General features: G+C 43.7%; 5 protein-coding genes across 8 annotated transcripts; 2 read left to right on the forward strand and 3 right to left on the reverse strand.

Annotated features, from left to right (window-relative positions):
• The first annotated feature begins 24,387 nt into the window (after positions 1-24,387).
• On the forward strand, positions 24,388-29,183 carry LOC125539083. The gene is made up of 8 exons (XM_048702453.1): positions 24,388-24,570; positions 24,795-24,951; positions 25,602-25,797; positions 26,145-26,215; positions 27,788-28,028; positions 28,177-28,355; positions 28,679-28,771; positions 28,866-29,183. The coding sequence occupies exons 1-8, from the start codon at positions 24,522-24,524 to the stop codon at positions 28,930-28,932; spliced, it is 1,053 nt and encodes a 350-aa protein (XP_048558410.1). The 5' UTR covers positions 24,388-24,521; the 3' UTR covers positions 28,933-29,183.
• Positions 29,184-29,398: 215 nt separating this feature from the next.
• Positions 29,399-32,908, reverse strand: LOC125539084. The gene is made up of 6 exons (XM_048702454.1): positions 32,379-32,908; positions 31,580-31,678; positions 31,012-31,189; positions 30,063-30,160; positions 29,842-29,903; positions 29,399-29,731 (listed from the first exon to the last, which is right to left on the reverse strand). The coding sequence occupies exons 1-6, from the start codon at positions 32,787-32,789 to the stop codon at positions 29,620-29,622; spliced, it is 960 nt and encodes a 319-aa protein (XP_048558411.1). The 5' UTR covers positions 32,790-32,908; the 3' UTR covers positions 29,399-29,619.
• A 340-nt stretch (positions 32,909-33,248) lies between these two features.
• On the reverse strand, positions 33,249-35,967 carry LOC125539085 (mitochondrial intermembrane space import and assembly protein 40 homolog). Its single transcript, XM_048702455.1, has 4 exons — positions 35,703-35,967; positions 34,818-34,846; positions 34,585-34,710; positions 33,249-33,745 (listed from the first exon to the last, which is right to left on the reverse strand). Exons 1-4 carry the CDS (start codon positions 35,821-35,823, stop codon positions 33,569-33,571), a joined length of 453 nt encoding a protein of 150 aa, XP_048558412.1. The 5' UTR covers positions 35,824-35,967; the 3' UTR covers positions 33,249-33,568.
• A 111-nt stretch (positions 35,968-36,078) lies between these two features.
• LOC125539082 (mitochondrial 2-oxoglutarate/malate carrier protein) lies at positions 36,079-38,663 on the forward strand. Of its 2 annotated transcripts, XR_007296654.1 has the most exons (7): positions 36,079-36,312; positions 36,396-36,474; positions 36,784-36,879; positions 37,315-37,831; positions 37,938-38,073; positions 38,164-38,426; positions 38,527-38,663. XR_007296654.1 is itself a non-coding variant. In XM_048702452.1 (6 exons), the coding sequence occupies exons 1-6, from the start codon at positions 36,184-36,186 to the stop codon at positions 38,350-38,352; spliced, it is 1,146 nt and encodes a 381-aa protein (XP_048558409.1). In that variant the 5' UTR covers positions 36,079-36,183; the 3' UTR covers positions 38,353-38,606. The 2 variants fall into 2 exon arrangements, 1 of the variants encoding a protein (XP_048558409.1); XM_048702452.1 differs by having other exon boundaries at positions 38,164-38,606.
• Positions 38,664-39,062: 399 nt separating this feature from the next.
• Positions 39,063-43,089, reverse strand: LOC125539080. Of its 3 annotated transcripts, none has more exons than XM_048702448.1 (12): positions 42,950-43,089; positions 42,361-42,461; positions 41,855-42,144; positions 41,651-41,722; positions 41,511-41,569; positions 41,265-41,400; positions 41,013-41,109; positions 40,826-40,892; positions 40,225-40,413; positions 39,899-40,053; positions 39,669-39,770; positions 39,063-39,565 (listed from the first exon to the last, which is right to left on the reverse strand). In XM_048702448.1, exons 3-12 carry the CDS (start codon positions 42,114-42,116, stop codon positions 39,454-39,456), a joined length of 1,251 nt encoding a protein of 416 aa, XP_048558405.1. In that variant the 5' UTR covers positions 42,117-42,144; positions 42,361-42,461; positions 42,950-43,089; the 3' UTR covers positions 39,063-39,453. The 3 variants fall into 3 exon arrangements, with proteins under 3 accessions (XP_048558405.1, XP_048558406.1, XP_048558408.1); XM_048702449.1 differs by having other exon boundaries at positions 42,361-42,816; positions 42,950-43,072; XM_048702451.1 differs by lacking the exons at positions 42,361-42,461; positions 42,950-43,089 and adding an exon at positions 42,221-42,320.
• Positions 43,090-71,039: the final 27,950 nt, after the last annotated feature.

Below are 71,039 nucleotides of genomic sequence, written 5' to 3' on the forward strand. Positions count from 1 at the left end.
CACTTCTATTTATTTACAACTCAATGATTACAACTCGATACTTAGAACAAGATATGACTCTATATGAATGCCTCCGGCGGTGTACCGGGATTGCGATGATGCATGAGTGACATGTATGAAAGAATTATGAGAGGTGGCTTTGCCACAAATACGATGTCAACTGCATGATCATGCAAAGAAATATGACAATGATGAAGCGTGTCATAATAAACGGAACGGTGGAAAGTTGCATGGCAATATATCTCGGAATTGCTATGGAAATGCCATAATAGGTAGGTATGGTGGCTGTTTTGAGGAAGATATAAGGAGGTTTATGTGTGACAGAGCGTATCATATCACGGGGTTTGGATGCACCGGCGAAGTTTGCACCAACTCTCAATGTGAGAAAGGGCAATGCACGGTACCGAAGAGGCTAGCAAGGATGGAAGGGTGAGAGTGCGTATAATCCATGGACTCAACATTAGTCATAAAGAACTCACATACTTATTGAAAAAATCTACAAGTCATCAAAAACCTCGGTACTATGTGCATGCTCCTAGGGGGATAGATTGGTAGGAAAATACCATCGCTCGTCCCCTACCGCCACTCATAAGGAAGACAATCAAATAACACCTCATGTTTCAAATTTGTTACATAACGCTTACCATACGTGCATGCTACGGGACTTGCAAACTTCAACACAAGCATTTCTCAATTTCACAACTACTCAACTAGCATGACTTTGATATTATTACCTCCATATCTCAAAACAATCATCAAGCATCAAACTTCTCTTAGTATTCAATACTCTATATGGAAGTTTTTACTATTCTTGGATGCCTAGCATATTAGGATTATTTAAGCAAATTACCATGCTATTCTGAAGACTCTCAAAATAATATAAGTGAAGCATGAGAGATGAATTATTTCTTCAAAATAAAACCACCACCGTGCTCTAAAAGATATAAGTGAAGCACTAGAGCAAATGACAAACTACTCCGAAAGATATAAGTGAAGATCAATGAGTAGTCGAATAATCATGCAACTATGTGAAGACTCTCCCATTAATAATTTCAGATCTTGGTATTTTATTCAAACAGCAAGCAAAACTAAATAAAATAAAATAAAATAAAATGATGCTCCAAGCAAAACACATATCATGTGGCGAATAAAAATATAGCTCCAAGTAAAGTTATCGATGAACGAAGACGAAAGAGGGGATGCCTTCCGGGGCATCCCCAAGATTAGGCTCTTGGTTGTCCTTGAATATTTTCTTGGGGTGCCTTGGGCATCCCCAATCTTATGCTATTGCCACTCCTTATTCCATAGTCCATCAAATCTTTACCCAAAACTTGAAAACTTCACAACACAAAACTTAACAGAAAACTCGTAAGCTCCGTTAGCGAAAGAAAACAAAACACCACTTCAAGGTACTGTAATGAACTCATTTTTGAATTATATTGGTGTTAAACCTACTGTATTCCAACTTATCTATGGTTTATAAACTATTTTACTAGCCATAGATTCATCAAAATAAGCAAACAACACACGAAAAACAGAATCTATCAAAAACAGAACAGTCTCTAGTAATCTGTAACTAACGCAAACTTCTGGAACCCCAAAAATTCTAAAATAAATTGCTGGACCTTAGTAATTTATCTATTAATCATTGTCAAAAATAATTAACTAAATATCACTCTCCAATAAAAAATGGCAGCAATTCTCGTGAGCGCTAAAGTTTCTGTTTTTTACAGCATGATCAACAAGACTTTCCCCAAGTCTTCCCAACGGTTCTACTTGGCACAAACACTAATTAAAAGCATAAAAATGAAGGAAATATGCCCTAGAGGCAATAATAAAGTTATTATTTATTTCCTTATATCATGATAAAAGTTTATTATTCATGCTAGAATTGTATTAACCAGAAACATAATACATGTGTGAATACATAGACAAACAGAGTGTCACTAGTATGCCTCTACTTGACTAGCTCGTTAATCAAACATGGCTCGTTAATCAAAGATGGTTATGTTTCCTAACCATGGACAAAGAGTTGTTATTTGATTAATGGGATCACATCATTAGTTGAATGATCTGATTGACATGACCCATTCCATTAGCTTAGCACCCGATCGTTTAGTATGTTGCTATTGCTTTCTTCATGACTTATACATGTTCCTATGACTATGAGATTATGCAACTCCCGTTTGCCGGAGGAACACTTTGTGTGCTACCAAACGTCACAACGTAACTGGGTGATTATAAAGGAGCTCTACAGGTGTCTCCAAAGGTACATGTTGGGTTGGCGTATTTCGAGATTAGGATTTGTCACTCCGATTGTCGGAGAGGTATCTCTGGGCCCTCTCGGTAATGCACATCACATAAGCCTTGCAAGCATTGCAACTAATGAGTTAGTTGAGATGATGTATTACAGAACGAGTAAAGAGACTTGCCGGTAATGAGATTGAACTAGGTATAGATACCGACGATCGAATCTCGGGCAAGTAACATACCGATGACAAAGGGAACAACGTATGTTGTTATGCGGTCTGACCGATAAAAGATCTTCGTAGAATATGTAGGAGCCAATATGGGCATCCAGGTCCGCTATTGGTTATTGACCGGAGACGTGTCTCGGTCATGTCTACATTGTTCTCGAACCCGTAGGGTCCGCACGCTTAAGGTTTCGATGACAGTTATATTATGAGTTTATGCGTTTTGATGTACCGAAGTTTGTTCGGAGTCCCGGATGTGATCACGGACATGACGAGGAGTCTCGAAATGGTCGAGACATAAAGATTGATATATTGGAAGCCTATATTTGGATATCGGAAGTGTTCCGGGTGAAATCGGGATTTTACCGGAGTACGCGGAGGTTACCGGAACCCCCCGGGAGGTATATGGGCCTTAGTGGGCCTTAGTGGAAGAGAGGAGAGGTGGCCAGAGATGGGCCGCGCGCCCCCCCCTTGGTCCGAATAGGACAAGGAGAGGGGGCCGGCCCCCCTTCCTCCTCTCTCTCCTCTTCCCCCCTCCGCGAATCCTATTCCAACTAGGAAAGGGGGGGAGTCCTACTCCCGGAGGGAGTAGGACTCCTCCTGGCGCGCCTCCTCTTGGCCGGCCGCCCCCCCCCTTTGAACCTTTATATACGGAGGCAAGGGGCACCCCTAAGGACATAAGTTGATCCACGTGATCATATTCTTAGCCGTGTGCGGTGCCCCCTTCCACCATAGTCCTCGATAATATTGTAGCGGTGCTTAGGCGAAGCCCTGCGACAGTAGTACATCAAGATCGTCACCACGCCGTCGTGCTGACGGAACTCTTCCCCGACACTTTGCTGGATCGGAGTCCGGGGATCGTCATCGAGCTGAACGTGTGCTAGAACTCGGAGGTGCCGTAGTTTCGGTGCTTGATCGGTCGGGCCGTGAAGACGTACGACTACATCAACCAAGTTAACGCTTCCGTTGTCGATCTACAAGGGTACGTAGATCACACTCTCCCCTCTCGTTGCTATGCATCACCATGATCTTGCGTGTGCGTAGGAATTTTTTGAAATTACTACGTTCCCATTACTACGTTCCCCAACAAAAACCACATCTAAACAGAGGCTATATGAATTATTTATTACTAAACAGGAGAAAAAAGTAAGGAACAAAAATAAAGTTGGGTTGCCTCCCAACAAGCGCTATCGTTTAACGCCCCTAGCTAGGCATGATGATTTCAATGATGCTCACATAAAGGATAAGAATTGTAACATAAAGAGAGCATCTTGATGAATATTACTAGCACATTTAAGTATAACCCACTTCCTATGCATAGGGATTTTTTGAGCAAACAACTTATGGGAACAACAATCAACTAGCATAGGAAGGCAAAACAAGTATAACTTCAAAATTTTCAACATGTAGAGAGGAAACTTGATATTATTGCAACTCCTACAAGCATATATTCCTCCCTCATAATAATTTTCAGTAGCATCATGAATGAATTTAACAATATAACCAGCACCTAAAGCATTCTTTTCATGATCTACAAGCATAGAAAATTTACTACTCTCTACATAAGCAAAATTCTTCTCATGAATAATAGTGGGAGCAAACTCAACAAAATAATTATCATGTGAGGCATAATCCAATTGAAAACTAAAATCATGGTGAAAAGTTTCATGGATATCATTATTCTTTATAGCATACAAGTCATCAAAATAATCATCATAGATAGCAACTTTGTTCTCATAATCAATTGGAACCTCTTCCGGAATAGTGGATTCATCACAAAATAAAATCATGACCTCTCCAAACCCACTTTCATCAATATAATCATCATAAATAGGAGGCATGCTTTCATCGTAATAAATTTGCTCATCAAAACTTGGGGGACAAAAAATATAATCTTCATCAAACATAGCTTCCCCAAGCTTGTGGCTTTGCATATCATTAGCATCATGGATATTCAAGGAATTCATACTAACAACATTGCAATCATGCTCATCATTCAAATATTTAGTGCCAAACATTCTAATGCATTCTTCTTCTAGCACTTGAGCACAATTTTCCTTTCCATCATACTCACGAAAGATATTAAAAAGATGAAGCGTATGAGGCAAACTTAATTCAATTTTTTTGTAATTTTCTTTTACAAACTAAACTAGTGATAAAACAAGAAAATAAAAGAATCGATTGCAAGATCTACAGAAATACCTTCAAGCGCTAACCTCCCGGGCAACGGCGCTAGAAAAGAGCTTGATGTCTACTACACAACCTTCTTCTTGTAGACGTTCTTGGGCCTCCAAGTGCAGAGGTTTGTAGGACAGTAGCAAATTTCCCTCAAGTGGATGACCTAAGGTTTATCAATCCGTAGGAGGCGTAGGATGAAGATGGTCTCTCTCAAGCAACCCTGCAACCAAATAACAAAGAGTCTCTTGTGTCCCCAACACACCCAATACAATGGTAAATTGTATAGGTGCACTAGTTCGGCGAAGAGATGGTGATGCAAGTGGTATATGGATAGTAGATAAAGGTTTTTGTAATCTGAAATTATAAAAACAGCAAGGTAACTAATGATAAAAGTGAGCGTAAACGGTATTGCAATGCGTTGAAACAAGGCCTAGGGTCCATACTTTCGCTAGTGCAAGTTCCCTCAACAATACTAACATAATTGGATCACATAACTATCCCTCAACATGCAACAAAGAGTCACTCCAAAGTCACTAGCTAATAGCGGAGAACAAACGAAGAGATTATGGTAGGGTACAAAACCACCTCAAAGTTATTCTTTCCAATCAATCCGTTGGGCTATTCCTATAACTGTCACAAACAGCCCTAGAGTTCGTACTAGAATAACACATTAAGACACACATCAACCAAAACCCTAATGTCACCTAGATACTCCAATGTCACCTCAAGTATCCGTGGGTATGATTATACGATATGCGTCACACAATCTCAGATTCATCTATTCAACCAACACATAGAACCTCAAGGAGTGCCCCAAAGTTTCTACCGGAGAATCATGACGAAAACGTGTGCCAACCCCTATGCATAGGTTCATGGGCGGAACTCGCAAGTTGATCACCAAAACATACATCAAGTGAATCACGTGATATCCCATTGTCACCACAGATACGCACGGCAAGACATACATCAAGTGTTCTCAAATCTTTAAAGACTCAATCCGATAAGATAACTTCAAAGGGGAAACTCAATCCATTACAAGAGAGTAGAGGGGGGAGAAAACATCATAAGATCCAACTATAATAGCAAAGCTCACGATACATCAAGATCGTACCACCTCAAGAACACGAGAGAGAGAGAGAGAGATGAAACACATAGCTACTGGTACATACCCTTTGCCCCGAGGGAGAACTACTCCCTCCTCGTCATGGAGAGCACCGGGATGATGAAGATGGCAACCGGAGAGGGATTGCCCCCTCCGGCAGGGTGCCGGAACGGGTCTAGATTGGTTTTAGGTGGCTATGAAGGCTTCTGGCGGCGGGACTCCCGATCTATTGTACTCCACGATCGTTCTAGGGTATATGGAGATATATAGGCGGAAGAAGTACGTCAAGGAGGCCACGAGGGGCCCACGAGGGTGGAGGGCGCGCCCAGGGGGATGGGCGCGCCCCCTGCCTCGTGGCTTCCTCGTAGATCCATTGACGTGCACTCCAAGTCTTCTGGGCTTCTTCTGATCCAAAATAAGTTTCGTGAAGTTTCAGGTCAATTGTACTCCGTTTGGTTTTCCTTTTCTGCGATATTCTAAAACAAGGTAAAAACAGAAACTGGCACTGGGCTCTGGGTTAATAGGTTAGTCCCAAAAAATGATATAAAAGTGTATAATAAAGCCCATAAACATCCAAAATAGTACATAATATAGCATGGAGCAATCAAAAATTATAGATACGTTGGAGACGTATCATCTGACCGATAAAGATCTTCGTAGAATATGTGGGAGCCAATATGAGCATCCAGGTTCCGCTATTGGTTATTCACCGGAGACGTGTCTCGGTCATGTCTACATAGTTCTTGAACCCGTAGGGTCCGCACGCTTAACGTTTCGATGACAGATATATTATGAGTTTATATGTTTTGATGTACCAAAGGTTGTTCGGAGTCCCGGATGTGATCACGGACATGACGAGGAGTCTCGAAATGGTCGTGACATGAAGATTGATATATTGGAAGCCTATGTTTGGATATCGAAAGTATTCCAGGTGAAATCGGGATTTTACTGGAGTACCGGGAGGTTACCGGAACCCCCGGGAGCTTAATGGGCCATAGTGGGCCTTGTGGAGAAGAGGAGAGGCGGCCAGGGCAGGGCCGCGCGCCCCTCCCCCCTAGTCCGAATAGGACAAGGAGAGGGGGCGGCGCCCCCCTTTCCTTCCTCTCTCTCTCCTCTTTCCCCATCCACTCCTAGTCCAACAAGGAAAAGGGAGGGAGTCCTACTCCCGATAGGAGTAGGACTCCTCCTGGCGCGCCCCCTCTAGGCCGGCCGCACCTCCCCCCTTGCTCCTTTATATACGGGGGCAGGGGGCACCCTAGAGACACAACAATTGATCATTTGATCTCTTAGCCGTGTGCGGTGCCCCCCTCCACCATAGTCCACCTCGATAATACTGCAGCGGTGCTTAGGCGAAGCCCTGCGTCGGTAGAACATCATCATCGTTACCACACCGTCGTGCTGACGAAACTCTCCCTCAACACTCGGCTGGATCGGAGTTCGAGGGACGTCATCGGGCTGAACGTGTGCTGAACTCGGAGGTGCCGTGCGTTCGGTACTTGATCGGTCGGATCGTGAAGACGTACGACTACATCAACCGCGTTGTGCTAACGCTTCCGCTTTCGGTCTACGAGGGTACATGGACAACACTCTCCCCTCTCTTTGCTATGCATCACCATGATCTTGCGTGTGCGTAGGATTTTTTTTGAAATTACTACGTTTCCCAACAGTGTAATGGGGTAGTTGAGTGCTGAAGCCATATGATGTTGTACTATAATGTATTTCAATTATGAAATCCTGCTTCCTTAATATGGAAATGAAATATATTGTTTGCTTAATATGAAATGTCAATTAGATTAATAAATGTATTATTAATAATAGGGCAATTAGCCTGCTAATTGGATTTTTCTATTGCAAACGGTTATTGAGAAAACACTGTGGCGATGACCTCAGGCAACGTACATAGTTTCTAGGAATAAACTGTGTTGGATCAATGAACAATCACACATGACATCCTCTTGAAAATGGTTTGCATTAGGCCACCTTGAGCAAACATTTACCACATAAAAATTGTGTGTGATGGACAGCCTTTGTGATACGTCCATTTTGCATCGTGTTTTTATATTGATATTTACTACATTATGGGATGTTATTACACATTATGGTACAATACTTATGCCTCTTCTCCCTTACTTTACAAGGTATACATGAAGAGGGAGAATGCCGGGAGCTGGAATTCTGGACTGAAAAAGGAGCAAACTGAGAGACCTATTCTGTATAACTCCAAAAGTCCTTAAACTTCATGGAGAATTATTTTGGAATATATAAAAAATATTGGGCGAAGAAAGCACCTGAGGGGACCCACCAGCCAGCCACAAGGGTGGGGGCGCGCCCCCTGCCTTGCCGCCTACCTGGCAGGCCCCCGGTGCCCATCTTCTGCTATATGAAGGGTTTTTACCTGGAAAAAAAATCAAGATGAAGCTTTCGGGATGAAGCGCCGCTGTTTCCAGGCGGAACTTAGGCAGAACCAATCTAGGGCTCCGGCGCAGCTGTTTTGGTGGGGAAACTTCCCTCCCGGAGGGGAAATCGAAGCCATCGTCACATCACCAACGATCCTCTCATCGAGAGGGGGTCAATCTCCATCAACATCTTCACCAACACCATCTCCTCTCAAACCCTAGTTCATCTCTTGTATCCGATCTTTTTCTCAAAACCTCAGATTGGTATCTATGGGTTGCTAGTAGCGTTGATTACTCCTTGTAGTTGATGCTAGTTTGTTTATTCGGTGGAAGATCATATGTTCAGATCCTTAATGATAGTTATTACTCCTCTGATTATGAACATGAATATGCTTTGTTAGTAGCTACGTTTGTTCCTGAGGACATGGGAGAAGTCTTGTTATAAGTAATCATGTGAATTTGGTATTCGTTCGATATTTTGATGAAATGTATGTTGTCTCTCCTCTAGTGGTGTTATGTGAACGTCGACTACATGAAACTTCATCATGATTTGGGCCTAGGGGAAGGCATTGGGAAGTAATAAGTAGATGATGGGTTGCTAGAGTGACAGAAGCTTAAACCATAGTTTATGCGTTGCTTCGTAAGTGGCTGATTTGGATCCATATGTTTCATGCTATGGTTAGATTTATTTTAATTCTTCTTTCGTAGTTGCAGATGCTTGTTAGAGGGGTTAATCATAAGTAGGAGGATTGTCCAAGGAAGGACAACACCCAAGCACCAGTCTACCCACATATCAAATTATCAAAGTAACGAATAGGAATCATATGAGTATGATGAAAACCTAGCTTGACAATAATTCCCATGTGTCCTCGGGAGCGCTTTGCTTTATATAACAGTTCGCCCAAACTTGTCCTTTGCTACAAAAAGGATTGGGCCACCTTGCTGCACCTTAGTTACTTTTGTTACTTGTTACCCGTTACAAATTATCTTATCACACAACCATCTGTTACCGATAATTTCAGTGCTTGCAGAGAATACCTTGCTGAAAACCACATGTCATTTCCTTCTGCTCCTCGTTGGGTTCGACACTTTTACTTATAGAAAGGACTACAATAGATCCCCTATACTTGTGGGTCATCACTTTGCCACTTAGTTTTTTCTATGCACCGTGTGTGATGCATTCAATAACGCAAACTATAAAATTGTTAATATCATGTGCAATGGCAATGCTATCACAAACGATTTAACGGGGGAAATTGTGTGTGATGTACCTGCGAATAGAAACGTTTTCCTTGGAGCGACTGTGTGGGATGTATATACGAACGGAAATGTTTAGAGGGGACTGACTGTGTGGGATGTACTTACGACCAGAAACGATTTCGCGTTTATAATTATATTTTTAGCACTACTGTACGTATAACCGTATTTGATCGCTCGCCGGTCGCACACGACCTCATTTTTCCAAGCGTGTGTGCCAGGAGTGCATATCCCGACGGTTTCTGGGTCATGTGGGAAGGACCCCCTATCGCAGTCACTCACTAAGCGACGGTTCAGAACGCCGTCGTGGAAAGGGATTAAAAACCGTTTGTATAGCACGTCGCTGTACCAGTGCATGGAACAATAAAAAATTGTAGATATGTTGGAGACGTATCAATACACCACTAAACTTTTGTCTGCAGTGCAATGGATTATTAATACCGCACATGCTTCAGATTTGTCATGCCCTTTATGCTACACACACAATACTATTGAATCTTCTGACTGCTCATACTTTATTAGGGAGTGAAGATAGAGCACACCGAGATGTTTCAGTCTCTTTCCTCTTTTTCTGAGGAGTTGCTACCATACAACTGCTATATTATTGATAGGAAAAAGGTGTAAAACAAACATTGACATTCCACTTTCTAACTACACCTTTTAAATTAGGCAGACTCTGCAAGTAAAGAAAATGTCAGGGTGAGAGGGTATGGCTACAGAGCCGAGGGAACGTTCTCTTGAGCCTGAGACATTGTGATGGGGAACTTGTCATTAAGAACAACATTTTTGTGTGTAATTCTTAGCCATTATATCTGGTAATTATGGATGCACAAGATTGACCGTGTCAAAAATGATTCTAGTTTCGTATATTGTGTCAAACATGAGTCGTGCATGTCGTCACCTTGGATAACACATGTTTTATGTCATTTTTGTATCTTGCGGTACTACACTAACAAATAATTATATATTTTTCTCATGCAAGTATATCAGACTAAGGCATAGCCTAGTGGTGGGAAGGGGCTAATGCCTTCCCACCCACCCAAGTTCAAGGCATGGTACTTGCAATTTGGGTTTGTTGCACCAATTATACTGTAGGGGGTTCCCTTACAGTCTTTCTGTCAAAAAAAACGCATTAACCAACTTTTCATATAATTTTTTATGCATAATGATTGCACCAGTTATGATTCTTCGAAGTTGGTTAGATGTATCCGATGTGAAAGTCTACAAATGCATCCAAAATACACAATTTGAATTTTGAATTCTAACGAGGTGTGCATTACACGTGCACGCTTACTAGTTTTTGTAAATAGCGGACAGTAGAAAAAATAAAATTCAATTTCACCACATCAACACATATAATTGCAGGCTTAACATGCTAACGGAAATTCTTGGCACTTACTCCCTCCGTAAAAAAATATAAGAGCGTTTAGATCATTACTTTGAAGGAAATATGCCCTAGAGGCAATAATAAAGTTGTTATTTATATTTCCTCATATCATGATAAATGTTCATTATTCAAGCTAGAATTGTATTAACCCAAAACTTAGTACATGTGTGAATACATAGACAAACAGAGTGTCCCTAGTATGCCTCTACTTTACTAGCTCGTTAATCAACGATGGTTAAGTTTCCTAGCCATGGACATGTGTTGTCATTTGATGAATGGGGTCACATCATTAGAGAATGGTGTGATGGACTAGACCCATCTGTTAGCTTAGCACTATGATCATTTAGTTTATTGCTATTGCTTTCTTCAGGACTTATACATGTTTCTATGACTGTGAGATTATGCAACTCCCAAATATCGGAGGAACACTTAGTGTGCTATCAAATGTCACAACGTAACTGGGTGATTATAAAGATGCTCTATAGGTGTCTCGGGTGGTGTTTGTTGAGTTGGCATAGATCGAGATTAGGATTTGTCACTCCGATTGTCGGAGAGGTATCTCTGGGCCCTCTCGGTAATGCAGATCACTATAAGCCTTGCAAGCAATGTGACTAATGATTTAGTTTCGGGATGATGCATTATGGAACGATTAAAGAGACTTGCCGGTGACGAGATTGAACTAGGTATGATGATACCGATGATCGAATCTCGGGCAAGTAACATACCGATGACAAAGGGAATAACGTATGTTGTTATGCGGTTTGACTGATAAAGATCTTCATAGAATATGTAGGAACCAATCTGAGCATCCAGGTTCCGCTATTGGTTATTGACCGGATATGTGTCTTGGTCATGTCTACATAGTTCTCGAACCTGTAGGGTCCGAACGCTTAACGTTCGATGACGATTTGTATTATGAGTTATGTGATTTGATGTACTGAAGTTTTTTCAGAGTCCCGGATGTGATCACAGACATGACAAGGAGTCTCAAAATGGTTGAGACATAAAGATTCATATATTGGAAGGTTACATTCGGACACCGGAATGGTTCGGGTCGTTTCGGATGAGTTTCGGAGTACCGGGGGTTACCAGAACCCCCTCCGGGAAGTTATTGGGCCTCATGGGCCTAGTGGTGGAAGAGAGGAGGCAGGCCAATGTTGGAAATATGCCCTAGAGGCAATAATAAAATGGTTATTATTGTATTTCCTTGTTCATGATAATTGTCTGTTGTTCATGCTATAATTGTATTAATTGGAAACTGTAATACATGTGTGAATACATAGACCACAACATGTCCCTAGTAAGCCTCTAGTTGACTAGCTCATTGATCAATAGATGGTCATGGTTTCCTGACCATGGACATTGGATGTCACTGATAACGGGATCACATCATTAGGAGAATGATGTGATGGACAAGACCCGATCCTAAGCGTAGCACAAGATCGTGTAGTTCGTTTGCTAAAGCTTTTCTAATGTCAAGTATCATTTCCTTAGACCATGAGATTGTGCAACTCCCGGATACCGTAGGAATGCTTTGGGTGTACCAAACGTCATAACGTAACTGGGTGGCTATAAAGGTGCACTACAGGTATCTCCGAAAGTGTCTGTTGGGTTGGCACGAATCAAGACTGGAATTTGTCACTCCGTGTGACGGAGAGGTATCTCTTGGGACACTCGGTAATGCATCATCATAATGAGCTCAATGTGACTAATGAGTTAGCCACGGGATCATGCATTATGGAACGAGTAAAGAGACTTGCCGGTAACGAGATTGAACGAGGTATTGGGATACCGACGATCGAATCTCGGGCAAGTAACATACCGATAGACAAAGGGAATTGTATACGGGATTGATTGAATCCCCGACATCGTGGTTCATCCGATGAGATCATCGTGGAACATGTGGGAGCCAATATGGGTATCCAGATCCCGCTATTGGTTATTGGCCGGAGAGATGTCTCGGTCATGTCTGCATGGTTCCCGAACCCGTAGGGTCTACACACTTAAGGTTCGGTGACGCTAGAGTTGTTATGGGAAATAGTATGTGGTTACCGAAGGTTGTTCGGAGTCCCGGATGTGACGAGGAGTTCCAGAATGGTCCGGAGGTGAAGATCGATATATTGGACGAAGGGTATTAGAGTCCGGAATTGTTCCGGGGGTACCGGGTGACAACCAGCGTGTCCGAAAGTGGTTTCGGAGGCCCCGACAAGCGTTGGGGGGCCTTATGGGCCAAGGGGAAGGGGCACACCATCCCACTAAGGGGCTGCGCGCCCCTCCCACCCCATCTCACGTAACTTGGAGAGGTGGGGACGCCTCCCCTAGGGCAGCCACCCCTCCCGGCTTGGGGGCAAGTTTCCTAGGGGTGGGGGCGCCCAAACCCATCTAGGGTTTTCCCTGTGGCCGCCGCCCCTCCACTAGGGAACCCTAGGGCGCCTCCTACACCCCCCTTCTCCCTATATATAGTGAGGGAGAGAGAGGGAAGCCGCACCCCTTCCCTGGCGCAGCCCCTCCCTCCTCCAACTCTTCCTTCTCCTCCGTAGAGCTTGGCGAAGCCCTGTAGGAATACCACGAGCTCCACCACCACGCCGTCGTGCTGCCGGAGTTCTCCTCAACTTCTCCTCTCCCCTTGCTTGATCAAGAAGGAGGAGACGTCCCCGGGTTGTACGTGTGTTGAACGTGGAGGCGCCGTCTGTTCGGCACTAGATCGGATCTTCCGCGATTTGAATCACCGCGAGTACGACTCCATCAACCGCGTTCTTGTAACGCTTCTGCTTAGAGATCTTCAAGGGTATGAAGATGCACTCCTTCTCTCTCGTTGTTAGCATCTCCTAGATTGATCTTGGTGACACGTAGGAAAATTTTGAATTATTGCTACGTTCCCCAACAGTGGCATCATGAGCTAGGTCTATGCGTAGATTCTATGCACGAGTAGAACACAAAGCAGTTGTGGGCGATGATTTGTTCAATTTGCTTACCGTTACTAGTCTTATCTTGATCCGGCGGCATTGTGGGATGAAGCGGCCCGGACCGACCTTACACATACGCTTACGTGAGACTGGTTCCACCGACTGACAAGCACTTGATGCATAAGGTGGCTGGCGGGTGTCTGTCACTCCCACTTTAGTCGGATCGGATTCGATGAAAAGGGTCCTTATGAAGGGTAAATAGCAATTGGCATATCACCGTTGTGGTTTTGCGTAGGTAAGAAACGTTCTTGCTAGAAACCCATAGCAGCCACGTAAAACATGCAACAACAATTAGAGGACGTCTAACTTGTTTTTGCAGGGTTTGCTATGTGATGTGATATGGCCAAAAGGATGTGATGAATGATATATGTGATGTATGAGATTGATCATGTTCTTGTAATAGGAATCACGACTTGCATGTCGATGAGTATGACAACCGGCAGGAGCCATAGGTGTTGTCTTAATTTATTTATGACTTGCGTGTCAATGAAAACGCCATGTAATTACTTTACTTTATTGCTAACCGTTAGCCATAGTAGTAGAAGTAATAGTTGGCGAGGCAACTTCATGAAGACACAATGATGGAGATCATGATGATGGAGATCATGGTGTCATGCCGGTGACGATGGTGTTCATGCCGCGCCTTGAAGATGGAGATCAAAGGCGCAAGATGATATTGGCCATATCATGTCACTTTATGATTTGCATGTGATGTTTGTCATGTTTTTACATCTTATTTGCTTAGAACGACGGTAGCATAAATAAGATGATCCCTCATTAAAATATCAAGAATTGTGTTCCCCCTAACTGTGCACCGTTGCTAAGGTCCGTTGTTCCTAAGAACCATGTGATGATCGGGTGTGATAGGTTCTAACGTTCGCATACAACGGGTGTAAGCCAGATTTACACACGCAATACACTTAGGTTAACTTGACGAGCCTAGCATGTACAGACATGGCCTCGGAACACGGAAGACCGAAAGGTCGAACATGAGTCGTATAGTGGATACGATCAACATGAAGATGTTCACCGATGATGACTAGTCCGTCTCACGTGATGATCGGACACGGCCTAGTTGACTTGGATCATGTATCACTTAGATGACTAGAGGAATGTCTATCTAAGTGGGAGTTCATTGAATAATTTGATTAGATGAACTTAATTATCATGAACATAGTCAAAAGGTCTTTGCAAATTATGTCGTAGCTCACGCTTTGGTTCTACTGTTTTAGATATGTTCCTAGAGAAAATTTAGTTGAGAGTTGACAGTAGCAATTATGCGGACTGGGTCCATGAACTGAGGATTGTCCTCATTGATGCACAGAAGGGTTATGTCCTTAATGCACCGCTCAGTGTGTTGAACCTTGAGCGTCGTCTGTAGATGTTGGGAAACATCTGACATACATGTTTTGATGACTACGTGATAGTTCAGTGCGTAATACTAACGGTTTAGAATTGTGGCACCAAAGACGTTTTTGAAATGTCGCAGAACATATGAGATGTTCCATATACTAAAATTGGAATTTCAGAATAGTGCCCACGTCAAGAGGTATGAGACCTCTGACAAGTTTCTTAAGCCTGCAAACTAAGGGAGAAAAGCTCAATCGTTGAGCATGTGCTCAGATTGTCTGAGTACTACAATCGCTTGAATCGAGTGGGAGTTAATCTTCTAGATGAGATAGTGATGGTTCTCCATAGTCACTGCCACCAAGCTATTGGAGCTTCGTGATGAACTATAACATATCAGGGATAGACATGATGATCCTTGAGCAACTCGTGATGTTTGACACCGCGAAAGTAGAAATCAAGTAGGAGCATCAATTGTTGATGGTTGAACCACTAGTTTCAAGAAGGGCAAGGGAAAGAAGGGATACTTCATGAAATGGCAAATCAGTAGCTGCTCTAGTGAAGAAACCCAAGGTTGAACCCAAACCCGAGACTAAGTGCTTCTATAATGAGGGGAACGGTCACTGAATCAGAACTACCCTAGACACTCGGTAGATGAGAAGGCTGGCAAGGTCGACAGAAGTATATTGGATATACATTATAATGTGTACTTTACTAGTACTCCTAGTAGCACCAGGGTATTAAAATACCGGTTCAGTTGCTAAGTGTTAGTAACTCAAAATAAAAGGCTACAGAATAAACGGAGACTAGCTGAAGGTGAGATGACGATATGTGTTGGAAGTGTTTCCAAGGTTGATGTGATCAAGCATCGCATGCTCCCTCTACCATCGATATTGGTGTTAAACCTAAATAATTGTTATTTGGTGTTTTCATATACATGATTGGATTATGTTTATCGCAATACGGTTATTCATTTAAGGAGAATAATGGTTACTCTGTTTATTTGAATAATACCATCAATGGTATTGCACCTAAAATGAATGGTTTATTGAATCTCGATCATAGTGATACACATGTTCATGCCAAAAGATATAAGATAGTAATGATAGTACCACATACTTGTGGCACTGCCATTTGAGTCACGTTGGTATAAAATGCATGAAGAAGCTCCATGTTGATGGATCTTTGGACTCACTCATTTTTGAAAAGATTGAGACATGCGAACCATGTCTATTGGTAGATATGCATGAAGAAACTCCATACAGATGGATCGTTTGGACTCACTTGATTTTGAATCACTTGAGACATGCAAATCATACCACATGGGCAAGATGACTGAAAGGCCTCGCTTTCAGTTAGATGGAACAAGAAAGCAACTTGTTGGAAGTAATACATTTTGATGTGTGCAGTTCAATGAGTGCTGAGGCACGCAGTGGATATCGTTATGTTCTTACTTCACAGATGATTTGAGTAGATGATGAGTATATTTACTTGATGAAACACAAGTCTGAATTATTGAAAGGTTCAAGTAATTTCAGAGTGAAGTTGAAGATCGTCGTGACAAGATGATAAAATGTCTATGATATGATCATAGAGATGAATATCTGAGTTACGAGTTTGGCACACAATTAATACATTATGGAATTGTTTCACAACTAATACCGCCCGGAACACCATAATGTGATGGTGTGTCCGAACATCATAACTGCACCCTATTGGATATGGTGCATACCATGATGTCTCTTATCGAATTACCACTATCGTTTATGGGTTAGGCATTAGAGACTACTGCATTCACTTTAAATAGGGCACCACACAATTCCGTTGAGACGACACCGTATGAACTATGGTTTAGAGAAACCTAAGTCGTCGATTCTTAAAAGTTTGGGGCTGCAAAAGTTTCAGGCTGATAAGCTCGAACCCAAAGCGGATAAATGCATCTTCATAGAATACCCAAAAAATAGTTCGGTATACCTCCTATTTCAGATCCGGAAGCAAAAGTTATTGTTTCTAGAAACGAGTCCTTTCTCGAGGAAAAGTTTCTCTCGAAAGAATTGAGTGGGAGGATGGTGGAGACATGATGAGGTTATTGAACCGTCACTTCAACTAGTGTGTAGCAGGGCACAGGAAGTTGTTCCTGTGGCACCTACACCAATTGAAGTGGAAGCTTATGATAGTGATCATGAAACTTCGGATCAAGTCACTACCAAACCTCGTAGGTCGACAAGGATGCGTACTACTTCAGAGTGGTACGTAATCCTATCTTGGAAGTCATGTTGCTAGACAAAAATGAACCTACGAGCTATGGAGAAGCGATGGTGGGTCTAGATTGTGACGAATGGCTCGAGGCCATAAAATCCGAGATAGGATCCATGTATAAAACAAAGTATAGACTTTGGAAGAACTATTTGATGGTCATAAGGCTGTTGGGTGCAGATGGATTTTAAAAGGAAGACGGACAATGATGGTAAGTGTCACCATTAAGAAAGCTCGACTTGTCGTTAAGATGTTTTCCGACAAGTTCAAGGAGTTGACTACGTTGAGACTTTCTCACTCATAGCGATGCTAAGAGTCTGTTGGAATTATATTAGCAGTTAGTGCATTATTTATGAAATCTTGCAGATAGGATGTCAAAACATTGTTTCCTCGACGATTTTCTTAAGGAAAGGTTGTATGTGATACAACCAGAAGGTTTTGTCAATCCTGAAAGATGCTAACAAGTAGCAAAGCTCCAGCAATCTTTCTAAGGACTGGAGTAAGCATCTCGGAGTTGGAATGTACACTTTGATGAGATGATCAAAGATTTTGGGTTTATACAAAGTTTATGAGAAACTTGTATTTCCAAAGAAGTGAGTGGGAGCACTATAGAATTTTTGATGAGTATATGTTGTTAACATATTGTTGATCGGAAATGATGTAGAATTTCTGGAAAGCATGCAGGGTTATTTGAAAGTGTTTTTCAATGGAAAACCTGGATTAAGCTACTTGAACATTGAGCATCAAGATCTATAAGGATAGATCAAAAAACGCTTAATATTACTTTAAAATCAATACATACCGTGACAATATTTTGAAGGAGTTCAAAATAGATCAGCAAAGAAGGAGTTCTTGGCTATGTTACAAGGTGTGGGTATTGAGTAAGACTCAAGACCTAACCACGGCAGAAGAGAGAGAAAGGACAAAGGTCGTCCCCTATGCTTTAGACGTAGGCTCTACAATATGCTATGTTGTGTACCACACCTGAAGTGTGCCTTGCCATGAGTTAGTCAAGGGGTACAACAGTGATCCAGGAACGGATCACATGACAGTGGTCAAACTTATCCTTAGTAACTAGTGTACTAAGGAATTTTCTCGATTATGGAGGTGGTAAAAGAGTTCGTCGTAAAGGGTTACGTCGATGCAAACTTTGACACTAATCCGGATGACTCTGAGTAGTAAACCGGATTCGTATAGTAGAGCAGTTATTTGGAATAGCCCCAAGTAGCGCGTGGTATCTGCATCTACAAAATGACATAGAGATTTGTAAAGCACACATGGGTCTGAAAGGTTCAGACCCATTGACTAATAAACCTCTCTCACAAGCGAGATATGAACAAACCCCATGGGTGTTGGATTCATTACAATCACATAGTGATGTGAACTAGATTATTGACTCTAGTGCAAGTGGGGGACTGTTGGAAATATGCTCTAGAGGCAATAATAAAATGGTTATTATTGTATTTCCTTGTTCATGATAATTGTCTGTTGTTCATGCTATAATTGTATTAATTGGAAACCGTAATACATGCGTGAATACATAGACCACAACATGTCCCTAGTAAGCCTCTAGTTGACTAGCTCGTTGATCAATAGATGGTCATGGTTTCCTGACCATGGACATTGGATGTCACTGATAACAGGATCACATCATTAGGAGAATGATATGATGGACAAGACCCAATCCTAAGCGTAGCACAAGATCGTGTAGTTCGTTTGCTAAAGCTTTTCTAATGTCAAGTACCATTTCCTTAGACCATGAGATTGTGCAACTCCCGGATACCGTAGGAATGCTTTGGGTGTACCAAACGTCACAACGTAACTGGGTGGCTATAAAGGTGCACTACAGGTATCTCCGAAAGTGTCTGTTGGGTTGGCACGAATCGAGACTGGGATTTGTCACTCCGTGTGACGGAGAGGTATCTCTTGGGCCACTCAATAATGCATCATCATAATGAGCTCAATGTGACTAATGAGTTAGCCACGGGATCATGCATTACGGAACGAGTAAAGAGACTTGCCGGTAACGAGATTGAATGAGGTATTGGGATACCGACGATCGAATCTCGGGCAAGTAACATACCGATAGACAAAGGGAATTGTATACGGGATTGATTGAATCCCCGACATCGTGGTTCATCCGATGAGATCATCATGGAACATGTGGGAGACAATATGGGTATCCAGATCCCGCTATTGGTTATTGGCCGGAGAGATGTCTCGGTCATGTCTGCATGGTTCCCGAACCCGTAGGGTCTACACACTTAAGGTTCGGTGACGCTAGAGTTGTTATGGGAAATAGTATGTGGTTACCGAAGGTTGTTCGGAGTCCCGGATGAGATCCCGGATGTGACGAGGAGTTCCAGAATGGTCCGGAGGTGAAGATCGATATATTGGACGAAGGGTATTGGAGTCCGGAATTGTTCCGGGGGTACCGGGTGACAACCAGCGTGTCCGAAAATGGTTTCGGAGGCCCCGACAAGCGTTGGGGGGCCTTATGGGCCAAGGGGAAGGGGCACACCAGCCCACTAAGGGGATGTGCGCCCCTCCCACCCCATCTCACGTAACTTGGAGAGGTGGGGGCGCCTCCCCTAGGGCAGCCACCCCTCCCGGCTTGGGGGGCAAGTTTCCTAGGGGTGGGGGCGCCCAAACCCATCTAGGGTTTTCCCTGTGGCCGCCGCCCCTCCCCTAGGGAACCCTAGGGCGCCTCCTCCACCCTCCTTCCCCCTATATATAGTGAGGGAGAGAGAGGGCAGCCGCACCCCTTCCCTGGCGCAGCCCCTCCCTCCTCCAACTCTTCCTTCTCCGTAGAGCTTGGCGAAGCCCTGCAGGAATACCACGAGCTCCACGACCACGCCGTCATGCTGCCGAAGTTCTCCCTCAACTTCTCCTCTCCCCTTGCTTGATCAAGAAGGAGGAGACGTCCCCGGGCTGTACGTGTGTTGAACGTGGAGGCGCCGTCCGTTCGGCGCTAGATCGGATCTTCTGCGATTTGAATCGCCGCGAGTACGACTCCATCAACCGCGTTCTTGCAACGCTTCCGCTTAGAGATCTTCAAGGGTATGAAGATGCACTCCTTCTCTCTCGTTGCTAGCATCTCCTAGATTGATCTTGGTGACACGTAGGAAAATTTTAAATTATTGCTACGTTCCCCAACAGCCAAGAGGTGGCGCCCCCTCCCCTAGCCCAAACTGAACTGGACTAGGACTATGGGCGCCGGCCCCCCTTTCCTTCTCTTCTCCTACTCCTTCCCCCCCTTCTCCTTGTGGAAGTAGGAAAGGGGGGGCCGAATCCTACTTGGAGTAGGATTCCTCCCCCCTTGGGTGCGCCAACCCTGGCCGGCCTCCTCCTCCCTCCCCCCTTTATATACATGGGAGGGGGGCACCCCATAGACACACAAGTTGATCTTTAGCCGTGTGCGGTGCCCCCCTCCACAGTTTTACACCTCGGTCATATTGTCGTAGTGCTTAGGCGAAGCCCTGCGTCAGAACTTCATCATCACCGTCAACACGCCGTCGTGCTGACGGAACCCACCCTCGGCCCCAGCTGGATCAAGAGTACGAGGGACGTCACCGAGCTGAACGTGTGCAGATCGCGGAGGTGACGTGCGTTCGGTACTTGATCGGTTGGATCGTGAAGACGTTCGACTACACCAACCACGTTACTAAATGCTTCCGCTTTCGGTCTACGAGGGTACGTAGACACACTCTCCCCTCTCGTTGCTATGCATCTCCTAGATAGATCTTGCGTGATCATAGGAATTTTTTTGAAATATTGCGTTCCCCAACATACTTTAGTGATCTAAACACTCTTATATTTCTTTACAGAGGGAGTACTACAGAAGGATATAAAATTTTATCGCGATAGAACACAACAACTTTATTGACTCAAAGGAAATAAAAAGATAAATATGCTCCCATAAGCGCTTTTCTTTAATGTCTTTTAGCTAGGCATGGTGTTCTGGGGATAGTTTGAAGTTTTCTCATTATTATTTTCCAGGGAATAATTTTCTCTCATAATGGTTTCATATGGTAATATATTTTCTTCCTTGGAAATGTCACGTCCTTTCCTCATTGGAAATTGAAATATTATATGTCCTCTTCCTTTATGTCAATGACATCGCAATGGTTCTTTAAAATGGTCTTCCTAATGTGATAGGACATGAAGGATTGCATTCAATATCTATTACTATAAAATCACTGGTAACATAAATTTTCTATTTGCATTTATAGGGACATCATTTGTTCTTCCCAATGGCCTTTTAATGGTTGAATCAACCAAATGTAAACTTAAAGAACAATCAAACATAGATCTTAATCCAAGTACATCATATAATGCTTTTGGCATGGTAGAGACACTAGCACCAAGATCACATAATGCATTACCTACAAAGTTATTAATTATGATCTTGCTATTAGGTTCCCAACCATCTTATAATTTTCTTGGAATAGAAACTTCTTATTCATATTTTTCTTCTCTAGCTTTTAAGAGAGCTCCTACAATTCTCTATTGTATTCACTAGCATTAGGATTTATAACAAACTCGTGCAAAACCTTTATCACTTCAGTAAGAGTGCAATCATCATAATAAAAAATTACCATCTAAAACAGTGGGATAAATACTACCTAAAGTTTTGATCTCTCTCCAAACCCGCTTTTAGCAATACTGCAATCAGATTTAACACTCTCTAAAATAGTGGGATCATTGCTATATAAAGTCATGACCTCTCCAATCCCGCCTTTATAATCATGGAAAGTAATATGAATTATCATAGGGTTATCCGCAATAGAGGTCCAACAAAACTTATAGTTTTGACCTCTTCAATCCCTTTTTCAGCAAACAGTTCAGCATTTCTAGCTTCTCTCTGTAACCTTTATGTTTCTCCTCTAGCTCTAATCATGGTGTGTTTGCTACTTGTATAATATATATCAAGCTTTCCACTGGTCGTAATATTAACTTATTTTTTAGTAGTAATCAAATATTTCATCATATTTTCTAGACCAGTGGGTATATTATTATGATCGTAAGAGTTTCCATATGAGTTTCGAGCATTTTGAGGATAAGGCTTAGCATAATTTTTACCAAAAATATTCATGTGAGCGTTGATATTAGAATTGTTTCTTCCAATAAAGTTGACTTATATTTGTTCCTTATTTTGTTCAACAAGTTGTGCAATAGAAATACCCTTAGGATCAGTAGGAACATGCTTAGTAGCAAGCATAGACATAATCATATCAACCTTATCATTCAAGCATGCAATATCCTCAATAAAGTTTACCTTCATTATTTGGAGTTCTTTTAGAGTGCCAATGGGCATAATTTTTCACCATCTCATCAAGGAGATTTGTAGCCCTCCCAAAGAGATCTTGTAGCTAATGTTGTGGCAAGTAAATATTGACAATCTTACCCAAACAATGACAACTTTCCTAGAATTTATATCCATTTTTAGGGCAATGCTAGGTGTCGGGCAACCGGTCGAAAGCCCCGATTGGTCACCTTCCCTGCCGTATGATCGCTTCATTTGTGGCCAATCGCCCTCTTTCACGTTGCATAAACAAACGCCTTCCTCCCATTGCAAAAACCACAACACATATCCTCCCTGCTCTGTCATAGTTACACGCATGGTTTCTCGCGCCAACTATAATAGTCTACGTCATGCCTTTCCCAACAGCATGCATGGCCGCTCGTAGCACCACCATGCCCCATAGCTGGCCTCTGCAGCAGAGTGCACCATCAATTGCAGCGACATATGTCTCTTCTTCGTCACTGGCCTGCTCGCAGTAACACGGGTCACCGATCCTAACGGAGCGCCCCACCGTCACAGCTGAGAGGCACGCCAGTCCCAGCATCATGATTGTGTGTATCTCGTTGTTGACTGATTGGTAGCACCGCGGGTCGCCGGTTCCAACTGAGCTCCCCATCGGCAGCACCACTGTGGTAGTGCGCCTCTCGTCGCCTACTGTCTAGCAGCATCGTAGTTCGTTGATCCCAGCAGAGCGCCCTGCCGGTCGCAGCATCACGGTATTGCGTGTCACATCCCTAGCACCGGCGGTCATCACCTCTAGCATCAGTACCACGCCCTTGCAACACCGACTATGGACTCGCATAAAACACCTTGGGGATCACAACAACACGTGTCCTACCGGCAGTCGACCTTCGTAGCACCAACGCCCGCCTTTGTAGCTCATGTGCCCAACCTTTGCAGCACCGGCGCGAGGAGCGGGGCCGCCCTACAACGCCGAGCTACTGGCATCGCAACACTGTGCAACGAAGTGGTTGCCTACCTTGCACCGTCTAGCAGCACTGGCCTCACAGCAGCGGCCACTCATAGCCCCCTCCGACTCGAGGCGGCTTCGCGTGCCTCTGGTTTACAACATCGATGAGCAGCCAGCAGCTCCCGCAAACAGGACGAAGGATGAGTGAGAGGCAGTGGGCGTGACCATGTCGTCAACGATGATGAGGTGGCAGTGGCGGATTGAACAACATCGGCGGCCGGCTTGCAAATCCTCAATTTGGTGGGGGGGAAGAGAAGCGGGAGAAAGATGAGTGAAACTGTTTTGACCTGGTATAGGAAGAAAGAAACATGAGGGGATGTGTCACATGCACGCCCCACGGGTACATGGCACACACGCGCGAGTGGACCAACGAGAACGCGGACCAGTTGGCCGATTGGGCTCATTTACCATTTTGTACCGGACGTTCTTTGTTAATTTGTCTGTTCTTCTAAATAATAATACTTCCTCCGTTCCTAAATATTTGTCTTTCTAGAGATTTCAACAAGTAACTACGTACGGAGCAAAATGAGTGAATCTACACTTTAAACTATGTCTATATACATCCATATGTGATAGTCCATTTGAAATCTCTAAAAAGACAAATATTTAGGAACGGATGGAGTAACTAACAGATGTAAGATGTTCATTGGTTTCTTAAGAAAAACTAGTGTTAAAACAGAAAAGAAAACCAACATGCCCTTTTGCTAACTGTGCCAGTCCCTGCCGACATCGGGGCCCGTCCACATTAGCTAGCCACCGCCAAACTGACAGCCTTGCAAAGCAAACGAGCCCGCTTTCCTCGTCTACCTCCCCTGCCTCAGCTCCTCCTCTGCTCTGCCTCGCTCCCCGCAGAACACCGATGAAACCCTAATCGGCCTCTCCGATGCACGCGTCCGCGCGCTTCTTCTATTCCTCCGCCTCATCCAGGAAGGGTTGGTAATCTTTCCTCCAAGTTTCCCCCGTTTAATTTTGGTTTAATCATGGAGGATTTTAACCTCCTTCCCTGTGCCAGAACACCATTACTACTACTTTTTAGGATAAATGCTTGTAATTGTATGATTTGTCTTAAAGGTGCACAAATGCTGCCCCTGTTGCCATGTAATTAGTTTGCCTGTCTTGTGGGTTTTAATTCTGTCATTTTACCCCCATTTTTCAGCCATTGCTGACGTTTCTGACGCCGTTGCACGGTCGTCCTATCGGCCTCTCTGTGGGAAGAAGCATCTGGGTTCTCCCTCTGCTCAGGATCCACCCAAGGTCCAGAAGAGATTAACAAAAGAAGAAAGAAGGGACAGGGTAGAGGAATTTGTTGAGAAGTAAGTCAAACTCGGTCTGGCCAGCATTTCTAACTCTATTATTGTCATCAGCATGTATTGCAGTTTTCTTGTGCTGCCTTTGTATATAGCGAATTACTACAATCTTGTTTTAGTCATTGCCTTCCACAAACGAGCTAATCAACCATACTTTGCAACTGTTACTAGATGAAAACCAAGTGCTAGCTTCAAAACAATCCTCGTCAAATTTTAAATTTTGAGACTTCGGTTTCTGTACACAAAGAAACGACGAGATCCTGGCGAGTTGGTGCAGGAAATTTAGGGAGGATCTCGTCCTAGTTTCACATAGGGTGAAAAGAAAGCATCTGCAAAGTTTCAAAGTCTGGATACAACAATTCCTTTAGCTTGTTTCCACTGTACTTATCCATTCTGTACATACCCCCCTCATGTGAATACTGTCACTTATATTTATGTAAAATTCACAGTAGCCTAATTTCCTACTGTTTCCCGGTCAAGAATAAAACATCCGGCTGTATAATGTCTGTCGTACCACATGTAAATGTGCTTCTGGAATGGAGCTAGGTGCTTGATGCAGTTCTAGCATTGTATATCTGTGAATGCACCCAATGGGCTTGTTTGCGTCTTTAAACCTTACATCCATTATTTATGGCTGGCTCTGCTATTCAATACAGTTACAGGGCATCACATGAAGGAAAATTTCCGTCTGCTACATATGTTCGTAAGCAGGTTGGAGGGTCCTATTACGTATTGTGGGCATTACTCCAGGAACTGGAGTACAATTCGAAGCTGAGGAGTGATGTCAGTGATGCCTCTTTCAACTCAACCAGAGATGCCAGGACCAGCTTCGAGGGCATAAAGGAAGAGACGGTATTTTATTGCAGAAACCCTACTCTAACTCTCTGTCCATTTTGTTCATGTTGTTAGTTATTGCCAGTTTGATCTCTTACATTTCTGGCAGGGCCTATCTTATAGTGTTGTATTGTAAGATCAGATCTCAGAAAGAGATTACAAGGTTTTAACAGTTAGTTTTAGTTTAATCTCTGTGCATGCTAAAATCATAAGTACCGGTTGAACTTTGATACATGTTTCCACTGGTATACTATCATAATTGCGCTATTAGTAGCTAAACCAGGATGCTTTAGGAATGCAAATGCCCAAACCATGTCAGGTCAGACACAAAGTGAGAATATGAACACCCTTCTTTGTGTTCTCAGGATCTACCCGAAGTCCACAAGAGAATGACAAGAGAAGAAAGAATGGCCAGGGTAGAGGAATTTGTTGAAAAGTAAGCCAACTTGGCCAGAAAACATTTCTGTTTGTTATTATTGTGATCAGCACTTGTTATACTTTGTGTCCGTGCTTCCTTTTATCTAGTTTCAATCTTGGGTGAAGGTGGAAATACTACCTTGCGTACTATAGAATTACATTATACTCCCTCCGTAAAGAAATATAAGAGCGTTTAGATCACTACTTAAGTGATCTAAACGCTCTTATATTTCTTTACAGAGGGAGTATATTACACAGTAATGTCTTACAGCCAGCTGATCAACTCTGTTTATCAGATGTAAGATTCGTACCACTCGAGATATAGTGCTTGATAAACAATGTCATTTTCTTATTTGGCTCTGTGAGCGGTTCGAAAGGTTCAAGCAGCATGTTTAAGCAGGCAGTGAATGCCTCACAAACATGGCTAGGATTGGAATCCAGCAAAACCGCTAGTTCAGGCTATGTTTGGTAGCAAAGTATTGCAAAAACTGTAGTATTGCAAAACTACAGTATTTTAGCATATAGGCACAAAATACCACAATTTTGACAAAACAAAGTATTTTGAAGTATTGAGAATACTGCGACATGTTTGGTTAGTGCTTGTATGCATCAACCTAACTTAGCTAGCTATAGTCGTTCACGACATGCATGGGTTCCAACGAGCGCGTTAGGGTGGAGTGCATGGGGGCACGTCGTGGTGCCATTCATGTTGGCGGCGGTCACGAGCAGTGCGTGTGGGATGAGCAGCAGCTAGCAAGGTCGCGGCATGGCGGCGGCTGCACAACCAGTGGCAAAACAACACGCATACGACACAGCTTTGACCAGCAGTAGCACACAACTAGGAGTGCGCAGGGCACATTCGAGCTTGGACAATAGTGCGTTGGGGGTTCACGGAGCAGCCAGTACCGCGTGAGTTGGCCAGCGGGGCAACCAGCTGCTTGGGGGCATGGGGCATAGGAGCAGAGAGGGAGGAGCGCAAGCGGCAGTACGATGGACACCGTTTTTTCTCTCCATCGTCGTCTCTTAGTTTATCCATGTCTGCCCATGGAGAAGATCTGAACAACATGCAGGGGCGACACCTTGGGAGCGAGGAAGACGATACAAACGTCGTTTTTTCCGCTCGCTCTGTTAAAGAAAAAAAAGGTCCGGGGTTCTTTTTTATATGCAGAGAAAATACCACGGTTTTGGCAATACTGTAATATTAAAATTGCAGTTTTTTATGGCAACCAAACAGCTCATTGCAAATAAAACTATGATAATATGAATGACTGTAGTATTTTTGGATTACTTAGAAAATACTTTACTATCAAACAGGGCCTTCTCGAAATTTGGGAAGTGAGCGATCTGATTTATGCGGTTAAGCTACTCAATCAGATTTTGTCATTGTTCCCGGATGAAAACCAAGTTTTAGCTTCAAAAGAACCCTCGCTAAATTTAAATTCTGGAAGTACCAGTTTTATACCGATTCTCGTTGTTACCAGCTGGATATAGTCACATATAATTGTGCTTCACCTGATGAGGTGTTAAGGACTCGTTTGTGCTTGTAAATCTTACATCCATTGCTTATGCCTGGCTCTATTATTCAACACAGTTTCAGGGCTTCACACGAAGGAAAATTTCCACATGCGACATATGTTCGTCAGCAGGTTGGAGGGTCCTACTATACAGTGCTGGCATTACTCCAGGAATTGGAGTATAATTCAAGACTCAAGAATGATGTAAGAAATGCCTCTTTCAGCTCAGAAAACTTCAAGGAAAAATACGGGCTCCACAATATCGATCTCTCTCCAAGAGTTGCTGCTACCAACTTTCAGGGTGTAAATGAAGAAATGGTAGTACCTCATTACAGATAACGTACTTTCACTCTTCATGCTTTTCTTTTTGAGTTTTCATCATTAAACATCGTCACCGTGCATGCTTAAATAATCATATATCTCCAATTATGTTTGTGCTCATAATAATAATCATCTACTTTTGCAGGCTAAAACTTCGGAACCTCTGGATCTGAATACTAAGCCACAACTTCCAGAATGCCATGGTAAAGCTGGAGCTGCCAAGCCAAAGTTATCCCCAACAACTTGTTTGGAGGATAAAAGTGAGCCAATGGCATCAGGTCAAACTGAAAACAACAATGTGGTTAAGGCACAAAACCTCAAGAGGTACTGCTTGCATTCCCTCACGCAAGATCAACAATTGATTTACAAATGATCGCATGGTAACAGGGTAGCTAATTTTGGCTCTGCAAATTAAGCAGCATGAGCACCTAAAGATGACTATTTGAGACAATCCCTGCATTATTCTTAAACTGCATCAAACAAATCAAGAAATATGTGTTTATCAGTAGCACATGTATAAAGATAGCTTACATAGTCCTCTCCACCATCGTTGATTCACACATTTTAACACTAAGATGTTGCATGTGATGTTATTTTGGTTGCTACCGTCTTATGTTCCTCACAGCTTTTCTTGCTCCATAATGCAGCCCTAAGCATGCGCATGAAGCATCGAAGGGGGCAAATCTGTGGGGCAGCCTGAAATCCTTTGCTGGTGGACTCAGGATCTTTTGGAACAATCTGTAAATTCATATGGCCTGGCTTGCTAGATGTGATTACATATAGGATACACATTGTTTTATGATTCTTTTCATGACCTGAAACACAATTTTATAGATCTCCAGGAGGTCCATTCCTTCCATCTTTCAGACGACGCTCCTGTCAGCTATACAAGTCACCATAGAAGTTGGAGTACTCTGTTTATTCACCCCTTCATCCAGTTTGCCTGTGTCAAAATTAAATGGAAATTTTCCTTTATCTTTTACAGACTTGATTGCTCATGTTGTTTTACATTCAAATTTGGATGCTTTGCTACCCACATATTGTGCACAATGGGTTCAGAATGGCTTCGTCTCAGTCTATTAAGATGTTCCAACTTTTTCCTGATTCAGATGTATATAGACGCATTTTAGTGTGCTTATTCACTTATTTCAATCTGCATGTAGTCCATATTGAAATATCCAAAACATCTTATATTCACAAACAGAGGGAGTACTTAGAATCATTGCATCGACAATCTGACAGCACCATTGCCAAACATATCCTGGTTGCACAAGTGCGCAACTCACACCCAATGTAGGGATATATATAAACTTGGTTCAGTCTTATAATTCATGGATAAAGACCAATAAAAGAATAAACAACGCAAATACAGTTAACAATTGTCGCTTTATATAAACTCACTGCTACCATTCTCTCAACAACTTCCTTGTTTTAGTCAGGTGGTAGACAGGTCCGAGATACTGCCAGAAGCTACAATCCTAGTAGAAGGTAGATTTACAAAACTTGCAGTCAACTATCCAGGACAACCCTCTCTTCTTCAACCATTGACAAAACTCAAAGATGATAAGTATCCAACCACTAACATACTTCAAGATGATGATGGGGTACCATGTTCATCAGAATCTTCGACCATCCTTTCTAACGACTCGATATCACCAGCTTCAGAAAGGGTACGACTGCGAAGGCTGTCTGCATCCTCGCTGCTCAGATGAAAACAGGGAAAGAAACAACAGTTATGACAATAGTATTGGATGCATCAGTTGTAGCATAAAATTTGTGATGATAATCCACAACAGAGATTTAGCCATACTCTGTAACTCCAAAGATTTCTTTGACAACAAGCGAGCCGTCCCGGGAACAGAACTCTGGGAGCTGGATAATTCACAGATATCCAGTTATAATGGAGGAACAGGGAAGGAGCTGAATACATTATAATACAACATCATGACATCTAAAATATTTTAACTCTATTTTGGAGTCCAGAAAATTCTTAGCTGCAAGAGTCAATAAAAACAGACGCCAGCAGCTTACCTCTGATAAGTACATGATTTTTCCGAACAATGTCTGCACAGCAAGCTTCCGCTTAAAACCTTGCTCTGTAAACCCAGATAAGTCCATAACTATTGGACCTGCAATATCATAAAACACAAATATCCTCAGCACTCTAGCAGTGTGCAAGCATAACCTTACACATCAAGCTTAGTTGTGAATCAAACAAAATTATCACTCCTACCAAAAACAAGCAATTTATAATATTTTGAACACTATCCCGCAGGCCACAGCTCTTGATCATTTTCTAGAAAGACAATGATTCTCCTATTTGATATGCAAATCATACGCTCATAGGTTCGTAGCAACCCTAAAAATAAACCGTATAATTTTAAGTACAAGAACTCATGTTGAAGGTGTCAAATTGAACTTCAACAAATGAAGCATTCAAATGCAGTGCTTTGATTTTGACATCATCTTAAGATTTTCATGCTCATAAAAAATGACAACGTATTGCTAAAACTCTCTTATTTATGTCTGAATATTGCTGCAGCATACAGATGTATATTAAATGATGTTTGATGACCCAAGTTAAAAAAAAAGCAGATGTTTAGCAACTCACACAATGCAGACATCATTTTCAGGCTCAGAAGCTAAAATAACTGAACAATGTGTATAAAGCTAACGCGACGAGCGGATTTGACAACAATGGAAGAAACAGACAAATGCCAATATTATATGCTCAGTAATCGTTGGAAAGTAATCTTCTAAAAGTTTGCAGCGAATCAAAGTACAAAACCAGTAAATTATGGGACACATGATCAGTACCAAGTTTTACAGAGGATTCCACCAGGGAGATCCACAAATTTCATAGGAAGTCAAAAGAAGACAAAATCACTTCCGTGTTTTAGAATTGAGCAGCCAGGGTCTTGAAGGTTTAGGAAAAACTATGTGTTATCTAAGAGTACCAGAATCAGAAGAAGAAAAATACCTTTTTCCCGAACAATTCGTCTAGATATCTCATTCAGAATTTCAGCAACTTCATTATCTTCTAACATCGATGCTTTCCTAAGATGTATGAGATCCACAACCACATCAGGATTGAATTGTTTTTCATTCAGTGTGTATCGGATGTACTTTCTTACTACATCATCCATGTCAAATCCTGTCTGAATACATGGGGAAAAAAGTTAAAAGTGTATATGTAGTCCTCACTATAGCCAGACAGCTTTGCGGCCAACAACATAATAAGAAAACCATTCCTCAAACAGCAGTAGAAATGGCCAAATGGGTGCATTGGTGCAAAAGCATTACAGTTTCATATGTCAAAATCTATTCTGACCAGCAAAATTTCTGGTTTAGATCTTTGCAAGGAGATAGTCTTGAGTCTAAATATTTTTAGCACAAGTCATCAGTGTAATTTAACCTTCCAGAATAAGATATCTGAGAAACACTGGTCAAAGTAGATTCATTTGTTGAGAAAATAAAGCAGGTGTGTGCTAACAGCAGTCCAATATAAGTTCAGATTCTCAGGAATAATGGTTGAATCAAGGGCACACCTTTTGCATTAGTTCTTGAAGAGCTGGAAAATCCACTGCTTCCCTGCCCTTCTGAAACAACTCGTCTAGTGACTTCAACAAGAATATATTCTTGGTCACCTGCAAAGAAATGGAGTCACCATGAAATGCCAAAAATATATCTGGATAATGGTTATGACTTCTAAGAGCAACAGAATTAATAGTCCCATCAAGAACATCAGCAAGAAAAAGAAAATAAAGAGTAAAGATGAGCCTGGCTTGTGAATTGTGATCAAACAAAACATAAGCTTAGTCAGTGATCAATAAAAAGGTAAGCTTAGCTTGTGATCAACAGAAACTTCATTAGTACAAAATGAAAAAAAGTTCTCCTGATTCTTTCTCACTTGAAAGTAACAACTAACTGAAACAAACTGAACTATTTAGTATGGTATTGACTCATGGTTCTATGATACTTGATGAATAGAGATGAAATTGCAACATAGAATCCCTCGCTGAGAAAAAAAAAAGAGTCAATCTCCCATATTCTCGAGTCCTTGAACGCCTTTAGCACCCAATGAACTACTATTGGAGTTTGGATTGAACAAACGAACCGCTGCTCCACACAATGTGCCTACATTTTGGCATGGCTAAAACTCTATTATATATATAAGAGAAATATGCCATCACTTTATTATCTACCGCCACCAAAAAGACGAAGCACAAGCAACATGTCCAATCTTAGAGAGGAACCACCAGTGTGTAACTAAACTGCTAATCGTATCACTCCGCAGTCCCCCACTAAGCATCGATCTACACATGATTTTCAGACTCGAAGGCTCACCCTCTTCTTCTTCTGAGTGCGCGGGGAGGTGAACCTGCGGAAGGTGCGGACGGCGGCGAGGGCGAAGGAGACGCCGACGTAGGCGAGCGGCACGGCGAGGAGCCACGGCACGGGGCTGGAGCCGACGCGGGGGCCGGGGATGGCCTGCGTGACGGTGCCGGTGAACTCCACGAGGTCCAGCGCCTTGTCCTGGATCCACGGCAGCTCCTCCTCCACCTCAACCTCCTCGTCCGCCTCTCGCTTCGGGGCAGCGCTGGAGTTGTTGGTGCGCTTGGCGCGGGCGACGAGGAGGGGCGTCGGCCGCCGGGGGGCCGTGCGGGCCGGGGCGAGCAGGGTGAAGGGGCAGCGCCGGACGCGGCCCCCGGCGATGGGCACGGAGAGCGGGTGGGAAAGGGTGGTGGTGGTCGCCATGGAGACGGAGGTGGAGGCTAGGGCTTATCGCGGCGGAGGTGGAGTTGGGTGGGACTCCTCCGGGGTGCGGAGAAGAGAGAGACCAAGCCAGAGTAGGCAGTGGCTGAACAAAAAAACCTGTGACGGGTTGGGAGAGAGGAAGAGCAGTAAAATGGGCCGAAAGCCCACCAAGACAACATGCTTTTTGGGCTTGTATCCCTGGCACCAGCTCCCAAAAGAAAAAGGAAAAGGCTCTGCCTGCCCGCCAGAAGGAAAATCGTTGAGCACTTCCCCAAAAGCTCTTGCAAAAACTTAAGACCATCTTCTTTTCTTTCGAGAATAATTAAGACTATGTCCACTTTGGTGGACATGTCGTGTAATGACACTATTATCATTAGTAAACTCAGAGTTGAGAGACAGATAGCAACATTCACAACAAGGTCAAATAACTGTCACTGCACAGTTAAGAACGCATGGATTAACAAGGTCCATCGATTTCGTATAATGGGCTGACAGCAATCATGGAATCTACTAGTTCCTTTTGACAACAAACCAGCTCGTCAAATCCGTTCAGAAACTGATGTCTCTAGAATACAAGTTTTCCAGTTTCATAAAAACGTGTAATGTTCTCCCAAAAAAAAGGTGGAAGTATTTCTACCACACAAACTGTGCTTATTTCTGCCGAAGAATCCTGGATGCTTAATCTTGCCTATAAAGGAAGAATTTATAGGAGAAACAAGGTGAAGAGTGTGAATCGGGGTAATCTCTGTATCAGGCTGTCAGCTTAATACCACAGGATCTCAAAGCTTTGGTTTGGATTTGGATTCTCTAGACCATGCTGGAGCTCTAACTTGCAGGTTGGACTTCTCAGCCTCCTCGTCCTTCTCCTCCTCTTCCAAAATCTCCTTAGAAAATGCCGCTGGATTCTCCTTGATGCAGTTTTGCAGCGCGATGAAGGGCTGCACACAGTCTGATCCCTGGCAAGGCAAAGGAAGCAGGTTTAGTGTAAGTCAATATCCAGGAAGAAAATAGACATGAATCAGACAGCCAAGCATTTAACAGCATACGAGTGGAAGAGTTTTGTATGCAACAGCGATTCAGACATTAGGAAATAGCCCTCTGTAAACAAATATAAGAGCTCATATATTTCTTTACGGAGGGAGTATTACAAAGAGTTATAGCATCTCCATTTCTTAACTCTTTTAACTTTGATGAGGAAAGAGGGCAAATTCTTGAGGTTTATTTTGTTATAAAGTAACAAGTAAACCGAATAAGTACTTTTAACCAGATTGAATTATAATTGGCTACCAATAACATCGTAGTGTAACCAAATAGACAATGACTGCCATACATCTGTTGCTATTTGGATTGTAAGAAAATGCGACACAGAACAAAAGATCTTTATTGTGCTCCGTCAGATCTACAAACTACTTGGGTGCCTTTTTAGTTTATACTACAAACTAGCACACTGAAGCAGCCACAGAATTCGTCTGAAAATAGTATCGGGCGAAATAATAAGAACAAAAATGTTGACAATAAAAGGAAAGGGCCACACTACTCATTATAAAGACTACGTTAGAAAAGGTATCAATTAACCACATATCTGCCAAACACTAATCCCAACACCCAACTTCCTTGAGTGCTTACCTAAAATAACTTTCTTGGGTATTTACCTAAAAAACACCCCTGAGCTATTGAGTTAAGTTTAGAACAAAGAGGCTCTTTATTATGATTATCCAGGGAAATTTTAAGTACTGTAACTTACAGAAGACAGCTATAATTGAAGCAACTTGGTAACTTGAGATAAAAATACAACCTTCTCTACTTCTGTGCTCCTCAGGAAGCAGGAAAATGCATCAACAAATCCACTGCCACATGGTCCAGTTTTCAAATCAGCCACGCACGGACAATCCAGAGCTTTCTGTACCTTAACGTCAATTGACTGCATAAGCAGATAACTGTTTCACTGATCTCCCAAGCACCATGAAGAATAGAATACTGATATATAGGTATCTATCAATCTTCCAGGAGCAAAATAAAAGGTCTTACCTCATTATCCTCACTAAACGACATAGCCTCTGTACATTACAAAAATTCAACATCAGTAATCAGAAGATCAAAACACTAATGCTGGCACAGATTAATGAGACTTCAAAAGATGCAACATACCCCATGCAAAGCGCACGGGTTAAAAGAACATCACATAAGTAATATCAGTCTAGATTGTTGCCTAGAAATGTTGTAATCCTGCTATTATTAATGAACGAAAACTCCTTTTGATACCAAAAAAAAGGAACACTAAGGGCAGTCTAGATTGTTGCCTAGAAATGTTGTAATCCTACTATTGTTAATGAATGAAAACTCCTTTTGATACCAAAAAAGGAACACTAAGGGCAGTCTAGATTAGGGAACCTCCAATAAAGCAGCGCATGCCATACAAATTTGAAAGAGCGCGCGAACTTTGTGCACATTGGGGTATTTTTTGGGGGAGATGTGGAACTGGAATCTAGTGGTTTTGGCAAGATATTAGCAGGTTGAAGCTTGGTAGCTCCTCAGGACAGGGGTATCATCAACTAGCGCATACCTATATGGCACTAGCATTAAAGGCTACCTCGATTTCGGCATGAACGCGTAGATGTTCTACGATTTGTAAGATGTCACCCCTCACCAGTTCACCATCGAGTACAAGGTCTGAACTGCATAACCACATAGTGGAGAGTCACAGGGACAATCTCGTCCACCTAAAACTCCCAACTATCCTTCCCTAGAGCTCTGCTTCCACCAATGCTCCCCAAATCCCAGCAACCCGACGGATAACCTATAGCTGTCGCGACTCGAAGAGAACCACCACTCGAAACGGCCGCGTGTCCGCTTGAAAAACGAGAATTAGTGGACACCGCCACCGGCGCCTAAGATTCAGAGTTTGGCGTGTACCTGCGGCGAGCTCCTCGAGGGAGGAGGGCGCGGGGGCAGGAGACTGCGCCGGCGCGGGGTCGGCGGCCGGCGGAGAAGGCTCCCCCACCGCCGGGTCGGGCTGGCTCTGTTCTTGGCCCATCGATGGTTGGTTGAGCGGCTAGGAAGAATTCAGGCGGCGGCCACTCTCGTCTCGACGACCGGCGGCGAAGCGAGAGAGCAAAAGAGCGACCGGCGGCCTGAGCAGGAGCGTGGTCAAGTACTCAAGTCGCCCGGCGGCACACCACTTTGGAAGGCAATTTGGACCCGAGTCCGACTCTGACCGTGCTTCCCGTCCGTCCGATCGCGCCAAGATTCGTGTGCAGGTCTGCTTCCGTTCCATGGGCCGGGCCGGCCTTCGTGAGTGGCCAGCGGCGTTCCAGTGTGTGTGTCGCCCACGACACGACGCCTCGGCGCCTCCCCTAAACCTCCGCGTCGCCATTCCCCCCTCCAGCCCGCCGCGATGGCCGGAGGCGGCGGCAAGCCGTTCGGGGACAACGTGTTCGCCGGCCACGCGGCCGCGGGAGCCGCGGCGATCAGCGCCTCCGCCGTCGCCGTCCACCCCCTCGACACCGTCAAGAGCCTCCTCCAGGCGAGCGCCCCCCTCTCTCAGATTCTCCCATTTGCGGTGCTGCTCTTCTCTCGTCAGGGTCTGATTTGTTTCCGCGTGTGCAGTTGAGCGCGGCGGGGCAGAAGCAGAAGATGGGGATCCGTCATGCGGTGGACCGGCTCATGCACGTCTCCGGCCCTGCAGGTGTTTGGTTGCTTGCCTGCTTGCTACTAGACGAGTAGAGATCTTCCTTCGTTTGGTGGTTCTGTCGTGATCTGTGATTAGTGATTAAATCTTCGATCCCCTTTGATGCCAATGCATAATAATAACTAGTGGAGTTGATAGGATTGCGATGTTGCTTGTTGAGTTGACAGGCTAGAACTGGTAGTGTCTGACTTCTCAGATTGCCATCCAGCTATTAGTAACAGTCCATCATGATACATATTTCTGATGCCCATACGTTGCTTTGCTCTGCACAAAAAATATCCTATTAAATAATTGTATGTATTTCAGGTCTTTACAGTGGCATTGGGTGGTCAATATTAGGTAAACTGCCTGGTTTGGGAGCACGTTTTGGGACCTATGAGCTTTTAACAGCCTTCTATAAAGGTACATACTTTTTTTTGCGACACAATTCTTTGCTTAGTGTAGGCTGCTTGATATCAACTTGTTGGCACCTTCTATTGGCAGTTTAGCACCCATGAGCAAACTAGACATGTTGTCGGTTAGACTTCTCTGGCATATCCTCCCATTTCCTATATGTTTCCCTGTTATCATACTCCAATTGCAGATTGACCAAAAGTCCTTTGAGGTAAAAGAAACAATTTGCATGATTTAACATTGGTACCTTTGAAGAACTGTTGTGATTGGAGCTTTTGCTTATGTGCAACAAAACTATAGCCTTAACATTCTAAACTATATTCGACTGTCTGTTTTCCAATAGTTAAGCATGAAACTTCTGACTAACAATGTAATCTGCAGCGACATATGCTGGTCGACGTATAGAACTTTGCAATGATATATGATTTGTTTGTCTCTTGGCAGATGGCAGGGAGGACAACCATGTTAATTATTCTGAGGCAATGTTGGCTGGCATAACCGCTGGTGCAGTAGAGGCATTTGTGTGCACACCATTTGAACTTCTCAAACTTCGGTCCCAAGTTGGTTCTGCCATACCTATGAAAGCTACGAACCCTGCTAATGTTATACAGGAGTCGTTTCCACTGCTTTCCAAGCTATTACCTGGCCATGTCCCTGACATGAGAGTATGGAATAGCAGTGTTAGTCTGTTGTCCAATCTTTCCCCCAAGCATCCTGACATGATGGGTGCCCTGAAACAGCACCCATGGATGCTGACTGGCTCTGGGAAGCCCCCGTTACCCTCTGATGTTCAGGTGCCTTCGAGAGTGATAGCACTTGAAGGATGGGGTGCTTTATGGAGAGGACTTAGGCCAGGGGTAGCCCGAGACTGTGTCTTTAGTGGAATGTTCTTTTCTTGTTGGCAATTCATACATACGGCGATGCTTACTTGGCAGTCTGTTAACATGAACCCTGAACCCAGGTAATGGAGTCATATTAGTATATTTGATTTGCAAAGTAAAGATAGGGACAGTGTCATGATTGATTTTCGTTAGTATTGGTCTATTCTAACCCTTCGCTCATCTCAGGAATTTAGAAGAAGCAGGTCCTGTACCCCCTTTAGCTTCTAGTCTTGCTGCAGGCTTCTCTGGAGTTGTAGCAGCTGCTGCTTCACATACGTTTGATACTGCCAAAAGTCGTTCACAGTGCACTGTGATACCTAAGGTAAGTTTATACTTGACTGCTTTCAAACTTGGAACCACATTCTACCCTGTTTGCAAATGCACATTATTTGTTCTTGCAACTGTTTTTCAGTATATAGCAATGGAGAGGAGGTTTCTTAAATGGAGAGCACCAGGAATGTGGATAGAGAGAATGACAGGAACGTCACCTGCTGACAGGAATGTTCTATTTCGTGGCATTGGGCTACGGATGGCACGCAGTGGAATTGCATCTTTTGTACTTGTTGGGTCCTACTATTTAGCGGTAGATCAGCTCTTGTAGATGGAACGCAGAGAAGCCATTTATGAAATTCAAACACCTTGATTATATGCATCTGCTGAACAACCAGAGAAGAGGTAACTACGTGGTGCCTTGTTCATCTCATCCAGACTTCGTTGGAGTTGCGTGCTCCAGGATAGAATTTTGGTTACTAATGTAAATGTTTATAACAAACAGAATTGAAGGTCCGCTATTGGTTTTGTTGCTCGTGTTGAAGAGATATTAAGTATTTTTATATGGAAAATGTTAGTGGCTAAGGAGAATGGTGAAAGGTTAATTTTGGCAGCAGTGAGCAAATAAAAGGGCCTTCGATAGTTCGCAACGCAGCCTGTTGTTTGAGTGTACTTTGCTCGATGATCCTCATAAAATATGTCATGAAGTGTTTATGGTAGTACAGAATTTGGAAGATGGCCGGTCGATTTGGATAGCTTTGTTAATCCATTGTATTGTACATGCAAGTTGATCACCCAAGTTTTAAATATTTATAACTCCAAGCACATACTATATGTGATGGATCTTATAGCTGATAGCTATGAGGTATTGTTTTTTCAGGGCTTGTAATGTGTTCCCAGTCAGTTAGTTGAGTAGACTAATGATAAAATATATATGGGCCGTTACCCCCTTGGTTGCTGTCTCAAAACTGAAACAGTTCAGAGCTTCTGTATGTGTTGGAAGTAGTTTAAATTTTGTCCTGGCTGCTTCTGTCTCAAGCATTGAATGAAAATCAGGATCATGTTTGGTAAATTTACCACATTAATAGGCTCAGAATGGCCACAAAACTAAGCCATGGTCAGAAAATCCTAAGAAAAAGGAACCATGACGCTCATTGGAAATATAATTTTTACAGGAATTGTTGGAAAGCTTTTGACAATGTGTTTCCATTGTCAGAGAAGATTTAACTGTAAAAATGCTCTTCAGATATCTTCAGGCCTTTGTAAAATTTGCTTCCAATTTGCCGACGTCAAATTTTCGGTCGGAACATATCTTTGTACACTTCCTTTGCACCATGTTCGGCCTCCGCATGGCAGAATCCTGGTCGTTGCTTTCTCAGTAGTGCCAGAGCCTTCCCATCAGAAGACACTCTTGCTGAAGGCTGAATATACACTACTGGTGACCATCTTCTTTGTTCCAAAGTGGGTCTAATGGAGGAAGATCATAGTCTTCAGGTGTTAGTGCCAATGAGAAATCCGGCAACGGGGGTGGTGCTCCAATGACCCTGCAAGCAGGTGCGCGAAACAGATGACCCGTCAGTCCTTCAGATTCACAATTTGAGCAATTTTGGCGTGAGCTTATTTTGCCGCTAATCATTAGTTCATTACCTTTCTGGAGTATACAGGTCCTGGTTGATCCGGACCTTGCTTGAAGCCTCTTTCGGGATCTTGTCAAACAGATACTTGGCTGTTCCAAATGGAGTGGGGCTCCTGCAAAGTTACAGGTACTGTCTTCATTTTGCATTCTTCTTTCGCATACCAAGGGTAAAAAAAATTGAAAATATTAAGAAACTACACTTGGCGTGCGCCAAGTAGCAAACTAGAAGCGAATGTCTTACCTAGATGTTGGAGGAGTTGCATGGAAGGCTTCAGAGGCCCTTTTGCTTTCTTTCAGAAATTCCTCCGAAGCTTCCAATGCTGCTATTGCCATTCCGTGAGATTTCTCGCTGTTTCCTTCGTCAAGAATCAAACCATGGAAGTAGTATGCTGCAGACTGATAAGAGCACATACAGTGACATCAGTTTAGATGGTTGTAAGACTAGTACCCTATTGCAGGCGAAACATAGGACATCTGAAGCTATTTGAACTCAGCACGAACATTTGTGATTTGAAAATTAGACGGTTAACATTGGAGGTATTATGATGGTTGACTAACTTCACGCACCTTTGCTTCGACATACTTCCACTTGACAAATAGTAGATGCTTTTTTCCCCATCCGTCAGACACAGGAAGATCTGGAATGCTCTCCTGAACCTGATGCCAATATTTGACCATCTCACAAGCTAAGCGCCTTTTTACAGCTAGTGTGGCCTTTGGGCTATCGATTGCCAGCCCAAGCTGCATGTCAACACCCTGTAGGAGATGAAGGTTGCCAATGTTTAATGACCAATTGACCATGAAACAATATCAAATGGGACAGACAGGTTGGAATATGACTCTTCTGAGAAAAAGGGTACTAGGTTATGACTACTGTATCTGAAGTTAATTTAGGAACGGTACTAGGTTTCATTTCACAATTCATCAAAATAACTGGAAATAAAGTACCAGGTGCTATAAAAAAGTTCAAAGCATATAAATGTTGCTTCAGGGGTGATAGCGCACACACCACACTCTAGGTCTAGGCGGTCCAATTGGACCATTTCAAACTTCCTCAAACTAGAAATCGGTGATCTTCTTCGCAGCAGCTCATTTGAATTGTTGTAGGATGTTTGGGAGTTGGCCACCAAAATTCAGGTAAAATATGTTAGAGTTCAGAACACAGTACCTGACCCAGAGCTTGCAGGCTAAGAGCTTTGAGATTTCCTTCAGCCAGGTCTACTGGAAGTTGTCTCCTGAAATTCATCCATAGGAAAGGAGTTTCAGTAGAAGTTTCCAACTTCAAAATCTTAAAATTACATTTTCAAAATGTGGAAAATAACCAGTTATCTGATGAACTGCTTAAGGGTACAAACCTTAGTTCTGATGGTATCTGTGGGAGCACTTGTCGAATCGCGCAGTCCAAGTAGCCAGATGCTTTCAAGAAAACGTCGACGGTGGCACGTCTGCTCTCTGTATACATTATCAAGAAACGATGCCTCATCAGTTATCGGTATCATGGACAGAAAAACTTAAATGAACTTCAGGCGATGAACATTCTCCAATTCTCAATGCATAAACTTGCTGGGCGATGACTTCAGATGCACTTCAGTTTACAGCGACGCTACCTTCAGAGACCCGTGGCCCGTAACCATCGCCGTAAGCCCTTGGCAGGAGCAGGGAGTTGGCCTGCAGCAAGCAGACCATGGCCATCAAATGCAGCACGGACAGCACCTCGTACCATGCATCCGCCATGGCCGTCTCCTGCAACCGAAAATCCCATCCGTGTTAAGAGCTATATAAGCACTGAAACTCTGAAAGGTAAATTTTGGTGAAAACCAGGCACGATTCAGTTAGCACTGACAGGCACATACCTCGGCCTTGTCCTCTTGGTTAGTCCACACAAACTGCACGCTGTGCCTCAACTCACTACCTGCAACATTTCACAGCATCAATCAATGAAATGAGAAAAATCAATGAAAAGAAGAAGATCGAAATTTCAGCAGCCACTCACCTTCTTTCACCAATCCTAGCAGAAGTGGCAAGTAGTCCTCCAGCGCCTGCAGGAGGTTAGCAGTGCTAGATCCTGCACAAAGCAGCAAGAGAGAGAGAAAATTCCAACCCCAGTGTCAGTTCAGAGGTCAACATCTGCCACGCAAAACCAGCCAGCAATTCAGGGCAAAGACCACCAAAGGATTCAGTCAGACACTCCACGCACCGTGCCGTGCGGCGGCCTTCCGCCTGGGCTTGAGCGCCACCGCCGATTCTTGCATTGCCATGTCGACGACGCGCGCTCTCAGGGCCGACAGCCTCTCCACGGCGCCCTTGTCCAGGCGCCCCGCGAGCGCCTGGGACAAGTCCACGCCCATGGGCGCCCGGAGCCCCGGGAGGAAGACGACGACGTCGCCGACGCTGCCCTGTTTCCTCCGCGCGCCGCCGCCGCCGCCATCGCTGTCCGGCGTCGACAAGCCGCAACCCATGGACGCGTCGACAAGTCCACTCTACCACCTGCAAGAATCACGACACCATCATCACAAGAGGTCGAGGAGGCGATCCGAAAGGCAAATCGAAGCAACTTTGCTACCGAATTTTCCCGACAGGAGGGGAAAAGGGAAAAGAAATGAAATTCTTGGCTTGCAATAAACGAGCGATGCGATTGGAGAGGATTCGACCGAGCAAAGAACCCGAAAAGAGGAAAAGGTTGTATATAAAAAGAGATCGCACCTTTTATCTTGTTTTCTTCTCGGCCTTTTCGGGGTTCCTTCAGACCGCACGCAAGCCTTTGCGCCTCTGATAATTCTGCTTCTGCTGCTGCTGCTTCTTCTCTGCACGCACCACGGCCGAACCAAAGTGGTAAGCGAACAGTGGGAGGGACGAAGGGGAGCAAGGAAGCAAACACTTATCCCCTCGGCAACGAGCTGGGGTCGTAGCACGTAAGGGGGCCAATCGACGTCAGAACAAGGGCGTGCAACTTGGCGTAATGCGCGGCCCAATTGGCGTGCTTTTGGCGCCTCGCTTGGCTTGTGTGAATGAAAAGGCAGTGGTACTGCTAGAATTATTCTGTGGGTCGGCGTCGGAAAACCACCACGGTGCTAGTACGTAGGCGGGCAATGCATCACCCGATCTGATATTTAGCCTCAGCCGCGCCAGTATTAAAAGGGTACAGTAGGACGGGAGCCCCTGAAGGATCGCGGAAACAAACTGAGACGTCCGTCCGGCGAGTAAGCGCGAGCTTCTCCACCTAATCTCGACGGCGAAAGCTTCTTGATACAAACTGCAGGTACAGGAAGAAGAAGAAGAAGAAGGACTCAACTGTTCGAGTGGGGGTGCTGGCAGTCGCGGAGGCTATGGCGATCGCTAGCTTCCGTTGGGCCGGAGGAGCTAGCTAAGCAGGTGAGAGAGAGAGAGGGGGAAGGGGGGAGGAGGGGGAGGGAGATGAGGTAGAGGATGTGCGACTAGTCTATTTAAAGGGGAGCGGATTTGCGGTGATGGAAGTGTAGTTTACCCCTCAATTATTACGCCCGCAGCCAGCAAAGCGCGGCCGGTCAGCGACACGGACACCGAACCAGCCCCAGCCCCAGCCAAGCAGGAAAAAGATCTCCGACGTGTAAACGTGTGCGAGCGAGCGAGACAAATCTGTGACCCCCGCTCCCCGCGCTGAAACGGTAAATCGTCACGTGAACTACCTGCGGGCGCAGGGGATTCCTAGGCGTGGGTGATAGTCTAATGGGACACCTGTATGGCTGTCTCCACTCTCCCCGATACAATACGGCCGGTCACCAACTACGCATACCTGCCTACATTCGTTGCTCGTAGCTCCCCTGCAAACGCGATGCAAAAACTTGGTCATCCAAGCGTAAGGTATTTCTGTTTCCTTATAATATACTTCCTTTGTTCCAGAATATAAAGGTGTATTGATTTCCGTGCAAGCCAACCATTTGAACGTTTGGCCAGGATTATAAAATAAAATAACAACATCTGCAATACCTAACGGATAACATATAAAAATACTTTTTATGGGTCCTATGGGGCCTTATCACGATGACTTCCCAACTGTCTACTACAACAACGTTTGCCCGGCTCCGGCGAGGGAGGGGCGTTGACAGCGACGCGCCTTCGGCTCGCTTCAGTGCTTGTAATCGTCGTTAGGTGTTCTACGGATCTTGAAATAATTTTTATCATTTCTAGTGTTCATTGTACTACCATGATTGAAGATGAATAGATTGAAAGTTTTTTCGCAAAAAAATAATATAAATTTCATATTGTGGATATTGATATATTTTCTAAATATAAATCATTTTAGAGATTTCAATGCGGATTACGTATGGAGCAAAATGAGTGAATCTACACTCTAAAATATGTCTATATTCATCCATATGTAGTCCTTATTTAAATCTCTAAAAATACTTATATTTAGGAACGGAGGGAGTAAAAAAGTAAGGCATTTTGTGTACTCCATCCGTTTCTTTTTACTCTGCGTGTAAAATTTGTTTGAAGTCACCGACATAAAGTTTGAACAAATTTATCTAAAAAAATATAGCAACATTTACAATACAAAAGTTATATAGTGTGAAAATTAATTTCATGATGCATCTGAAGATATTGATTTCAAACTGTGAATGTTGTCATTTTTTTTCCTTATATAGTTGGTTAAACTTTACGAAGTTTGACTTCGGACAAATTTTTATATGCAGACTAAAAAGAAATAGAGGAAGTACACTTCTTTTAACGGTTTACACTCTCTGCTATTTGTCCTCGGCATGGATTCGGAAAAAAAATATCCTCTCGATGACGTGAAGATCCTAGACCTATTATAAAGGTTTGCCAATAATAGAAAGCACTCCAAACATAACAAAGATTACATGGAAGTTCTTGAACCACCGTACAGCCACCATTGCCTTTGACATGATCGACGTTTTTAATGGTGATGATGTGTTTTGGACAAATGGTGAATTTTATTGGCTTAAAATATGAATACATGAAGGGTGTCATGCATTCTTTGCTCTTTATCTCTAGTCTCCCCGATACAACACTGCATGCATTTGTTGCTTGATACTCTCCTCTCTTTTATTTTTTGTAAACCGTTTGATACTCTCTTGAAAACGAGATGCAACTTATTCTTGCAAGCATAAGGTACTTTTTTTTACAAAACTAACACATTTTTTGGTACACTCATTTCAGCGGTTTAGACTCCCTGCCCCGGCATAGATTCGGGGAAAAATGTCCCCTCTCTCTGGCGTAAAGCTCTCTCTAAAAACACTTATATTTAGGAACAGAGGGAGTAAAAAAGTAAGACATTTTGTGTACTCCACCCGTTTCTTTTACTCTGTGTATAAATTTTGTTTGAAGTCAACCGACATAAAGTTTGACCAAATTTATCTAAAATAATAGCAACATTTACAATACAAAAGTTACATAGTGTGAAAATTAATTTCATGATGCATCTGAAGATATTGATTTCAAATTGTGAATGTTGTCATTTTTTTCCTTATATAGTTAGTCAAACTCTACGAAGTTTGACTTCGGACAAATTTTTATATGCAGACTAAAAAGAAATGGAGGAAGTACACTTCTTTTAACGGTTTACACTCTCTGCTACTCGTCCTCGGCATGGATTCGGAAAAAATGTCCTCTCGATGACATGAAGATCCTAGACCTATTATAAAGGTTTGCCAATAATACAAAGCACTCCAAACATAACAAAAATTACATCGAAGTTCTCGAACCACCAAACAGCCACCATTGCCTTTGACATGATCAACGGTTTTAATGGTGATGATGTGTTCTGGACAAAGGTTGAATTTTATTGGCTTAAAATATGAATACATGAAGAGTGTCATGCATTCTTTGCTCTTTATCTCTAGTCTCCCCGATACAATACTGCATGCATTTGTTGCTTGATACTCTCCTCTCTTTTATTTTTTGTAAACCGTTTGATACTCTCTTGAAAACGAGATGCAACTTATTCTTGCAAGTATAAGGTACTTTTTTTTACAAAACTAACGCATTTTTTGGTACACTCATTTCAGCGGTTTAGACTCCCTGCCCCGGCATAGATTCGGGAAAAAATGTCCCCTCTCTCTGGCGTAAAGCTCTAGATCTGTTATTAAGGTTCGCCAATAGTACAAATGATCATATGCACACACAAAAGATGCATTGGGGTTCCTGTATCATCAAACAATCATTACCACCGTACCGATTTTGTCACTCCCATATTGGAGTCGGCCTGACTTTGTTGATGATATCCAAAAGTTTTCGAGCACGTGCCTCTAAGGACCGGCGCATTGAAGCCGCATTCGCTGCCCCCAAACCCATGAATCGATCCGGTTCACAACACCTTTGAGCGACACATGACACTAGATCTCGCCATTGTGCACGCAAGGCAGGAAACCCTAACCTTGCCGCCCTAAGGGGATGATAGAAAGCTACCCTGACCTCCACTATGTCCCGGCGGAGAAACTCTAGGTGGATCAGAGCCCGGGATACCATCTCAACAACGAAGCTCTAGCATCCGAGGACCTAACCCTACCATATCTACATGTCAGAACCCATATACCAGGATTCCTCACCGACAGAGATCGAAAGGGGTTGCACTCTTTACCCTTTTCGCCCTTCATTTACAAAGTTTAGCGCCTTCTTAATAGTGCAGTTGTCGTATGTATTAACTTAGATGGGCAACTATGTTAAACTTGGTGTTAAAGTTCACTCGGTAAACACTTGGATCTCAAATCAAGTACTCCCTCTGACCCAAAGTAATTGAGGCAACTTTAGTATAGTTTTAGTACATTCGTTATACTAAATTGCGTCAATTGATTTGTATCGGAGGGAGTATTTGTATCTGCTTTGATGCACTGGCATATCTTTCTTAAACATTTCAAAGAAAAAATAAAGGGTCGCCCTCCCGACCTTTGCATCAGCTATGCACCCGGCCAAGACTTTATTCATGCTATGTTTAAGATGTGGATGCTGAAATCATCTTAGAGGGAAACAACTTGTGCCACTCGGCGGTGTCATGCTACCCCGTACAACCAGTACAACCGTAGTAATTTAATAACATTGAAAATAGATAAATAATAACTTTCCATCTGCCTTCTCAAAGGGCACGACCTTTGTGCCGCCATTGCCGCATCCACCGGTCTTTGACAGGGTCAATGGTTTTGATGGCGATTGCAGAAGTGCATGTTCTAGCCAATGCAATCAAAAGACCGATTTGATGGAAGAGACTAGGCAGCATATTATATGTTAACACTCATCCTCACGTGTGGCTTCCTCAGGCCTAAACGTGGACCAAAAGTTGGCTGCAATTTAAATGCGCCAGTCGGATCTTGAACTCGAGACCTCTTGGCTCCGATACCATGTAAAAGTGCATGTTTTAGTCAATACAACCAAAAGACCGATCTGATGGAATAGACTAGGCAGCATATTATACGTCAACAGTGATGACGTATGTTCTCAAAGGGTGGGACTAGTTTTTAACCAGCTCGATCTTGAATTCGTATAGATACCGTCCACTGTACTCTACAGTACAGAGGACTAGATATATACGCCGTTGCTGTATGTGATCAAGCCATGGTGTTTTAGTAAGTGTCGCACGCCTAGGCGCGTAGCCATCTAGCCAGCGTCACGACATATCAGCAGCTAGCTAGCGTTGGATCACAGCAGCATGACATGAACACCCGTTGTTTAACCCACAGGATTAGATTCAATAATCCTTGGCTGCCAGCCTGCCACCGCTAATGATTTGTATACTGGGCCTCGGATTGCTACGCACCCGTTTGGAGTACTCATCAGCGGACTTATGCCATATAAAGTGCTTAAAGGCTCCTGATGGGCCACACACATTGGGATACTTCTCTACTTAATCCTGGCCTAGTTATTGGCAAGTGGATTAGATCGATGCTAGCTCTTGCGCAGGCAGTGCTTCCACGCCAGCAATGGCGTAGTTAATTATCTGGATCGTTACGTGATGATAAGAGCAACTTCAACGGGGCGATCCAAACGGGGCGATCCGTTTAAGTCGGCCAGGCGGATGCCGGCGTCCGTATTTTAAAATGGGTCGGCTTGACCGTCCAACGAGAAGGTCGACCCAAAGGTGACGGCGTGGAAAAAAAAACAAGTTGCACGAAATAAACATAATTAAACATAAAAGTGGCCGGTCAAACGCCGGCCAAAGTCCATCTACATCTAATAAACATTAAATAAAAACATTAAAAAAGTCTGCGCCCGCCTGCTGCCGCCCCGCACGCTGCCCTAAACGTCGCCGGCCTTACCCTTGCCCTTGCCCTCGACGTCGCCGTCGTCGGTGAGGTCGATGAAGACCGGAGCAGAGCCAGCCCACCCGAACGCCGCCTGGTACGCTGCCAGGGCAGCCTCCTCCGGCGTCTGCTGGGGCGGCGACATTGCGGCAAGCCGCGCGCGCTCCTCCTCCTCCTCCTTGAGCCGGAGCGCCTCCGCGTCGCGTTGGAGCATGGCCTCGTAGCGCATCTGCTCCTCGCCGTCGCCCTGCTCCTGGCGGAGCCAGTGCTCCTTCCATCGCTCGAGGTGGGCCGCCTCTTCCTCCGGCGTCACGGCGAAGTAGACGGGAGGCGCACTCACCCACTCGCGGTACTGGCCCGTCCACGAGTAGACCTCCTCCAGCCAAGTGGGTGGAGGTGGGGAGCGCTTACGCGACGGCTCCGGCTTGGGCTGTACGGGCGGCGACGGTGGAGGCGGCGGCACGAAGAGCGGGGTGTGGACGGAATCCCCCGCCGCCGACAGGGCAAGGGCTTGCTCCAGCCCATCCCAGTGCGTGTCCTCCTCGATGCGGCTAGCCACCAGCGCGTGCTGCAGGGCCTCCTCGGGGGCGGCTTGGTACTCCGCCTCCGCCTCCATGTCCTCCGGCTCTACCTGCGGGGGCGGCGGTGGGAACGGCAGCGGAACGACGTCGACACCCGAGCGACGTTGCTCCTCGTGTTCGAGGGCGAACCAAGCCTCCCAGTTAGGAGAGTCGGCGGCGTACTCGGGCAGCCCACAAATGCTCCAGTGTGAGCAGCGTGCGGCGCCGACGCACCTCGTCGTCGTGCGCCCGCTGGGTCCGCGGAACCGCGGGCACCGGGATCCGGTTTGGATCCAAATGCCAATGGTGCGGCAGCGTCACGTCGGGGTAGGGGAGGGGCTGCCTGTACTCCCAGTGCCGCCGCGCTTGGTGCACCGGCATGTGCAGGCGCCGGCGTCCAGGGCGAAAACGCGCCGACGGTGGAGGGGGAGGGGGAGGGGGAGCACGGGATGACGAGGCGCCGGGGGTGCCCTTCCCCTTGCCATTGCTTTTGCCGAAGAGGCCCATGGCGCGCGCTAGGGTTTGCGGTCGCCGACGAGGAAGCAAAGGAAGTGGTGGGGGCCAGATGTGGATGGGAGAAGTGGATGAGGCCGACCCCGCCGCATGTGTGGTTAAAAAAGGACGCGCGCACTGGCTGACGCGTGGGCCCGCCGTCGGTGGTCATCATAAATAAGATGACCGATGGCGGTTGGGTGGCCGCCATGTGGGGACGCGGAGGACGGCGAGGAGACGTGCGGCGCGTCCGCTTCGCGTCCGCGCCGACGCATTGCAGGCGCAATTTTGGACCGGAAATGGGTCAGCGCGGACGCCGGACGGACACGATTTGAGTTTGAGTCAGCGTGTTGGTGTTGGGTTTCGTAGTAATTTCAAAAAAATTCCTACGCACACGCAAGATCATGTGATGCATAGCAACGAGAGGGGAGAGTGTTGTCTACGTACCCACGCAGACCGACTGCGGAAGCGATGACACAACGTAGAGGAAGTAGTCGTACGTCTTCATGATCCAACCGATCAAGCACCGAAACTACGGCACCTCCGAGTTCGAGCACACGTTCAGCTCGATGACGATCCCCGGACTCCGATCCAGCAAAGTGTCGGGGAAGAGTTTCGTCAGCACGACGGCGTGCTGACGATCTTGATGTACTACAGCAGCAGGGCTTCGCCTAAACTCCGCTACAGTATTATCGAGGACTATGGTGGCTGGGGGCACCGCACACGGCTAAGGAATAGATCACGTGGATCAACTTGTGTTTCTTGATCTCTCTTTGGTGCTAGCCCTGCCCCTCTATTTATATGTTGAGCCCTGGGGTCGAAACTTGGAGTAAAAGCCTCCACAAAGTCGGTTTCACCCGAAACGCAAGAGTCCTTCTCGGACTCCAGGGCCAGACGCCAGGGATCCCGGCGTCTGGACCCAGACGCCAGGGACCCTGGCGTCTGGCCCCTAGACTCCGCAAAACTTCCTTTTGCGCTTTCCAAAAACCTTGTGGGCTTTCCCTTTTGGCCCAAATAAAGTGTTCTCGTACCCAAACATTTCGGGAAACATCCGGAACCCCTTCCGGTGATTTCCGGAACCCTTCCGGTGACCAAACACTATTATCATATATATCAAACTTTATCTCCGGACCATTCTGGAGTTCCTCGTCATGTCCGTGATCTTATCTCGGGACTCCGAACAACCTTCGGTATATCAAAATGCATAAACTCATAATATAACTGTCATCGTAACCTTAAGCGTGCGGACCCTACGGGTTCGAGAACAATGTAGACATGACCGAGACACGTCTCCGGTCAATAACCAATAGCGGGACCTGGATGCCCATATTGGCTCCTACATATTCTACGAAGATCTTTATCGGTCAGACCGCATAACAACATACGTTGTTCCCTTTGTCATCGGTATGTTACTTGCCCGAGATTCGATCGTCGGTATCTCAATACCTAATTCAATCTCGTTACCGGCAAGTCTCTTTACTCGTTCCGTAATACATCATCTCACAACTAACTCATTAGTTGCAATGCTTGCAAGGCTTATGTGATGTGCATTACCGAGAGGGCCCAGAGATACCTCTCCGACAATCGGAGTGACAAATCCTAATCTCGAAATACGCCAACCCAACATGTACCTTTGGAGACACCTGTAAGCTCCTTTATAATCACCCAGTTACGTTGTGACGTTTGGTAGCACACAAAGTGTTCCTCCGGCAAACGGGAGTTGCATAATCTCATAGTAATAGGAACATGTATAAGTCATGAAGAAAGCAATAGCAACATACTAAACGATCGGGTGCTAAGCTAATGGAATGGGTCATGTCAATCAGATCATTCAACTAATGATGTGATATCGTTAATCATAAACAACTCTTTGTCATGGTTAGGAAACATAACCATCTTTGATTAACGAGCTAGTCAAGTAGAGGCATACTAGTGACACTCTGTTTGTCTATGTATTCACACATGTATTATGTTTCCGGTTAATACAATTCTAGCATGAATAATAAACATTTATCATGATATAAGGAAATAAATAATAACTTTATTATTGCCTCTAGGGCATATTTCCTTCAGTCTCCCACTTGCACTAGAGTCAATAATCTAGATCACATCATATGTGATTAACATCGATAGTTCACATCATCATGATTAATGAAGGAAATATGCCCTAGAGGCAATAATGAAAGTTATTATTTATTTCCGTTATAATCATGATAAATGTTTATTATTCATGCTAGAATTGTATTAACCGGAAACATAATACATGTGTGAATACATAGACAAACAAAGTGTCACTAGTATGCCTCTACTTGACTAGCTCGTTAATCAAAGATGGTTATGTTTCCTAACCATGAACAATGAGTTGTTATTTGATTAACGAGGTCACATCATTAGTTGAATGATCTGATTGACATGACCCATTCCATTAGCTTAGCACCCGATCGTTTAGTATGTTGCTATTGCTTTCTTCATGACTTATACATGTTCCTATGACTATGAGATTATGCAACTCCCGTTTGCCGGAGGAACACTTTGGGTGCTACCAAACGTCACAACGTAACTGGGTGATTATAAAGGAGCTCTACAGGTGTCTCCAAAGGTGATGTTGGGTTGGCGTATTTCGAGATTAGGATTTGTCACTCCGATTGTCGGAGAGGTATCTCTGGGCCCTCTCGGTAATGCACATCACATAAGCCTTGCAAGCATTGCAACTAATGAGTTAGTTGCGCGATGATGTATTAGAACGAGTAAAGAGACTTGCCGGTAACGAGATTGAACTAGGTATTGGATACCGACGATCGAATCTCGGGCAAGTAACATACCGATGACAAAGGGAACAACGTATGTTGTTATGCGGTCTGACCGATAAAGATCTTCGTAGAATATGTAGGAAGCCAATATGAGCATCCAGGTCCGCTATTGGTTATTGACCGGAGACGTGTCTCGGTCATGTCTACATTGTTCTCGAACCCGTAGGGTCCGCACGCTTAAGGTTACGATGACAGTTATATTATGAGTTTATGCATTTTGATGTACCGAAGGTTGTTCGGAGTCCCGGATGTGATCACGGACATGACGAGGAGTCTCGAAATGGTCGAGACGTAAAGATTGATATATTGGAAGCCTATGTTTGGATATCGGAAGTGTTCCGGGTGAAATCGGGATTTTACCGGAGTACCGGGAGGTTACCGGAACCCCCCGGGAGCTAAATGGGCCATGATGGGCCTTAGTGGAAAAGAGAAGAGGCAGCCCTACATGGGCTGCGCGCCTCCCCTTCCCCTAGTCCTATTAGGACTAGGAGAGGTGGGCCGGCCCCTCTCTCTCTTTCCCCCTCCGCGAATCCTATTCCAACTAGGATTGGGGGGGGGGGGGAATCCTACTCCAGAGGGAGTAGGACTCTCCTGGCGCGCCCCTTGGCCGGCCAGCCTCCCCCCTAGTCCTTTATATACTGAGGCAGAGGCACCCTAGACACACAAGTTGATCCACGTGATCTATTCCTTAGCCGTGTGCGGTGCCCCCTGCCACCATATCCTCGATAATACTGTAGCGGAGTTTAGGCGAAGCCCTGCTGCTGTAGTCAAGATCGTCACCACGCCGTCGTGCTGACGGAACTCTTCCCCGACACTTTGCTGGATCGGAGTCCGGGGATCGTCATCGAGCTGAACGTGTGCTCGAACTCGGAGGTGCCGTAGTTTCGGTGCTTGATCGGTTGGATCGTGAAGACGTACGACTACTTCCTCTACGTTTGTGTCAACGCTTCCGCAGTCGGTCTGCGTGGGTACGTAGACAACACTCTCCCCTCTCGTTGCTATGCATCACCATGATCTTGCGTGTGCGTAGGAATTTTTTTTGAAATTACTACGAAACCCAACAGTGGCATCCGAGCCTAGGTTATTTATGTTGATGTTATATGCACGAGTAGAACACAAGTGAGTTGTGGGCGATATAAGTCATACTGCCTACCAGCATGTCATACTTTGGTTCGGCGGCATTGTTGGACGAGACGACCCGGACCAACCTTACGCGTACGCTTACGCGAGACCGGTTCCCCCGACGTGCTTTGCACACAGGTGGCTTGCGGGCGACTGTCTCCCCAACTTTAGTTGAACCGAGTATGGCTTCGCCCGGTCCTTGCGAAGGTTAAAACGGAGTCTATTTGACAAACTATCGTTGTGGTTTTGATGCGTAGGTGAGATTGGTTCTTGCTTAAGCCCGTAGCAGCCACGTAAAACTTGCAACAACAAAGTAGAGGACGTCTAACTTGTTTTTGCAGGGCATGTTGTGATGTGATATGGTCAAGACATGATGCTGAATTTTATTGTATGAGATGATCATGTTTTGTAACCGAGTTATCGGCAACTGGCAGGAGCCTTATGGTTGTCGTTTTATTGTATGCAATGAAATCGCGATGTAATGCTTTACTTTATTACTAAACGGTAGTGATAGTCGTGGAAGCATAAGCTTGGCGAGACGACAACGATGCTATGATGGAGATCAAGGTGTCACGCCGGTGACGATGGTGATCACGATGGTGCTTCGGAGATGGAGATCACAAGCACAAGATGATGATGGCCATATCATATCACTTATATTGATTGCATGTGATGTTTATCCTTTTATGCATCTTATCTTGCTTTGATTGACGGTAGCATAATAAGATGATCTCTCACTAAATTATCAAGAAGTGTTCTCCCTGAGTATGCACCGTTGCGAAAGTTCTTCGTGCTGAGACACCACGTGATGATCGGGTGTGATAGGTTCTACGTTCAAATACAACGGGTGCAAAATAGTTGCACACGCGGAATACTCAGGTTATACTTGACGAGCCAAGCATATACAGATATGGCCTCAGAACACGGAGACCGAAAGGTCGAGCGTGAATCATATAGTAGATATGATCAACATAACGATGTTCACCATTGAAAACTACTCCATCTCACGTGATGATCGGTTATGGTTTAGTTGATTTGGATCACGTAATCACTTAGAGGATTAGAGGGATGTCTATCTAAGTGGGAGTTCTTTAATTAACTTGATTAACTGAACTTAAATTTATCATGAAACTTAGTACCTGATTAGTATCTTGCTTGTTTATGTTTGATTGTAGATAGATGGCTCGTGCTGTTGTTCCGTTGAATTTTAATGCGTTCCTTGAGAAAGCAAAGTTTAAAGATGATGGTAGCAATTACACGGACTGGGTCCGTAACTTGAGGATTATCCTCATTGCTGCACAGAAGAATTACGTCCTGGAAGCACCGCTGGGTGCCAGGCCTGCTACAGGAGCAACGCCGGATGTTATGAACGTCTGGCAGAGCAAAGCTGATGACTACTCGATAGTTCAGTGTGCCATGCTTTATGGCTTAGAATCGGGACTTCAACGACGTTTTGAACGTCATGGAGCATATGAGATGTTTCAGGAGTTGAAGTTAATATTTCAAGCAAATGCCCGGATTGAGAGATATGAAGTCTCCAATAAGTTCTATAGCTGCAAGATGGAGGAGAACAGTTCTGTGAGTGAGCATATACTCAAAATGTCTGGGTATAATAATCACTTGATTCAATTGGGAGTTAATCTTCCAGATGATAGCGTCATTGACAGAATTCTTCAATCACTGCCACCAAGCTACAAGAGCTTCGTGATGAACTATAATATGCAAGGGATGAACAAGACTATTCCCGAGCTCTTCGCGATGCTGAAAGCTGCGGAGGTAGAAATCAAGAAGGAGCATCAAGTGTTGATGGTCAACAAGACCACTAGTTTCAAGAAAAAGGGCAAAGGGAAGAAGAAGGGGAACTTCAAAAAGAACGGCAAGCAAGTTGCAGCTCAAGAGAAGAAACCCAAACCTGGACCTAAGCCTGAAACTGAGTGCTTCTATAGCAAGCAGACTGGTCACTGGAAGCGAAACTGCCCCAAGTATTTGGCGGATAAGAAGGATGGCAAGGTGAACAAAGGTATATGTGATATACATGTTATTGATGTGTACCTTACTAATGCTCGCAGTAGCACCTGGGTATTTGATACTGGTTCTGTTGCTAATATTTGCAACTCGAAACAGGGACTACGGATCAAGCGAAGATTGGTTAAGGACGAGGTGACGATGCGCGTGGGAAATGGTTCCAAAGTCGATGTGATCGCAGTCGGCACGCTACCTCTACATCTACCTTCGGGATTAATATTAGACCTAAATAATTGTTATTTGGTGCCAGCGTTAAGCATGAACATTATATCTGGATCTTGTTTGATGCGAGACGGTTATTCATTTAAATCAGAGAATAATGGTTGTTCTATTTATATGAGTAATATCTTTTATGGTCATGCACCCTTGAAGAGTGGTCTATTCTTGTTGGATCTCGATAGTAGTAAACACACATATTCATAATGTTGAAGCCAAAAGATGCAGAGTTGATAATGAAAGTGCAACTTATTTGTGGCACTGCCGTTTAGGTCATATCAGTGTAAAGCGCATGAAGAAACTCCATTCTGATGGACTTTTGGAACCACTTGATTATGAATCACTTGGTACTTGCGAACCGTGCCTCATGGGCAAGATGACAAAAACGCCGATCTCCGGTACTATGGAGAGAGCAACAGATTTGTTGGAAATCATACATACAGATGTATGTGGTCCGATGAATATTGAGGCTCGTGGCGGATATCGTTATTTTCTCACCTTCACAGATGACTTAAGCAGATATGGGTATATCTACTTAATGAAACATAAGTCTGAAACATTTGAAAAGTTCAAGGAATTTCAGAGTGAAGTTGAAAATCATCGTAACAAGAAAATAAAGTTTCTACGATCTGATCGTGGAGGAGAATATTTGAGTTACGAGTTTGGTGTACATTTGAAAAATTGTGGAATAGTTTCGCAACTCACGCCACCCGGAACACCACAGCGTAATGGTGTGTCCGAACGTCGTAATCGTACTTTACTGGATATGGTGCGATCTATGATGTCTCTTACTGATTTACCGCTATCGTTTTGGGGATACGCTCTAGAGACGGCCGCATTCACGTTAAATAGGGCACCATCAAAATCCGTTGAGACGACGCCTTATGAACTATAGTTTGGCAAGAAACCAAAGTTGTCGTTTCTGAAAGTTTGGGGCTGCGATGCTTATGTGAAAAAGCTTCAACCTGATAAGCTCGAACCCAAATCAGAGAAATGTGTCTTCATAGGATATCCAAAGGAAACTATTGGATAGACCTTCTATCACAGATCCGAAGGCAAGACTTTTGTTGCTAAATTCGGAAACTTTTTAGAGAAGGAGTTTCTCTCGAAAGAAGTGAGTGGGAGGAAAGTAGAACTTGACGAGGTAACTGTACCTGCTCCCTTATTGGAAAGTAGTACATCACAGAAAACTGTTTCAGTGACACCTACACCAGTTAGTGAGGAAGCTAATGATAATGATCATGAAACTTCAGATCAAGATACTACTGAGCCTCGTAGATCAACCAGAGTGAGATCCGCACCAGAGTGGTACGGTAATCCTGTTCTGGAGGTCATGCTACTAGATCATGATGAACCTACGAACTATGAAGAAGCGATGGTGAGCCCAGATTCCGCAAAGTGGCTTGAAGCCATGGAATCTGAGATGGGATCCATGTATGAGAACAAAGTATGGACTTTGGTTGACATGCCCGATGATCGGCAAGCAATTGAGAATAAATGGATCTTCAAGAAGAAGACTGACGCTGACGGTAATGTTACTATCTACAAAGCTCGACTTGTCGCGAAAGGTTTTCGGCAAGTTCAAGGGATTGACTACGATGAGACCTTCTCACCCGTAGCGATGCTTAAGTCTGTCCGAATCATGTTAGCAATTGCCGCATTTTATGATTATGAAATTTGGCAGATGGATGTCAAAACTGCATTCCTGAATGGATTTCTGGAAGAAGAGTTGTATATGATGCAACCAGAAGGTTTTGTCGATCCAAAGGGAGCTAACAAAGTGTGCAAGCTCCAGCGATCCATTTATGGACTGGTGCAAGCCTCTCGGAGTTGGAATAAACGTTTTGATAGTGTGATCAAAGCATTTGGTTTTATACAGACTTTTGGAGAAGCCTGTATTTACAAGAAAGTGAGTGGGAGCTCTGTAGCATTTCTGATATTATATGTGGATGACATATTGTTAACTGGAAATGATATAGAATTTCTGGATAGCATAAAGGGATACTTGAATAAGAGTTTTTCAATGAAAGACCTCGGTGAAGCTGCTTACATATTAGGCATTAAGATTTATAGAGATAGATCACGACGCTTAATTGGACTTTCACAAACAACATACCTTGACAAAATTTTGAAGAAGTTCAAAATGGATCAAGCAAAGAAAGGATTCTTGCCTGTGTTACAAGGTGTGAAATTGAGTAAGACTCAATGCCCGACCACTGCAGAAGATAGAGAGAATATGAAAGATGTTCCCTATGCATCAGCAATAGGATCTATCATGTATGCAATGCTGTGTACCAGACCTGATGTGTGCCTTGCTATAAGTCTAGCAGGGAGGTACCAAAGTAATCCAGGAGTGGATCACTGGACAGCGGTCAAGAACATCCTGAAATACCTGAAAAGGACTAAGGATATGCTTCTCGTATATGGAGGTGACAAAGAGCTCGTCGTAAAGGGTTACGTTGATGCAAGCTTTGACACTGATCCGGACGATTCTAAATCGCAAACCGGATACGTGTTTACATTAAACGGTGGAGCTGTCAGTTAGTGCAGTTCTAAACAAAGCGTCGTAGCGGGATCTACATGTGAAGCGGAGTACATAGCTGCTTCGGAAGCAGCAAACGAAGGAGTCTGGATGAAGGAGTTCATATCCGATCTAGGTGTCATACCTAGTGCATCGGGTCCAATGAAAATCTTTTGTGACAATACTGGTGCAATTGCCTTGGCAAAGGAATCCAGATTTCACAAAAGGACCAAGCACATCAAGAGACGCTTCAATTCCATCCGGGATCTAGTCCAGGTGGGAGACATAGAGATTTGCAAGATACATACGGATCTGAATGTTGCAGACCCGTTGACTAAGCCTCTTCCACGAGCAAAACATGATCAGCACCAAGACTCCATGGGTGTTAGAATCATTACGGTGTAATCTAGATTATTGACTCTAGTGCAAGTGGGAGACTGAAGGAAATATGCCCTAGAGGCAATAATAAAGTTATTATTTATTTCCTTATTTCATGATAAATGTTTATTATTCATGCTAGAATTGTATTAACCGGAAACATAATACATGTGTGAATACATAGACAAACAGAGTGTCACTAGTATGCCTCTACTTGACTAGCTAGTTAATCAAAGATGGTTATGTTTCCTAACCATGAACAATGAGTTGTTATTTGATTAACGAGGTCACATCATTAGTTGAATGATCTGATTGACATGACCCATTCCATTAGCTTAGCACCCGATCGTTTAGTATGTTGCTATTGCTTTCTTCATGACTTATACATGTTCCCATAACTATGAGATTATGCAACTCCCGTTTGCCGGAGGAACACTTTGGGTGCTACCAAACGTCACAACGTAACTGGGTGATTATAAAGGAGCATTACAGGTGTCTCCAAAGGTAGATGTTGGGTTGGCGTATTTCGAGATTAGGATTTGTCACTCCAATTGTCGGAGAGGTATCTCTGGGCCCTCTCGGTAATGCACATCACATAAGCCTTGCAAGCATTGCAACTAATGAGTTAGTTGCGGGATGATGTATTACAGAACGAGTAAAGAGACTTGCCGATAACGAGATTGAACTAGGTATTGGATACCGACGATCGAATCTCGGGCAAGTAACATACCGATGACAAAGGGAACAACGTATGTTGTTATGCAGTCTGACCGATAAAGATCTTCGTAGAATATGTAGGAGCCAATATGGGCATCCAGGTCCCGCTATTGGTTATTGACCGGAGACGTGTCTCGGCCATGTCTACATTGTTCTCGAACCCGTAGGGTCCGCACGCTTAAGGTTACGATGACAGTTATATTATGAGTTTATGCATTTTGATGTACCGAAGGTTGTTAGGAGTCCCGGATGTGATCACGGACATGACGAGGAGTCTTGAAATGGTCAAGATGTAAAGATTGATATATTGGAAGCCTATGTTTGGATATCAGAAGTGTTCCGGGTGAAATCAGGATTTTACCGGAGTACCGGGAAGGTTACCGGAACCCCCCGGGAGCTAAATGGGCCATGATGGGCCTTAGTGGAAAAGAGAAGAGGCAGCCCTACATGGGCTGTGCGCCTCCCCCTTCTCCTAGCCTAGTCCTATTAGGACTAGGAGAGGTGGCCGGCCCCCTCCTCTCTCTCTTTCCCCCTCGCGAATCCTATTCCAACTAGGATTGGGGGGGGGGAGTCCTACTCCCAGAGGAGTAGGACTCCTCCTGCGCCCTCCTCCTGGCCGGCCCCTCCCCCTTGGCTCCTTTATATACTGAGGCAGAGGCACCCCAGAAACACACAAGTTGATCCACGTGATCTATTCCTTAGCCGTGTGCGGTGCCCCCTGCCACCATAGTCCTCGATAATACTGTAGCGGAGTTTAGGCGAAGCCCTGCTGCTGTAGTATCAAGATCGTCACCACGCCGTCGTGCTGACGGAACTCTTCCCCGACACTTTGCTGGATCGGAGTCCGGGGATCGTCATCGAGCTGAACGTGTGCTCGAACTCGGAGGTGCCGTAGTTTCAGTTTCGGTGCTTGATCGGTTGGATCGTGAAGACGTACGACTACTTCCTCTACGTTGTGTCAACGCTTCCGTAGTCGGTCTGTGTGGGTACGTAGACAACACTCTCCCCTCTCGTTGCTATGCATCACCATAATCTTGCGTGTGCGTAGGAAATTTTTTTGAAATTACTACGAAACCCAACAATTAACACCAATAGTTCACATCGTCATGTGACCAACACCCAAAGGGTTTACTAGATTCGGTAATCTAGTTCACATCGCTATGTGATTAACACCCAAAGGGTACTAAGGTGTGATCATGTTTTGCTTGTGAGAGAATCTTAGTCAATGGGCCTGCCAAATTCAGATCCGTATGTATTTTGCAAAATTCTATGTCTACAATGCTCTGCACGGAGCTACTCTAGCTAATTGCTCCCACTTTTAATATGTATCCAGATTGAGACTTAGAATCATCTGGATCAGTGTCAAAAAACTTGCATCGACGTAACCGTTTACGACGAACCCTTTTGTCACGTCCATAATCGAGAAACATGTCCTTATTTTACTAAGGATAATTCTGAGCGCTGTCCAGTGATCTACTCCTAGATCACTATTGTACTCCCTTGCCAAATCAGTGCAGGGTATACAATAGATCTGGTATACAGCATGACATACTTTATAGAACCTATGGCCAAGGCATAGGGAATGACTTTCATTCTCTTTCTATCTTCTGCCGTGGTCGGGCTTTGAGTCTTACTCAACTTCACACCTTGTAATACAGGCAAGAACTCTTTCTCTGACCGCTCCATTTTGAACTACTTCAAAATCTTGTCAAGGTATGTACTCATTGAAATAAAAACTTATCAAACGTCTTGATCTATCTCTATAGATCTTGAAGCTCAATATGTAAGCAGCTTCACCGAAGTCTTTCTTTGAAAAAATTCCTTTCAAACACTTCTTTATGCTTTACAGAATAATTCTACATTATTTCCAATCAACAATATGTCAATCACATATACTTATCAGAAATGTTGTAGTGCTCCCACTCACTTTTCTTGTAAATACAGGCTTCACCGCAAGTATGTATAAAACTATATGCTTTGATCAACTCATCAAAGCGTATATTCCAACTCTGAGATGCCTGCACCAGTCCACAGATGGATCGCTGGAGCTTGCACAATTTGTTAGCACCTTTCGGATTGACAAAACCTTCTGGTTGCATCATATACAACTCTTCTTTAATAAATCCATTAAGGAATGCAGTTTTGTTTATCTATTTGCCAGATTTCATAAAATGTGGCAATTACTAACATGATTCGGACAGACTCAAGCATAGATACGAGTGAGAAACTCTCATCGTAGTCAACACCTTGAACTTGTCGAAAACCTTTTTGCGACAATTCTAGCTTTGTTAGATAGTAACACTACTATCAGCGTCCGTCTTCCTCTTGAAGATCCATTTATTTTCTATGGCTTGCCGATCATCGGGCAAGTCAACCAAAGTCCATACTTTGTTCTCATACATGGATCCCATCTCAGATTTTATGGCCTCAAACCATTTCGCGGAATCTGGGCTCATCATTGCTTCCTCATAGTTCGCAAGTTCGTCATGGTCTAGTAAAATGACTTCCAGAACAGGATTACCGTACCACTCTGGTGCGGATCTCACTCTGGTTTATTTACGAGATTCAGTAGTAACTTGATCTGGAGTTACATGATCATCATCATTAGCTTCCTCACTAATTGGCGTAGTAGTCACAAGAACAGATTTCTGTGATGAACTACTTTCCAATAAGGGAGAAGGTACAATTACCTTATCAAGTTTTCTACTTTCCTCCCACTCACTTCTTTCGAGAGAAACTCCTTCTCTAGAAAGTTTCCGAATTTAGCAACAAAAGTCTTGCCTTCGGATCTGTGATAGAAGGTGTATCCAATAGTTTCCTTTGGATATCCTATGAAGACACATTTCTCCGATTTGGGTTCGAGCTTATCAGGTTGAAGCTTTTTCACATAAGCATCGCAGCCCCAAACTTTTAGAAACGACAACTTTGGTTTCTTGCCAAACCACAGTTCATAAGGCGTCGTCTCAACGGATTTTGATGGTGCCCTATTTAACGTGAATGCAGCTGTCTCTAATGCATAACCCCAAAACGATAGTGGTAGATCGGTAAGATACATCATGGATTGCACTATATCCAATAAAGTACGGTTATGACGTTCGGACACACCATTACATTGTGGTGTTCCAGGTGGCATGAGTAGTGAAACTATTTCACATTGTTTTTAACTGAAGGCCAAACTCGTAACTCAAATACTCTTCTCTACAATCAGATCGTAGAAACTTTATTTTCTTGTTACGATGATTTTTCACTTCACTCTGAAATTCTTTGAACTTTTCAAATGTTTCAGACTTGTGTTTCATCAAGTAGATATACTCATATCTGCTCAAATCATCTGTGAAGATCAGAAAATAATGATACTTGTCGCGATCCTCAATATTCATCGGACCACATACATCAGTATGTATGATATCCAACAAATCTTGTTGCTCGCTCCATTGTTCCGAAGAACAGAGTCTTAGTCATCTTGCCCATGAGGCATGGTTCGCAAGTATCAACTGATTCATAATCAAGTGATTTCAAAAGCCCATCAGCATGGAGTTTCTTCATGCGCTTTACACCAATATGACCTAAACGGCAGTGCTACAAATAAGTTGCACTATCATTATTAACTTTGCATCTTTTTGGTTTCAATATTATGATTATGTGTATCACTACGATCGAGATCCAACGAACTATTTTCATTGGGTGTGTAACCATATAAGGTTTTATTCATATAAACAGAATAACAATTTATTCTCTTTAAATGAATAACCGTATTACAATAAACATGATCAAATCATATTCATGCTCAACGCAAACACCAAATAACACTTATTTAGGTTCAACACTAATCTCGAAATTATAGGGAGTGTGCGATGATGATCATATCAATCTTGGAATCACTTCCAACACACATCGTCACTTCACCCTTAACTAGTCTCTGTTTATTCTGCAACTCCCGTTTCGAGTTACTAATCTTAGCAACTGAACTAGTATCAAATAATGAGGGTTTGCTATAAACACTAGTAAAGTACACATCAATAACATGTATATCAAATATACTTATGTTCATTCTGCCATCCTTCTTATCCGCCAATCACTTGGGGTAGTTCCGTTTCCAGTGACCAGTCCCTTTGCAGTAGAAGCACTTAGTCTCAGGCTTAGGACCAGACTTGGGCTTCTTCACTTGAGCAGCAACTTGCTTGCCGTTCTTCTTGAAGTTCCCCTTCTTCCCTTTGCCCTTTTCTTGAAACTAGTGGTCTTGTCAACCATCAACACTTGATGTTTTTCTTGATTTCTACCTTCGTTGATTTCAGCATCACGAAGAGCTTGGGAGTTGTTTCCGTTATCCCTTGCATATTATAGTTCATCACGAAGTTCTACTAACTTGGTGATGGTGACTAGAGAATTCTGTCAATCACTATCTTATCTGGAAGATTAACTCCCATTTGATTCAAGCGATTGTAGTACCCAGACAATCTGAGCACATGCTCACTAGTTCAGCGATTCTCCTCCATCTTTTAGCTATAGAACTTGTTGGAGACTTCATATCTCTCAACTCTGGTATTTGCTTGAAATATTAACTTCAACTCCTGGAACATCTCATATGGTCCATGACGTTCAAAACGTCTTTGAAGTCCCGATTCTAAGCTGTTAAGCATGGTGCACTTAAACTATCAAGTAGTCATCATATTGAGCTAGCCAAATGTTCATAACGTCTGTATCTGCTCCTGCAATAGGTCTGTCACCTAGCGGTGCATCAAGGACATAATTCTTCTGTGCAGCAATGAGGATAAACCTCAGATCACGGATCCAATCCGCATCATTGCTACTAACATCTTTCAACACAATTTTCTCTAGGAACATATCAAAATAAACATATGAAAGCAACAACGCGAGCTATTGATCTACAACATAGATATGCTAATACTACCAGGACTAAGTTCATGATAAATTTAAGTTCAATTAATCATATTACTTAAAGAACTCCCACTTAGATAGACATCCCTCTAATCCTCTAAGTGATCACGTGATCCAAATCAACTAAACCATAACCGATCATCACATGAGATGGAGTAGTTTTCAATGGTGAACATCGTTATGTTGATCATATCAACTATATGATTCACGCTCGACCTTTCGGTCTCCGTGTTCCGAGGCCATATCTGCATATGCTAGGCTCGTCAAGTTTAACCTGAGTATTCTGCGTGTGCAAAACTGGTTTGCACCCGTTGTAGATGGACGTAGAGCTTATCACACCCGATCATCACGTGGTGTCTGGGCACGACGAACTTTGGCAACGGTGCATACTCAGGGAGAACACTTCTTGATAATTTAGTGAGAGATCATCTTATAATGCTACCGTCAATCAAAGCAAGATAAGATGCATAAAAGATAAACATCACATGCAATCAATATAAGTGATATGATATGGCCATCATCATCTTGTTCTTGTGATCTCCATCTTCGAAGCACCGTCGTGATCACCATCGTCACCGGCGCGACACCTTGATCTCCATCATAGCATCGTTGTCGTCTCGCCAATATTATGCTTCCACGACTATCACTACCGCTTAGTAATAAGGTAAAGCATTACATCGCGATTGCATTGCATACAATAAAACGACAACCATAAGGCTCCTGCCAGTTGCCGATAACTCGGTTACAAAACATGATCATCTCATACAATAAAATTCAGCATCATGTCTTGACCATATCACATCACAACATGCCCTGCAAAAACAAGTTAGACGTCCTCTACTTTGTTGTTGCAAGTTTTACGTGGCTGCTACGGGCTTAAGCAAGAACCAATCTCACCTACGCATCAAAACCACAATGATAGTCTGTCAAATAGACTCCATTTTAACCTTCGCAAGGACCGGGCGTAGCCATACTTGGTTCAACTAAAGTTGGAGAGACAGTCGCCCGCAAGCCACCTATGTGCAAAGCACGTCGGGGGAACCGGTCTCGCGTAAGCGTACGCGTAATGTTGGTCCGGGTCGTCTCGTCCAACAATGCCGCCGAACCAAAGTATGACATGCTGGTAGGCAGTATGACTTATATCGCCCACAACTCACTTGTGTTCTACTCGTGCATATAACATCAACATATAAAACCTAGGCTCGGATGCCACTGTTGGGTTTCGTAGTAATTTCAAAAAATTTCCTACGCACACGCAAGATCATGTGATGCATAGCAACGAGAGGGGAGAGTGCTGTCTATGTACCCACGCAGATCGACTGCGGAAGCGATGACACAACGTAGAGGAAGTAGTCGTACGTCTTCACGATCCAACCGATCAAGCACCGAAACTACAGCACCTCCGAGTTCGAGCACACGTTCAGCTCGATGACGATCCCCGGACTCCGATCCAGCAAAGTGTCGGGGAAGAGTTTCATCAGCACGACGGCGTGGTGACGATCTTGATGTACTACAGCAGCAGGGCTTTGCCTAAACTCCGCTACAGTATTATCGAGGACTATGGTGGCTGGGGGCACCGCACACGGCTAAGGAATAGATCACGTGGATCAACTTGTGTTTCTTGATCTCTCTTTGGTGCTAGCCCTGCCCCTCTATTTATATGTTGAGCCCTGGGGTCGAAACTTGGAGTAAAAGCCTCCACAAAGTCGGTTTCACCCGAAAGGCAAGAGTCCTTCTCGGACTCCAGGGCCAGACGCCAGGGTCCCTGGCGTCTGGGACCCTGGCGTCTGGCCCCTGGACTCCGCAAAACTTCCTTTTGCGCTTTCCAAAAACCTTGTGGGCTTTCCCCTTTGGCCCAAATAAAGTGTTCTCGTACCCAAACATTTCGGGAAACATCCGGAACCCCTTCCGGTGATTTCCGGAACCCTTCCGGTGACCAAACACTATTATCATATATATCAAACTTTATCTCCGGACCATTCCGGAGTTCCTCGTCATGTCCGTGATCTTATCTCGGGACTCCGAACAACCTTCGGTATATCAAAATGCATAAACTCATAATATAACTGTCATCGTAACCTTAAGCGTGCGGACCCTACGGGTTCGAGAACAATGTAGACATGACCGAGACACGTCTCCGGTCAATAACCAATAGCGGGACCTGGATGCCCATATTGGCTCCTACATATTCTAAGAAGATCTTTATCGGTCAGACCGCATAACAACATACGTTGTTCCCTTTGTCATCGGTATGTTACTTGCCCGAGATTCGATCGTCGGTATCCAATACCTAGTTCAATCTCGTTACCGGCAAGTCTCTTTACTCGTTCCCTAATACATCATCTCACAACTAACATATTAGTTGTAATGCTTGCAAGGCTTATGTGATGTGCATTACCGAGAGGGCCCAGAGATACCTCTCCGACAATTGGAGTGACAAATCCTAATCTCGAAATACGCCAACCCAACATCTACCTTTGGAGACACCTGTAATGCTCCTTTATAATCACCCAGTTACGTTGTGACGTTTGGTAGCACCCAAAGTGTTCCTCCGGCAAACGGGAGTTGCATAATCTCATAGTCATAGGAACATGTATAAGTCATGAAGAAAGCAATAGCAACATACTAAACGATCGGGTGCTAAGCTAATGGGTCATGTCAATTAGAGCATTCAACTAATGATGTGATCTCGTTAATCAAATAACAACTCTTTTGTCCATGGTTAGGAAACATAACCATCTTTGATTAACGAGCTAGTCAAGTAGAGGCATACTGGTGACACTCTGTTTGTCTATGTATTCACACATGTATTATGTTTCCGGTTAATACAATTCTAGCATGAATAATAAACATTTATCATGAAATAAGAAAATAAATAATAACTTTATTATTGCCTCTAGGGCATATTTCCTTCAGTTGGGCCGCCATTTTTATCCGTACCAATCCAAACGAATGCGGGCGGACGAAATGGGTCGCTTCACTGGAGTTGCTCTAATACATCCAATGCAGTGACCAAGTTAGTCTCGCCGGGTCTGTGGATTCTTCAGACACGATCACTTTGCAAATCGGACGGCAGAAATGCACATGCCCTACTGAATTGGCTTCCAACAGTAGGCATCTATCCAACACATGTGTGATTTGTCGAGACCAACTTTCTTGTGTGTGGTCTTGGTGCCGAAAGGGGAAAGGCACGCTCCCGCTTGAGTGCTGTGACAACCTTCTTCCTTTTCCTCTGTGGATAAGAATGCCTACATGCTTAGAGTGGCTTCCAAACAAAGTTTAGGGCTCGAGACCTAGGCACGCACGCATATATGTGAGTAAGGCCACGCATATAAGTAACAGGTACAAACATGCATATGATTAGCAAACATTATCTGTATAAACACTAAGTAGCTAGTGCGGCTGGTAAAAATACACGGGAACATGATTCTGCGCGCACTTGGGTTGCCAAACTTGGTTGACCATTCTACTCGCGCGTGAAGTTTCGTGAATGAATGATACCCGCGTTATTCTTTTAGGCCCCGCTTGGAATGTAGTTTTTCTGCCACCCCTGTAATCTTTTACACCTGTATTATACCAGCCTCCAACTAAATACATTCCGAAGGGTGGTATTTTCTATCCGGTTGTAATATGTGCTTGGCTCTCCAGGTTTCAATCCACTTGTAAAATATGCGTGAGTACATGCATATTCAACAGCACAGACTACACAAGCAATTTCCAATACAACTGCACTTCGACACAAATTGGACAAGTATAAAATGAGCTAAAATTTTCATTTATATTACAATAGCACAACATCAGTAAAAAAAAATCATATTTTTGCAATCTTCCATTTGAAAATAGTTCCGATAACTCATAGTGCTCAAAGTCAGCAATTTAAATTACAATTCTATTGAGGCATACTTGTCTTGTCTCGTTGGCATGGTACATAACCAAAGTTAGGACTCGGCAATTGTTGAATCGGTGTGCGTCTAGACATAAAATATTTCTGAAAGATTATGATTGCTTCATGGACTCGGGTAACCACAGAATCATGCGAAAGGGCAACCTGAAAAAAAAACATTAGCTATATAATGATCACTTTGTGCTCTAAGAATGATACCAACCACGGATGTTGAGAACAACCATGCATGTCAAAAAGATTAGCACAAAATCCTGAATTACCAAGGGGAGCCAGATGGTGCAAGGTAGCCATAGCATGTCACTCAAGTTTAAAGTAACTGCATTATTTTTCAAGAAACACCGATGAAGAAACAACATGACAGCAATATAAACAAAATCTTGAATAAGAAAAATGTTCTAGGCAGCAACAAGTCTACACATGTCTAGAATATTATGTTGCAAAGGGGGATTGGAACATCAACACCAACAATATAACTCTGAAGCTGAGACCATTTGTAGAACCCCAATAAACAGGGCAAGCAATCATGCAATAAACAGGGCAAGCAAAAATGAAGATTGGGATACATTCTATTGATTAACCTACCGAAAATAAAAGGAGCACGGACAATACCTTTGATCAGAGCACCAGATTGATTGATGGAATAGCACCAGATGAAAGCCGAGTTGCAAAGGAATACTCGCTCAACTAAGCCTTACAAACTTATCTTTAGTGGGGAGAAGAAATGCAGAAAACCAAGATAATGGTACTTACAAGGAGGAGGCTGAGGACTAATCTTGTCGACTTCCTTCTTTAGCCACATACCCCGCAATCTTGAGTTGTAACCCAGGAAAATCTCACGATTTGCTGCATCCTTGAAAACATCAGAGGCAAAGATTTTGACCTCGTCGGGAACATCATCCATGTCATTCAAGACCTGCAAGCATTCTGTAATTGAGGGTTGTTTTCCTTGCTGTGACACTTTTTCCTTCTTGGAAGCTTGATCTTTCTTGAAATTCACATAAGCCATCATGGAATCTTCAAGCCGCTATACAGATGTGGCACCTTTTTGTTTCTTAGTTTTTTTCCCTTTTGCACTTGATTCACTTATTTGTGGTTGATCGCCATCAGCATCTTCACTGGCTAATTCTTCCTCGTCATTGACAGTGTTCTCTCTTTCATCCACATCATCTAATGTAGGAGTATCATTGATGTCAATTATTGAAGAAGTCCTTACGTTGTCATCTCTTCCATGTCTTGTATTTTTCTTGCTAGTGCTTGCAACCATCTTATCCTTCGCTCCAAAGTTGCTACCTGTTTTTGTGCCAATCGAAGGCTTCCTTGATGTGAGGCAGTGTCTTCCTTGCGCAATGTGTCCTTCATAGAGCACACCCAATGCCTCGTACAATGGAAAGCTCTTTCCTTCATACATTTTGAGCTTTGGGTCCTCCTACATAATTAATAGAAAGGTGTGAGCAAATCATGCATAGGCATGAAAAGTTCATGCACATATAAGGAAATCAAAAGTTAGAAGGAATAAAAACTTACTGCAATGATCTCTTCCCATTTTTCAGGCGTGGTGTTGATCACACATGCAATATCATTCCATGATATTCCAGAGCGGTTGACTATCAACTTGATATTTTTGTAGTGCTTTTTCAACTGAGCTTCCTTATCTTGAACCTGATCCTTGGTAAACCTTGCCTCTGGATATAAATTGTTCAGTTCCTTGACAACTTGATTCCATCCTTCGGTAGTCCACCCATTTTGGCCACGGTAATGAGATAGATTGTACTCTGTAAGTACCTCCACGAGACCTTTCTCATACCTTGCTGTCCACTTAGCCCTATTTTGCGTCATATTGAACCTATGACAATGTAACTTTAGCAATAAATCAATACAAGAATCTGATCACATTAAGCAACATAAGAATATGAAAATCCAACATCACATTAAGAAATATAAGAATCTGAAAATGCAAAATCACATCAAGTAATATGAAATGAAACATTAACATAACTCAAATGTTGCTAATATATAGGATCGATCCTAATAACATAACTCAAATGTCATCCTTACATAACTCAAATGAAACATTAACATAACTCAAATGTCATCTTTATATCTCAAATTCCACATCATTACAATAAATTACTTTGACAGAATAAAAACTTAAATTATTAGCTAGTAGATCTCCGTGAAGATCTTTCACTTCGAATTCTTTGATAGTCCGCCCACATCCTGTTGGCAATTTCATCTCTCATAGAATTACCAAGGTCCCTTTGATTGCTTGAGGATGTAGGAACATGTCGAGGTCTGTCATCTCCATCGGGAAGAGTGACAAATAGAAGAGGGTTTGCATTTGTTGCGTATCTAGCCATTGTTCATCACCTCTGTGACTCCGGATTATATTGTGAAATACAGCTGCCGCCATAGGAATTTTGACTTGAGTGTCAATTGGGTAATGTGTGCCAACTTTTAAAATAGGAAATTGCATTTTCCATACACCAATTGTACGCTCTATATGGTTCCGTAGACGGGCATGCCTTAGATTGAATAGTTCTTTGGGGTTCTTTGGACGAGGGCCACCTCTACCGAAATCTTTTAGATGGTAACGAACTCCACGGTACGGAGCTAGAAACTGTGGTGTGTTTGCATAGCCTCCGTCAACCAAATAATACTTGCCCGGAGGTACATGGAAGCCCGATTGAATAGAAGATTTCAATACTCCGGCATCTGAGGCAGACCCCTCCCAACCAGCTGACACATAAACAAAGTTGAGATCGAAGTCGCAGGCGACCATCACATTTTGGGAGAGGGTCCCCTTTCTATTCCTGTATGGAGCAGCCTCGTTGGATGTAATGGTCATGGGAACATGAGTCCCATCTATTGCCCCTAGGCAGTTCTGCATTAAACAAGCTATGGTTACTATATGTGTTATACTAAGGGAGGATATAAATTCCTAAAGTACATAGCAAGGGATGGCGTGTACCTCAAAGAAAGGCCAAAACTGGGGATTTGTTGATATTTTCCAATGAGTATCTAGCGAACTATGCTTGATAAGGTCAAATGCCAATGATCTCATAGCGTTGAAGCATCCATTGATATGCCTATGCACCGTTTCAGGACTGTGCTGAAACCTATCAGTCAACGTATGATAACTCGCATTCCTGGATAGCATGTACATAAACATCCCTAGTTGCTCTTCAACACTGACTCCTTTTGAATTTTTTAGAAGATTTTTGGATCTAATATGGTCACATAGAAGTTGGAAGATATGGGATTCCATCCTAAGAATATCAAGGCACCATTGAGGGTGGCCATCCAATATTTCTCGGATATACTTAGCTCCCATAAGAATGGATGTGTTCACTGGAATCTTTTCCCTCCTAGAAGATATACAATATATTGTCGGTAAGACAAGAAACATCATCTCCTCCTCCTCCTCCTCCTCAGAATCAGTACATGACTCATATCCATCATCATGGTTACTTGTATCCATTATCTAGCGAGAAGAGATTACAAAAT

Source organism: Triticum urartu, chromosome 2 (genome assembly GCF_003073215.2).
Source record: "Triticum urartu cultivar G1812 chromosome 2, Tu2.1, whole genome shotgun sequence".
NCBI lineage: Eukaryota > Viridiplantae > Streptophyta > Magnoliopsida > Poales > Poaceae > Triticum > Triticum urartu.

Coding starts and splice junctions, on each gene's coding strand:
- LOC125539083 (XM_048702453.1), top strand. CDS start 24,522: ATGCACGCGTCCGCGCGCTTCTTCTATTCCTCCGCCTCATCCAGGAAG. Junction 25,798..26,144: donor AGGGCATAAAGGAAGAGACG/GTATTTTATTGC, acceptor TTGTGTTCTCAG/GATCTACCCGAAGTCCACAA. Junction 28,029..28,176: donor AGGGTGTAAATGAAGAAATG/GTAGTACCTCAT, acceptor CTACTTTTGCAG/GCTAAAACTTCGGAACCTCT.
- LOC125539084 (XM_048702454.1), bottom strand. CDS start 32,789: ATGGCGACCACCACCACCCTTTCCCACCCGCTCTCCGTGCCCATCGCC. Junction 30,161..31,011: donor ACGAATTGTTCGGGAAAAAG/GTATTTTTCTTC, acceptor ATGATATTGCAG/GTCCAATAGTTATGGACTTA. Junction 29,732..29,841: donor GAAATCTTTGGAGTTACAGA/GTATGGCTAAAT, acceptor TCATCTGAGCAG/CGAGGATGCAGACAGCCTTC.
- LOC125539085 (XM_048702455.1), bottom strand. CDS start 35,823: ATGGGCCAAGAACAGAGCCAGCCCGACCCGGCGGTGGGGGAGCCTTCT. Junction 34,847..35,702: donor CCTCGAGGAGCTCGCCGCAG/GTACACGCCAAA, acceptor TGTAATGTACAG/AGGCTATGTCGTTTAGTGAG. Junction 33,746..34,584: donor GGAGCACAGAAGTAGAGAAG/GTTGTATTTTTA, acceptor TTGCCTTGCCAG/GGATCAGACTGTGTGCAGCC.
- LOC125539082 (XM_048702452.1), top strand. CDS start 36,184: ATGGCCGGAGGCGGCGGCAAGCCGTTCGGGGACAACGTGTTCGCCGGC. Junction 37,832..37,937: donor AACATGAACCCTGAACCCAG/GTAATGGAGTCA, acceptor CGCTCATCTCAG/GAATTTAGAAGAAGCAGGTC. Junction 38,074..38,163: donor AGTGCACTGTGATACCTAAG/GTAAGTTTATAC, acceptor ACTGTTTTTCAG/TATATAGCAATGGAGAGGAG.
- LOC125539080 (XM_048702448.1), bottom strand. CDS start 42,116: ATGGGTTGCGGCTTGTCGACGCCGGACAGCGATGGCGGCGGCGGCGGC. Junction 41,570..41,650: donor GCTAGGATTGGTGAAAGAAG/GTGAGTGGCTGC, acceptor GAAATGTTGCAG/GTAGTGAGTTGAGGCACAGC. Junction 40,414..40,825: donor GCCTGCAAGCTCTGGGTCAG/GTACTGTGTTCT, acceptor CATCTCCTACAG/GGTGTTGACATGCAGCTTGG.